Genomic DNA, 72,089 nt, shown 5'->3' with positions numbered 1-72,089 from the left:
AGTTCATGGGAATCAAGAGCAGAGAGAGCATCACCTGATGCAGAGAGGGAGGAGTTTAAATACAGACAAAGGGTACGATCAGAAAAAGAGGCTCCTCATTGTAAGTAAGAGATTGTATTGAGCTTGCATGCTCAAGAAATTCATCTTTATTAGAAAATCTTCAATAAAATCTTTTTTGCAAGCAGGGAGAAGAGAATTAGCTATGAAGTATTACAGATTGCATTAGGAAAATAAGCTCATAAAACAGCTGATGAAGAGTTACAAAAGCCTTCATAATATTATTCCAGATTCAAGGTCTCTCCTCAGTAAGTTCAGGAAAGATTAAAAAAGTAATCGTACTTGATAGAATCACTGAAACCCAGAGCTGCCAATCATCCCAAAATTCAATGGAATGCTGAGAAGTGCAGTGAGAGTGTCCTGACATTGTCACTTGTAGAACGAGTGTAGCAGAACCTGACAATTTGCCAGATATTTAAAATTGGAGAAATGATTTCCAGAGAATGAACCTTTAAAATGTTGTTTTCTGTATCAAAAAAAGGAACATTCCCTCTTAAATAATTCTCCTAAATATATATAAGACGTTTGTCAAATGAAGTTCCAGCTAAAGGTAGGATAAGAAATCATAAATATCCAACATATTATTCTGCGAGGGCCCTGGAGAATAAAAGAGTATGCATACTCAGGGCAAACATACTATAGTAGAAATAGTAGAAGGAGAAGGGTATTACCCATACCAGCAGGGTCTGAACCCAGTTAAGCCAGTCAAAATATTTTTCTATAAGGATATTTTATGCATATTTTGACATATCAATCACCAAAACTAGAATAATTATATATTTCTGAATGATACCTTACAAATAAAAATATCTACTAAAATACAACCAAATGATACATGATGAATAATCTTTACTTAACCTAATGCTCTCTATGACCTCTAGCTCAACCAATTTCTCCAATGTCACAATGTTTTTAGGTATATTTTAAAGTCAGCAAGTATGTATGTCATCTTTCATAACAAATCCCAATATATCCCAGAATATGTGAATTTTCGAGTCTTTCAGGTGAGAGGAAAAAGGGTCTTTTCACACAACTGTGCACTCATCATTAAACAAGATGAACCTGGCAACTAAATCAAAATTTTTTTCTGTATGTGTATGTATATACAAGTGTGTAACACAAATCACACACCCCCACCATCTTCCCCCAACCCCCATCTCTGTGGTATGCACACTGTAGTACATGTGCAGACCTTAATGGATTGTGTTCCAATAATGTTCTTGCTCTGACACGATAGCTGTCTTAGTTATCTAGTTCTGCTATAACAAAAATACTACAATTGGATGGCTTCAACAAAGAGAATTTATTCTCTTACAGTTCAGGAGGCCAGAAGTTTGAACCCAGGGTGCCAGCTCCAGGGGAAGGTCTTCTCTCTCTGTCAGTTCTGGGAGAAGGTCCTTGTCATCAATCTTCCCCTGGTCTAGGAGCTTCTCAGTACAGAAACCCCAGATCCAAAGAATGTGCTCTGCTCCCAGAGCTGCTTTCTTGGTGGTATGAGGTACCCCTGTCTCTCTGCTCACTTCTCTCTTTTATATCTCAAGAGAGATTGACTTAAAACACAACCTAATCTTGTAGATCGAGATCTGCCTCATTAACATAACTGCCTCTAATCCTGGCTTATTAACATCATAGAGGTAGGATTTACAACATACAGGAAAATCACATCAGATGACAAAATGGTGGACAATCACACAATACTGGGGATCATGGCCTAGACAAGTTGGCACACATTTTGGGTGACAAAATTCAATTCAGAACAATGCGGAAAGGCCACATCCCTGTGAGGATTTGCTGAGTCTGTCCTGTCCCCTCCCCTCCAAAAAAGGGAAGAGGTTATTCCTCAGACAAAAAACTGATTTTTGGAAGATATCTCTCTCTGGGTCCTGCACTATTCTCAATCAAGATTAAGTGCACTCATAGGTATTGTAGAAAAAATGTCTCATGAGACTTAGAGACAAAGACCAGGGGAAACACTCTGGGGTACGTCACAAGCTACAGAGTAACAAGAAGCCAGATTTGTAAACCAGGTTATCAAGTTATAGGGTATTGTGTCATTAGATGCTGTAAAGTTGCTTCCAAGTCATAGCCATCCTACGTACACAGAACGAAACGTTCCCCAGTCCTGCACCATGCTAACAATCATTGTTATGTTTGAGCACATTGTTGCAACCACTGTGTCAATCCATCTCTTTGGGGATCTTCCTCTTTTTAGCTGACCCTCTACTTTACCAAGCATGATGTCCTTCTCCAAGGACTAGTCCCTCTTGATGACATGTCGAAAGAAGGTGAGATGAAGTCTTGCCAACCCCCCTTCTAAGGAACACTCTGGCTAGATTCCCTCCAAGTCAGATTTGTTCGTTCTTCTGGAAGTCCACGGAATATTCAATATTCTTCACCAACACCATAATTCAAACGCATCAGTTTTTCTTCTGTCTTCCTTATTCATTGTCCAGCTTTCTTATGCATATGAGGCAATTGAAAATACCAGGGCTTGGGCCAGGCACACCTTAGACCTCAAAGTGACAGGGATCTTTGCTTTTTAACACTTTAAAAATTCTTTTGCAGCAGATTTGTCCAATGAAATACCTTGTTTGATTTCTTGATTGCTGCTTCCATTGGCATTGCTTTCGAATCCAGGTAAAATGGAATTCTTCACAACTTTAATATTTTCTCCATTTGTCATGATATTGGTTATTGGTCCAGTTGTGAGGATTTTTGTTTTCTTTATGTTGAGGTGTAATCCATACTGAAGGCTGTAGTCTTTGATCTTCATCAGTAAGTGCTTCAAATCCTCTTCACTTTCAACAAGCAAGGTTGTGTCATATGCATACTGCAGGTTGTTAATGAATCTTCCTCCAATTCTGATGCTCTGTTCTTCATATAGTCTGGTTCCTCAGACCATTTGCTCAGCATACAGATTGAGTAGGTATGGTGAAAGGATAAAACTCTGACACACACCTTTCTTGACTTTCAACCACACAATAGCCCCTTTTCTCTCTGAACGACTGCCTCTTGGTCTATGTACAGGTTTCTCATGAGCACAATTAAGTGTTCTGGAATTCCCATTCTTCGCAATTCTATCCATAATTTGTTATGATCCACACAGTCAAATGCCTTTGCATAGTCAATAAAACACAGGTAAACACCTTTCTGGTATTCTCTGCTTTCAGGCAACATCCATCTGACATCGGCAATGATATCCTTTGTTCCATGTCCTCTTCTGAATCTGGCTTGAACTTCTGACAGTTCTCTGTCCATATACTGCTCCAACTGTTTTTGACTTATTTTCAGCAAAATTTTGTGTGTGATATTAATGATATTGTTTGATAATTTCTGTATTCTGTTGGATCATCTGTCTTTGCAATGGGCAGAAATATGGATCTCTTCCACCCAATTGGTAGCTGTCTTCCAAACTTTTTGGCATAGATGAGTGAGCACTTCCAGTGCTCCAACTGTTTGCCGAAACATCTTAAGTGGTATTCCTTCAGTTCCTGGGCCCTTGTTTTCACCAATGCCTTCAGTGCAGTCTGGACTTCTTCCTTCAGGACCATCAGTTCTTGATCATATGCTACCTGAAATGGTTGAATGTTGACCAGTTCCTTTTGGTACAGTGACTCTGTGTATTCCTTCCATGTTCTTTTGATACTTCCTACATCATTTAATATTTAATATTGCAATTTGAGGCTTGAATTTTTTTTCAGTCCTTTCAGCTTGAGAAATGGCAAGTGTGTTCTTCCCTTTTTGTTTTCTAACTGCATGTCACTGCACATTTCATTATAATACTTTGTCTTCTCAAGCTGCCCTTTGAAATCTTTCATTCAGCTCTTTCACTTCATCATTTCTTCCTTTTGCTTCAGTTATTCTACGTTCAATAGCACGTTTCAGAGTCTTCTCCAACATCCATTTTGGTCTTTTCTTTCTTTCCTGTCTTTTTAATGACTTCTTGCTTTCTTCACATATGATGTCCTTGATATGACTGGACACCTTGTCTGGGCTTCAGTCATTAGTTTTCAGCGAGTCAAATCTACTCTAGAAATGGTCTCTAAATTCAGGTGGGATATTCAAGGTGGTCATTTGCTGTCATGGACTTGTTCTAATTTTCTTCAGCTTCTATTTGAACTTGCATATGAGCAATTGATGATCTGTTCCACAGCTGGCCCCTGGCCTTGTTCTGACTGATGATATTGTGTTTTTCCATTATCTCTTTCCACAGATATAGTCTATTTGATTCCTGTGTATTCCATCCAGCAAAGTCCATGTTGCCATTTATGTTTATGTTGCTGAAAAAAAAGGTATTTGCAATGAAGAAGTTATTGGTCTTGCAAAATTCTATTATGTGATCTCTGGCATCATTTCTATCACCAAGACCATGTTTTCCAACTACTCTTGATTCTTCTTTTCCAAGTTTTGCATTCCAATCACCAGTAATTATCAGTACATTTTGATTGCATGTTTGATCAATTTCAGACTGCAGAAATTGGTAAAAGTCTTCAAGTTCTTCATCTTGGCCTTAGTGGCTGGTGCATAAATTTGAATAATTGTTGTATTAACTGGTAGTCTTGTAGGCCTACGGATATCATCCTATCACTGACAGCATTGTACTTCAGGATAGATCTTGAAATGCCTTTGCTAGACTGAAGAAAATATTTTCCACGTTATGTGGGGGCTCTATGTTTCTTCCTCTGACTGTATTTCCTAAAATGCTGCTAGTTAATTCTAGAAAATTCTACCTACCACATGAATCATTAAAACAGGGAAAACTCTGTAATCTTCCTTTGGATCCCTCTTTCACAGTTCATTTATTTTTACCCAATCTGTTTCTTCTCTATGCCTGACTCTACCCTTTATTTTCATGTGCTTTAACAACCACAGAAAATATCTGAGGTACTGAATTTTATGGAAGGATAAGGCAACTGGGTATGTAACGATAATGGAACATCATGAGTAATAAAACTAAGTTCTGAAGAAACTGAATCGAAATGCATCTCACAATTAATATAAGGATGCAATTTGCTATGAATTTGACTCTGTTTCTAGTTGTCTTAGTACTCGTAGGAATAAATTTGGAATGGACATGTTTAATGAGAACTTACTATGTACCAGATGCTGTGCTGTTGCTGTTGTGTGCTGCTGAGTCAATGCCGACTCATAGTAACCCTATGTGACACAGTAGAACTGTCCCATGGGGTGTCCTAGGGTAAAATCTTTACTTGAGCAAGCTGCCAGGTCTTTTCTCACACAGACTGGCTGGTGGGTTCAAATCACTGACCTTTGGATAAGCAACTAAGTGCTTAATCATCGTACCAGCAGGGCTCCTGATGCTGTGCTAACATATGTTAACTCATTACTCCTTACAACAGCTCTGTGAAGTACTTACTTTTATCCCCATTTTGTATTTGAAAAAACTGAGCCTTGGCGAGATCAAATAATCTGGGGCACCAAATTACACTACTAAAATTTGACAGAGGTGAGATATGAACCTTGGTGAGTCAGGCTCTACACTTGTGCTTTTTATTTCCATATGGAAGGACGTTATTTTCATTGAGTAATTTGACAAATTATTTGTGTATCTGAATGTTACCATCAATTAACTATTTGTTGAGCAAAGTATCTTCTGGAAATCACACTTTAGTCTTTCTTTCCCTTCTTTTCCTTTGTTAGTGTAAAACAAGTTTTTAATTGTCCTATTTTGCAATTGCACTAAATTGCTTGTCCTTTTTAAAAACTGTGAAATGTGTTACACACAGAGAAATGTGTACAAAATGAATACATAGAGTTTAAAGAATAAAACAGGGAACAGCCATGTGTCCAGATTAAGAACAAGAAGAGTACCAGCTTGTCAGGAGTCCTCTGTGTGCTGCTCTCTGATCAGTCTTCTCTCCCCAACTACAGGGGTCACCCTCTCTTCTGTGTTGAGCATTGCTTTGTTTTCCTTTACTGTTTTGACACCCATGCATGTGTTCCTAAACATATTTTATTCCACTTTGAACAAATTAGTAGCAGGAATAAGTCTGGTTCTGTGGAAAAGTCAATATTCTCACAATTAGAACAAGACTCGCAGGGGAAGATAAACTGAACAGTTTCTGGGGCATAGTCTGACTTCAGCTTCTCCAGGAGTTTACAGGAAACCCTGGGGAAATTAGCAGGCTAGATGATGGATGAATGTGTAAAATAGAAGGTTCATCATGATTAGGCATCTGGCAGAATTGAAGTATATCCAGGGTCTGGACAAACAGAAGGTCAGGATGAGTGGTCAACTCTGTATTTTTTACTTCAAGCTTACCACACCCTACCTCCAGGACTCAAGAGCATGTTTCAGATAAAAACTTCTGTGGAGTCACTTGTCTGATCATATATAAGTAGCAGAGTTTAAAGGGGAAGCAGAAACTTCATTATCATATGGACAGCACAAGACAAGTACAGAATAGTCACTTGGATACTGTGTCCTGGGCTTAACAGTTGGTATGGTGGTACCAGCACAGGTATCCTGGTTGATACCCACTACAGGGGAAACAGAGCTTGAAATATGAGTCCTGCCAAGTTTAAGAGGCTTGGTAAACACCTTGGGCTTTTCATGACTCCGCAGAAGGGTCATATCTTAGGAACACCAACCAAGTGCTAGGACTAAAAGATTTGCATCAGGTCTAAGGGAAAAACCTAAATAGATTCACCTGAAGAAAGCGTAAACCCAAGTCTCCACACATTCAATTCAACTGTCATTAGAACAGGGCCCAACCTCTTTCGGAGGAAGATATCAAAATACAATGTCTTCACAACATATCATCTACACTGTACATGTAAATAAACAAAACAATGTTATACTAAAGAAACATTACTCAAAAGAAAGAGACTCACAGAAAACCCAGGAGTTGTAATTAGCAGACAAGGACTTCAAAATAACCATGATAAATGTTTAAAAGTACAAAGGAAAAGATGAATACAATGGGGGAATAATTGGGAAATTTTAGGAGACACATGAAACCTGTTTAAAAGAATGAAATGAAAATTCTAGAACTGAAAAATGTAACATTTAAATTAAAAAAATTATCGGATGAGATTAGTAACAGTATGAAGACAACAGAAGAAAAGATCAGTGAATTTGAAGACAGGCTAGTAGAAGTCATTAAATGGAAGAACAAAGAGAAAAAAAATAGAGCCTCAATGAAACGCGGAATATTATCATGCCATCTAAAATGTCTATTTGCATAGATTTTCTCATGAAATAATTGATAGGATGTTAATATAAACAGGTCCTCAGACTTGATGCAGTACAACTCCTTTCATTTAATCCTGGGGGAATTGTTATGGACCAGATTGTGTCCCTGAAAAGCATATGTTGAAGTCCTAACCCAAGGTACTTGTGAATGTGACCTTGTTTGAACAGAGGATCTTTGAAGATGTTATCAGTTAACACGACATCATACTGCAGTCTTAAACCAACATGAGTGGTGTCTTAAAAAGCGGAAAACAGAGAGACACACAGCAGGAAGACAGCCAAATGACGATGGAGGCAGACTGTAGGCGGCAGAGCTATAAGTGAAGGGACGGCAAGGATTGCCAGCCATTGTCAGAAGCTAGGAGAGGGGCATGGAACAGATTTTCCCTCAAAGCCCTCATAAGCATGGCTGAAACCCTGATTTTAGACTTCTAGCTTCCAGAGCTGTGAGAAAAATTTCTCCCTTATAAGGCATCCAACTTGTGGTGATTTGTTACGGAAGCCCTAGAAAACAAATAGAGAAATATACTCATTTTGTGTGTTTTCATGCAGTGTGTCTTTAAACTTCATAATTTTTGTTATTTCCTGAAATTCCACGGTACTTCTTGTGTGTCCTTATGCTCAGTCTCCAACTCAGACTGCTTTTTGCAAATGGCTCAATCTGAAGGGAGCTAAACATCTGTAAAACAGGAATAAAAATGTATTCCCTGCCCTACTTAACAAGTTGTTATGAGAATCAAACTGTGAAATATCGAGGAAAAATACAAATGAAAAACTCTAATTATGTTTATTTTTTTCTGTAGCATTTCTTTTCATCAGCAAAAAAAAAAAAATCCTGGTATTGATGTTTTGAGACTATCCTACAAATTGTAAGCTATTCAGTGGTTTTATTTTTAAAGGGAGAAAAAACGGGGAGTGGAAGGCTATTAAGGAATGCCTTTCTAAAGATAATATAAATTTGAAACAACTATTTAAAGTCTGGGTGTGAGGAACACTGTGTATCATGGACACAGCATCTGACCTTTTACTAGAACAGAGGCACGTTTTCTGGTGCCCAGAAAAACTGATAAATAATAAAAGCTCTGTTATTATAAAAAGACATCAGGCAGATGGCAAGGATTCCATTGTGCTGAGAGCTCTTAGTTTTCTTTGCACATATGAATGGGTTTCTCCTTGGTCCACATACTTTCCTTCTACCTCTCCAACAGCTTCTTATATCACCCTTGAACAACACTGTGTGACATTAGAAGACACAGATCAGTTTACATTCAGACACAAGCCTTATTTCGGCAAGTGTTTGCCAACACAAAGATAAACCATCTTTTTTTAAGTATGAATTGCTATCATTTATTTATTAGATTTTAGAGGTGACCTTTATGATTTGTATCACTTCAGAGCAAAAGGCATTTTTTAAGAAGACCAAGAAATTATGTTGAGAGCTTCTATGTGCCTATGGACTCCCAAATTGGTATTTCTAGCCCAGATCACACTTCTGAATGTCAGGCCCCTAGCGCTATTTCAATTTCAACATATACAGTATTAAACTCATCATCTCTCTCACCCATCCAAACTTGCTTTTTTCCCTATATTTCTTATCTTGGAATATGCCCACTATTATTGCCTTAGTAATTCCTTTATGGAACTGCCCTAATCACCTCTTAATGAATCTTCTTTTTTTTTTTTTTTTTAATACATTATCCATACTGCTGCAAGGCTGACCTTCCTAAAACACTGTCATCACATACAACTCTCCTCCCTCAGAGGCTCCTCAGTGCCTATAAGATGAATTCCAATCTCCTCAGTATGCTATGCAAGACCCAGGGTCTGGCCTTCCTCCTATCAACCTTCCCAGTCTCGACTCCCTGCACATGCTTTATGCTTCAGCCAGGCTAAATGATTAAAACTTCTCAAATTGCTCTACAGTCCCATGTTTTCCTGTCTTTGCACGTGGATTTCCCACTGTCTAGAATGCGTTTCCCATGCCCCATATCACCTACCCCTATATTCATCTGTCAAATTCTTACTCACCCTTTCAGACCCAACACAAGATTCTGTCCCTTGTTAAGTCTTCCCTAGCGGGAAAGCCCCCTTAATACCTTGAATATCCTTCTAGTATAATTATTAATACACTGCATTGTGATACATTTTCATGTGACTTTCTTCTTTTTCTAGACCTATAAGAAATATCCTACTTAAGACAACCAATTATTTGTGTTTCTCTCTTAATATTTAGCATGATGCATTGCACAGAATGAGTCTACTGTATTTGTTGAATGCATGAGTAAATAAAAAAAATTAAATGTTACTTACATTGGAATAGCACTTTCAGAAAACTATTTGTTTTAATCCTCAGTGGATTGTGAATTCCCATTGTTAACATCTTGTATTCCTGCGGTACCTTTGTTACAATTGATGGACCATTAAAAAAAAAAAAATTATTATTAAACAAAGTTCAGAGTTTACATCAGGGCTCACAATTTGTTGTACAGTCTTATGGGATTGACAAAAGCATACTGTCATGTATCTACCATTACAGAATCATACAGAATAGTTTCACTGCCCTAAAAATGCCCTACTTATTCATCCCTTTTCCTAAATCCCTGATCTTTTTACTGTCTTTATAGTTTTGCCTTTTCTAGAATGTCATATAGTTGGAATCATACAGTAGGTAGCATTTTGGAACTGGCTTCTTTCACTTAGAAATGCACATTTGAGGTTCCTGCATGTCTTTCTGTAGCTTAATAGCTTATTTCTTTTTATTGCTGAATAACACTCCAGTGTATGGATGCACCACAGTTTGTTTATCTACCCGCCTACTGAAAGACATCTTGGTTGCTTTAAACTTTGGGAAATTATAAATAGAACTGCTATAAACATTCATATGCAGGTTTTTGTGGACATACATTTTCATGTTATTTGGATAAATACCTAGGAGTACAACTGCTGAATCAAATGATAGGCTTATGTCTGGCTTTGTAAGAAACTGCCAGACTGTCTTCCAAAGTGGATCTACCATTTTGAATCCCCCTCTCCCAGCAGGGAATGAGAGTTCTATTGCTCTACATCCTCTCCAGCATTCGGTTTTGTCAGTGTTTTAGATTTTAGCCGTTCTCGTAATTGTGCGCTATTTCGTTGTTCTTTTGATTTGCAATTCCTTAGTGACATATGAGGAGCCCTGGTGGGGCACAATAGTTAAGAGGTTGGTTGCTAACCAAAATGTTGGCAGTTCAAATCCACCAGCCACTCGTTGGAAACTCTGGGCCAGTTCTCTGTTCTATAGTCGCTGTCAGAATCGACTCGATGACAATGGATTTTTTTTTAAGTAGTATATGATGTTGAACGTTAACCCTGGTGGCATAGTGGTTAAGTGCTACGGCTGCTAACAAAGAGATCAGCAGTTCAAACCCACGAGGCGCTCCCTGGAAACTCTATGGGGCAGTTGTACTCTCTCCTATAGGGTCGCTATGAGTCGGAATCGACTTGACGGCACCGGGTTTGGGTTATGACGTTGAACATTTTTTTCTATGCTTATTTGCCATCTGTATATCTCCTTTGGTGAGGTTTCTGTTCGGATCTTTTGCCCATTTTGTAATTAGGTATTTTATTTTATTGTTCGGTTTTAAGAGTTCTTTGTAAATTTTGGATACAAGTCCTTTATCAGACATATGTCCATGTCTTTTTTGTTCACAGTATATTTAACAGAGCAGAAGTTTTCATTTTAATGAAGTCCAACTTATCATTTTTTTTTTTTAATTTTATAAATCGTGTTTTTGGTAATGTATCTAAAAAGTCGTTGCCAAAGCCAAGGTGTTGTAGATCTTCTCCTTTGTCGTCTTCTTGAAGTTGTACAGTTTTGTGTCTTACATTTAGATCTGATTCACTTTGAGTTAATTTTTGTGAAAGACGTAAGCTTTGTCTAGGTTCCTTTTTTTTGTGTGTGTGCATTTAAAGTCCAGTCGTTCCTTTGATGGTTTGTCAAATACCAGTGTCTATGTGGGTCTATTTCCGGGCTCTCTGTTCTGTTCCACTGACCTATTTGTCTGTTTCTTCCTCAATACTGCACTGTCCTCATTTATAGTAAATCTTAAAGTCAATTATTCAAGTCTGTTCTTCAGTATTGCACTGGCTATTCTCAGTCTTTTGCCTTTTCATATAAACTTTAGGATCAATTTGTTGATACCCACAAAATAACTTGCCGGGTATTGATTGGGGTTGTGTTGAATACAGATCATGTTGAGAAGAACTGACATCTTAATATTAAGTGTTCCTATCCATGAACATAGAATATCTATCCATTTATATCTTCTTTGATTTCTTTCATCAGAATTTTTTAGTTTTCCTTATATAGAACTTGTAGATAGTTTGCGAAATATACGTAAGTTTTGTTTTTTAGTTTAGTTTTTTTTGGGGGGGTGCTAATGTAAATGGTGTTGTGCTTTTAATTTCAAATTCCAGTTGTTTACTTTTGGGATATACCAAAGCAATTGACTTTTGTATTATTACCTTTGTATCCTGATACCTTGCTATAACCGATTGTTAGTTCCAGAAATTTTTTTTAATTGATTGTTCATTATTCTCTACATAGACAATCATGTATCATCTGTGAACAAGGACAGTATACTTTTTGAAGAAATGTGTTATCTAGGTCTTCCATTATGATGTTGAATAAGTGTGGTGAGATGGAACGTTCTTGTCTTTTTCCCTGATTTCAGGAAGAAAATATCTAGCTTCTCACCATAAGTATGAGATTAGCTGTAGGTTTTTTTATACCAGTTGCCATTAAGTTGGCTCTCATTCATGACAACCCCATGTGTCTCAGAGTAGAGCTGTGCTCCACAGAGTTTTTAATGGTTGATTTTTTGGAAGTAGATTGACAGGCCTTTCTTGCAAGGTACCTCTGGGTGGACTCAAACTTCCAACCTTTCGGTTAGCAGCCAAGCATGTTAACTGTTTGCACCACCCAGGTTTTTTTAATAGATGTCCTCAATCAAATTGAAGATTTTCTTCTCTACTCCTAGTTTGCTGAGCTTTTTTCATGAATAAGTGTGTTTTGTCAGATTTTTCTGTATATATTGACATGATCATATGATTTATTTAACCTGTTGGTATAATGAAGTACATAACTGATTTTCAAATGTTGAACTTGTGTTTCACATCTAGGATAAATCCCACTTAGTTGTGATGTACAATTCTTTTTACACACTGTTGATTTCAATTTGCCAATATTTTGTTGAGGATTTTTGCATCTATGTTCATAAGATATATTGGTTTGTAATTTTCCTTCCTAGTAATTCTTTATCTGGTTTCAGTACTAAGGTAATGCTGGTCTCCTAGGATGAGTTTGGAAATGTTCCCTCCTCTTCTATTTTGGAAGAGTTTGAGACAATTTGTGTTAATTCTTCTTTAAATGTTTGGTAGAATTCACCAGTGAAACCATATGGGCCTGGTGCTTTCTGATTTGAAAGATTATTGATTTAATTTCTTTAATAGATGTAGGCCTATTCAGATAATCTATTTTATCTGAGTTTTTCATAGTATTCCTTTATTATTATCCTTTAAACCCTGGTGGCATAGTGGTTAAGAGCTATGGCTGCTAATCTAAAGGTCAGCAGTTCAAATTCACCAGGTGCTCCTTGGAAACTCTATGGGTCAGTTCTACTCTGTTCTATAGGGTCACTACGAGTCGGAATTGACTCAACAGCAATGGGGTTTTTTTTTTTTTTTTTAATTTCCATGGGGTCAGTTTTGATGCCCCACCTTTCATTTATGATATTAGTAATTGTATCTTCTCTCTTTTTTTCTTGGTTAGCCTGCCTGGAGATTTATCAACTTCATCAACCTTTTCAAAGGACCAGCTTTTGGTTTCATTGATTTTTCTCTATTAATTTCCTGGTTTTGATTTCTGCTCTATTTTTTTCTTCTGTTTACTTTTGATTTCATTTATTCTTCTTTTTCAAGTTTCCTAAGGTGGAAGCTTGGGTTATCAGATTTCTCTTCTAATATATGCATTCAGTGCTATACATTTCCCTCTAAGCACTGCTTCAGTTGCATCCCACAAATTTTGATAAATTTCATATTCATTTTTAGTTCAAAATATTTTTAAATTTCTATTGAGACTTCTTCTTTGATCTGTGTGTTATTAGAAGTTTGTTGTTTAATCTCCAAATATTTTGAGATTTCTAGCTATCTTTCTGATAGTGTTTGATCCCTTTGGCCTGAGAGCATGTTCTGTATGATTTCTATTCTTTTAAATTTGTCATTGTGTGTTTTATGGCGCAGGATGTGGTCTATCTTGGCGAATGCTTCCTGTGAGCTGAGACAGTATGTTTTCTGTTGTTGGATGAAGAATATTATCTAAGTCTATTGGATCCAGTTGATTGTCTTCCACTAGTTTTTGCCCCCCTGGAGAGCAGGGACATATAGGACATTACAAAATATTTGTTTGAATCAATGAGCGTTTTATGTAAATATTTAACATTTTCAATTTACTGATATGATTACCTTCTCATTTCACCATCTCTTCTCATCTCTGACCCAAACTTCCTCCTGGACTATAACTCTTCTACATTATAGCTTTAGCAGACTATGAATGCATGAAGTTCACGAGAGGTTTGTAATTTTGTATTTTGAGTGGTTGCTTGTTACTTGTATCAGAGAAGGATGATTCCAACTGTATAAGTCTACTTTAAAATTATAACACCTCGAATGTAAAGTTCGGTCAAATAAGAACATATCTCAGTGTTCCTCTGTCCTAAATAACTTGTCAAAAATAAAAAATTCTCAGTAGCTCCATTTACTGAAAATTAAGAAAGAAAAATGTAAGGTGACAACAGTAGATAGCTATTACCCGCCCAGAATTTACCTGATTTTTATTTGTGGAATGCTCCCCAACTTTGAGACTATATAATTTTATCAAGTTGGCCCCATCTCTGCACTTTAAGAAATGACTACATGGCCCATGCCCAGAAATCAATCACTGGCCATACTGATTGGCTCAGTGAAGAGTCTGGGACCCGCATTAGTGGAAACAGAGCCAATCATGGGATATCTGTGAATGAGAAGTTCTCTTTCTGAAGAGGTTTCTAAGGGAATGTCATAAATATGAAACTGTTGGCAGTCCTCTTGCCTTTGAGGGTGGAGGAGAGGGACCTGCCTTAAAATGGAGCCATCAGTGAACAAGGCAGGTATAGGTTGCTAAGAGTGAGTAGTATTGATATTGCTTGAGTCCTTGGATGCAACCTTACATGACTTTTCAGTTATGAAAGCCAACACATTCTCCTTTTTGCTTGAGCTACGTAAGTTACATTTCTGTAACTGCAATCTGAAGAGTTACAGCTAACAAAGTCATGGCTCTGTCAGGATCTATGAAGGAAATTGAATGGAAATAAATCCCATCAGCCCAGATTTATGGTCAGTTGCTAAATATTGTTTCCCTCTAACTTTCCAGAATGTGTTCAATTTATTGTAAGTCTGCAAACTTACTACTGCACATCCAACCCTACCCATCCGTCATGATCTCGCCTCTAAAATACCACCTATCCAACTCAAAATTCTCACAACTGGACCAGTAAGCAGCATCATGATAAATGGAGAAAAGATTGAAGTTATTAAGGATTTTGTTTTACTTGGATCCACAATCGATGTCCATGGAAGAAGCAGTCAAAAAATCAAATGACATGTTACATTGGACAAATCTGCTGCAAAAGAGTTCTTTAAAGTGTTACAAACCAAAGCTGTCACTTTGAGAACTAAGGTGCGCCTCACCCAAGCCATGGTATTTTTGATTGCCTCATATGCATGTGAAAGTTGGACAATGAACAAGGAAGACGGAAGAAGAATTGATGCCTTTGAATTACAGTGTTGGTGAAGAATAGTAAATATACTACGGACTGCCAAAAGAACAAATCTGTCTTAGAGGAAGCACAGCCAGAATGCTCCTTAGAGGCAAGGATGGCAAGACTTTGTCTCACATACTTTGGACATGTTATCAGGAGGGAGTAGTCCTTGGAGGATATCATGCTTGGTAGAGGGTCAGTGAAAAAGAGGAAGATTGTCAACAAGATGGATTGATACAGTAGCTATAAGAATGGGCTCAAACACAGCAACGATTATGAGGATGGCACAGGACTGGGCAGTGTTTTGTTCTGTTGTACATAGTGGTAGCTATGAGTCGGAACCAACTCTATGGCAACCAACAACAATCCAACTCAAAGTAATCCCTCCTTCCTCTGAACTCTTAAAGAACTTTACCTGTCAGAAAAGATAAAAATACTTTCAATTTTCCAAGTATTTATAGATCTCTTATATGAACCAAATTATTATGACTCAGCCAAGTTTTAATGGCCCAACTTGAATTGTCCCTTAAATCAAAGAACAGGTGAAACATTAGGCTATTTTCTTAATTAAATTAGTTTTTACTGAAATTACCAAATCAAAATTTACAATATCAAAATTTATTTTAATCTTATCATTGTATTACTATTGCCACTATTCATTTTCATATTGAATAATTTTAGTTCTACTTGTAATTGCATTGTCTAGATATAAGTTGCTTTGACTTTATGTAATCACCAATAGCTTGTGATTTCCCAAAATACTCAGGGGAAGTTAGTTACAAACAATTGCATTGTTTTACCTAGCTTTTATGCAGTTTCTATTTTGATGAACCTAGGTGGATTGTTTTGTGCTATTTAGGTTGTATAAATTATCTGAACGGTAAATCTTACAATGAAAATTCCTTATACTACATTACCTACACAATCTGCTCCATTATATCAATCTAAGCTTATCCCCAGCAACTTCCTACCTCAAACCTCATACTCCAAAACACTAAACCACTTCCCATTCCACAACATCATGTGCTTTTATGCCTTCTTCCTCCTGACATGTTCTTCCTCCTGTTTGGAATGATTTTCTTTGTCCCCCAGGATAATTCATATCTATCTTTCAAGTGTTAATTTAATAATGGGCCTCTGAGTGAAACCTCCCGGACACCCTCTTACTGTCCAAGGCAAACCTGATCATTTCATCTTCTCTGTTCACTGAACCTATCCATGTTTCTATTATTCTACCATTCCTTAGTGAATTATTTGTTTGACTAGCTCCTCAACAAAAGCATGAACTCTTCTAACGAAGTGGACCAGGTCCCGTGAAGCATTATATACTCAGAGGTTAGACTGTGCCTGGTGAATATAGATGATACTCGATTTATGTTTGATGAATGGATAAATACGTGAATTCATGTAGACAGGAAAAATGATTTATTTATGTTTGATTCATTATTTTCACCAATTATCCTATGTTAGTAAAGTATCTCATATTTATCAATGTCTTAATTCTGTTTTCATAGAAATGTCTTAAGATACAAAACTGAAGTATCTGAGTAACTTTTAAATATATATTTCATATTCCTGTGGCAGACTTTGAACGAAATTCCATTCATCAAGTTTCCAATTGAAAATAGTGATCTTTTTGCTGGATAATATAAACTATATGTGTTTAAGAAGCAGTAGGGTGGGGTTATAGGTGGTATGGCAGATAATTTAACAGTACAAGCATGGTGTACAAAGCAATTAACATATCAGATATACTGGTATAGAAATAGTTTCAGCTAATAGAAAGATGTACAAACATCTATTCACACTGAAGATATAAGATAATAAAGAGTCCGTTTCTTAAGACACTGCTGCTAGAAAAATGGCATAATTGCAGGTTTTATTAAAACCAAACCAAACCCATTGCCATCGAGTTGATTCCAACTCATAGCGACACTATAGGACAGAGCGGAACTGCCCCATAGAGTTTCCAAGGAGCACCTGGTGGATTCGAACTGCCTACCTTTTGGTTAGCAGCTTTGGCTCTTAACCACTACACAAGGGTTTCCACAGGTTTTATTAGAGGCCACAAAAATAAGAGGCAAAAAGTTATTAAAATAGAAAATGTAAGAATTTGTTTCATCAATTACATAAATGATTGAATCAAAAGACACAGTGTTTTGACCTATCCAAGATTCATAAGTCAGCCCCCAATCAAAAGGTAGAACCATGTTTCTAGCTTCCTATTTCACAGGAAGAACTGAAGGTGTTATATTTACCAAATTTTCTGTCTGGTTCTTTATGATTCAGAAACATTTATGTTGCCTTTCTCATTGAGTAAATGTTTACTACTGGGAGGATTAGACCATATTGTTATTTTAAAACAGTTATTTTCAGATAATATGTTATAAAGAAGTAAATTTCTGGGAGTTAAGGCAATGTTTACATTTGACAGCAATGTTAAACTGTTCCAATAATAGGGTGAACCCAGTATGCCATAAAATAAAGGAGTAGGGTACCATCATCCAGTGCTTTAACTTTCTGAGTATTAGGATAATCTATTGCACACTAAGCCTTATCCATTTTTCTCTCTTGTATCTAGTCAGTCATGGGCATGACTCTAGAGCTTCAGCCTGTTTCCAAGTAGTCATTCATGTTGTTGAACTAGCCAGGACTAAAACAAAAACAATTTGAGATTCAAGATAAAGAGAAAATGAAATGAAGAAAGGTTATTTCAGTTTAAAAATGTCCAAGTTTACATGCAACTTTATTTAATGAAAGAAGAAATCTTAATCAGAAAACATTATTCCTTTTTTCATTCATTAATTTAGGCAACACATATTGAGCACAGCCATGGGATGGCCATTGTCCTATAGCAGTAGGAAAAAGAAAATATAAAAGAACATGCTTTATAGTCCAAAAGTTGCTCTCTGCAACATTCAAGCCAATATATAATACAGTATAGAAACCAAAAGTCTATACAATCCAAAAGTTGCTCTATGCAACCCATGATACTAATAGTTACCACATATCACCAGTCTACTATATGCTTAATGGTTTATATATATTATCTTATTTAATCTAAATGACAACCCCAATTTACAAATACTTGTGCGCATTTTATACATGTTAAACCTATGGTATACAGAGGCCTACCTCCTCCACTAACATTATTTTTTAATTTACAATGTCAATAGGTAAGTTGTTGTTTTTTTCTTTTTTTAAAGATGGTAACTGATGACAGGGTCAGGTAGAAGAAATGTCTCACAAGCAGAGCAAAAACACAAACGAAAACCCCAAAGGAAAAGGCTGGAGGACAAAACCAGGAGACTCATTGGAGAATGAAAAATCAGAGCTCTAAAAGGAGATAAAAATCAGAAGTGATTAAATAATAAAAATTGTCCCTAAGCCAAAGAAAAACTTAAGTCTACCAAATGGTGAATAAAATAGACATTTTCAGTAACAAAATCATACAATAATGGAACACTACTAAAACAATCTCTTATTAGCTTGAGGGGGAAAAAGGGTACTTTCTCACTCACTATGAAAAGGTCAACTTACCTTAGAGGGACAGGTCAAATATTCTCATTTTTTTTATTTTTTAAAAATCTGCTAGTAGCTTTCCTGTGGCAGCCACTTGTCATTTCATAAAATGCGAACAAATTCAGAACACTTATTTTTTGCAAAAGAAAACCTGATAATATTTTTAACAACTTAAAAAAGACACTTTGCAATATCTGTGAACCTCCCGTGGTACTAAATATTTTTGGTCATTTCCTACAATTTAAGGAGAAATGGAAAATTTCAAGAGGCAAATAAATATTGAAGAAGTGAAAATGGCAGTCAGCTTCCCTGACAGCTCCTTCTCCACCTCTGCACTCCCTGCTGGGCATTTACCACATTGTCTTACATATTCTCTTAGGGACAGACCCTGAGCTGGCCTCAGACCTCATCCCCCAAACATATATGACAACTTAATACACAGCACAAGCCACATTTCAGTTTAGTGGTAAAAGAATATTTTAAACAATAAATTCTGCCAGCTATCCATCTGGAAAAAGGCAAAACTAAAAACTAAACCTAAAAACTCATTTCTTTTAATATTTAAATATAAAAAACAAAATATTACAAGGATAATTAGAAGATTGCCCAATTGGGCATTGGGGAGGATTCTGGAATAATAATAAGAAAGATAAAAAGTTATAAAGGACCAAGTAGATATAAAAATGTTAAATGTTTTAGGGTGAAGATACCATACTCAAAGAAAAAAGAAATAGAGGAAAGTATTAGCCACATATATAAGAGCCAAAGGTTAATATAAAAGAGCTCCTAAAAATTATTTTTTTAAAGAACAAATCAGTGGAGAAATGAGTAAAGGATATGAGCATATAATGCATGAGAGAAAATTTAATATAAACTTTAAAAATATGACTAACATTCTGTCACATAATCAGGTTATTAAAATTAAAACTACACATATCCTGGGAACAAGTAATATACCTCTTGAGAAACTGCTCTATATAAATATAACAGTGCATACATAGCGAGGGTGTTAACTGAAGCATTGTGGATAGTGGGAAAAAATAAATGGACACAACACAACTGTCTAACAGGAGAATGGCTGAATAACTTGCAGTGCATCCATACTATGACATTTCATCTTGTTCTATCTGTTGACTGGAGGAATACTCACAATGTACCATTAAGTGAGAAACTTCAAAGTTTGTATAATTTGGTCCTACTAAAAACAATCAGACAAACACAGCTCTATTTTTAAAACCTGTTTGTGTATGTTCTGTTGCTATTCATAAGGTTTTCACTGGCTAATTCTTTTCAGGAGTAGACCACTGGGTCCTTCTTCCTAGACTGTCTTAGTCTGTCTTGGAAGAAGTACAGCCAGAACGCCTCATTAGAAACAAGGATGGCAAATCTTCATCTCACGTACTTTGGACATGCTATCAAGAGGGACCAGTCCCTAGAGAAGGACGTTATGCTTGGTAAATTAGAGTGTCAGCAAAAAAGAGGAAGACCCTGAACAAGATGGGCTGACACAATGGCTGCAACAATGGGCTCAAGCATAACAACAATTATGAGGATGGCACAAAACTGGGCAGTGTTTAGTTCTGTTGTACATAGGCTCGATACAAGTCAGAACTGACTCGATGGCACCTAACAACAACAATATGTTTGTGTATATTTATATGAGTATAGAGAGAAGTTAGAGAGATACATATCAGGCTGTAAACATTGGTTACTATACAGAAAATAATAGTTTAGATGAAGGTGGGAGCCAGGAGGTGTGTGTGTGTATGAGATTTTTTTTTTTTACTATGAATACCTTGGATTGTTTCCCTGTTTAAAATTAACACCTATTACTTTTGTAATTTAAAAAAAAGATATAAAATGAAAAGAAATAATGGGAACAGATATGATTCTGGGCATGTATAAGCCATTACGAATAAACATGGGGTTAAAAAAAAAAACCTTATAAATCTCTTGGAACGATCCTAAAACTTTCAATACAATAAACAATCTAGAACATAAACAACTTTCAGTTAAAAAGTACCCCAGGTTTGATCATTTTTATTTTCCAGAAAAGCTAGGGCCAAGATAAAGTTAGTTTGTTGGGAATTAACACTATTAGGCTTTAGTCTCGTCTACAAATAAGGGAGGTAGACCAAAATCTCCTTCACCTGATGGTCTATGATTCTTCTAGGTTTCTACAAAAAATTCAGTTCACTAAGTATGCAGTCAACATGTATTATGTGGTTGTAGCGTGCTAGGTAATGGGCATGCCCAAGTAAGGAAGATCAGTCTGCCAGACAGTAAAGAAGGCAGTTAACACCACACACTGCAATTATAAAATATACAAAAGGCATAGGGATGCAGGTGAGGTCATAATTAATTATCTAGGGAAAAGGTAGGCTTCGGGAAAATTTGAGCTGATCTTCACAGCTAAGCAGGAGTTTATGAGGTGAACTGAGATTTCAGCCTGAACGTGCAGAGACAGAAGAGGATTTTCTTTGTTGTTTGGGAATGGTGAGTAGTCCCATGTGACTACAACACAGGGTGAAGAGTTTCAAGATACAGGTTGGAAAGCCAGTTCATTAGGGTTTCTCATGCTAAACCCCTTAAACCCACTGTCGTCAAATCGATTCTGACTCAGAGACCCTACAGGACAGGGGAGAACTGCCCCAAAGAGTTTCCATGGAGGCAGACTGCCACATCTTTGTCCCGTGGAGCAGCTGGTGGGTTTGAATTGCCAACCTTTTGGTTGGCATCTGAGTGCTTAACCCCTGTGCTACCAATCTTCTTTCTCATGCAAAGGAATTTAAATTGCAGGCCAGTGATTCCCAAAATTCTCAGTGCACATAACTATTGCCTAAGAGGATTTGTTACAACTCAAAGTCCTAGAACCCAGCCACCTGGGACCCAGAAATCTACATTTTAATACTGTGGTGGTGCTGATGCTGAGAGACACTGCTGTAAACTACACAAAATCAAAGGTTTTAATTACATCGATGGCATTATCAGACCTGTGTTTTAGATGACTAGCTCTGACGTCAGTGTGGAGAATGGGTTGGAAATGGGGACTGGAGGCTGGGAGACTGGACCAGGAGGACTCAGAGGCCAGGACCCAAGCATAGCTGAGAGTTGACAAGCCTCAATTAGAGCACACAGCGGAGATGGACATTGTAGGGCAGTTTAGAAAGACACTGGAAGCTAAATGCTCAAGACTTACTGACCAGCTGAAAGTTGTGAGGGGCACTGTGGAGAGAGAAGGAGTGAGAATTTTAAAAGACCCCACATCTCAAGAACCTGACCGGTGTTCTAAGCAGGGACAACTACCCAATAAGCAAGGTACGCACTGGCTTACTTGTGCTTACTTACTAACCCGTAGTGCACAATTTCACCACAAAGATCTGGTGAAACCCATGTGAAATTGTGCACTACAGACTGGTAAGTAATCACAAGTAAGCCTGGGTATGCCTTGTTTAAGGATCCCTGCTGGCGCAGTGCTTAAGAGTTTGGCTGATAACCAAAAGGTTGACAGTTCAACTCCAACAGCTGCTCCTTGGAAATCCTATGAGGCAGTTCTACTCTGTCCTTTAGGGTTGCGATTAGTTGGAATGGACTCTACAGCAACGGGTTTGGGGTTTTTCTTGTTTTGTTTTGTTTTTACCTTTCTTAATGTAAGCCCGCACCTGCCTTGCTTACCAGTTAATCCACCCCTGGTTCTAAGGCCATGATAATGAGTAATGACTAAAACTGGAGGTAAACTAGTTAATCAATCAGGGACAACTCTCCTCCATAAAAACACCCTGAAAGTGAGCCAATCAGTCTCACCTGACTAACTATGCATCCACAGCTGACATCAAACCACTCCTGCTCCTGAAAGCCAACTACCTTCTAAAATCCACCCCCCGCCCCCCAAAATTCTAACCATTTGCTGCAGAGTCAACTCTGACTCATAGTAATGCCATGTGTATCAGAGTAGAACTGTGCTCCACAGGGTTTTCAATGGATGATTTTTCAAAAGTACATGGCCAGACCTTTCTTTCTCTGGATGGACTCGAAGCCCCAACCTTTCTACGAGAAGCCAAACATGTTAACTGTTTGGACCACCCACAGACATCCGCTCAAACCCCACATATTTCCAAAAGTCAGCTTTGCCAAGGGAGACTATCTTGCTGGCATCATTCTCCCTTAATGAAGTAATTTTCACTTCTTGCTTTCGTTATTGGGTGGTAGTTTCTTCCTTCAACAGGAATAAGAAAGGACACTAACACTGAATGAGTGACAGCTTTGTGTTAGGCTTTCTGCAAAGTACTTCCAATTTTAATCTTAATTTATTTACTCTTTAAAATCCATTAGTTATTATCATTACTATTTTCTGTATGAGGAAACAGAGGATCAGGTTCAGAAACACACAAAATCATAAAACGAATGTGATCCCAAACCAGGAGTCTGACCCCAGGACATCTGACCCCATCCATGTCCAGTGTTCCCCTGGTTTTGAGTTTGATGAACTTTAACTGACATAGTAAAGCAAAGACAGAGAAGCAGATTTCAGAGAACAATTAACTCTATTTTGGACATGCTAAAAATGGAGACTGCTACAGGATCTTGAACAGGATATGGGTCATAAACAGATAAAAACAGCTAAAACTCAGGATAGAATTACATATATTTGTGAGATATTAAAATAGATCTCATGCTACTGCAAAGTTAGATGCTAGATATTTAAGGAACTGTTCTTGTTGTTAGGTGCCGTCGAGTCAGTTTCGACTCAGCCACCCTATGTACAACAGAACGAAACACTGCCCGGTCCTGCGCCATCCTTACAATCGTAGTTATGCTTGAGCTCATTGTTGCAGCTACTGTGTCAATCCACCTCATTAAGGGTCTTCCTCTTTTCTGCTGACCCTGTACTCTGCCAAGCATGACATCCTTCTCCAGGGACTAATCCCTCCTGACAACATGTCCGAAGTATGTAAGATGCACTTTCGCCATCCTTGCCTCTAGGGAGCATTCTGGCCGCACTTCTTGCAAGACAGATTTATTCGTTCTTTTGGCAGTCCATGGTATAGTCAATATTCTTCGCCAACACCACAATTCAAAGGCATCAACTCTTCTTGGGTCTTCCTTATTCATTGTCCAGCTTTCACATGCATATGATGTGATTGAAAATACCATGGCTTGGGTCAGGTGCACCTTAGTCTTCAAGGTGACATCTTTGCTCTTCAACACTTTGAAGAGGTCCTTTGCAGCAGATTTGCCCAGTGCAATGCATCTTTTGATTTCTTGACTGCTGCATCCATGGCTGTTGATTGTGGATCCATGTAAAATGAAATCCTTGACAACTTCAATCTTTTCTCCGTTTATCATGATGTTGCTCATTGGTCCAGTTGTGAGGATTTTTGTTTTCTTTATGTTGAAGTGTAATCCATACTGAAGGCTGTGGTCTTTGATCTTCATTAGTAAGTGCTTCAAGTCCTCTTCACTTTCAGCAAGCAAGGTTGTGTCATCTGCATAACGCAGGTTGTTAATGAGTCGTCATCCAATCTTGATGCCCCATTCTTCTTCATATAGTCCAGCTTCTCATACTATTTGTTCAGCATACGGATTAAATAGGTATGGTGAAAGAATACAACCCTGACGCACACCTTTCCTGACTTTAAACCAATCAGTATCCCCTTGTTCTGTCTGAACAACTGCCTCTTGATCTACGTAAAGGTTCCTCATGAGCACAATTAAGGGTTCTGGAATTCCCATTCTTCACAATGTTATCCATAGTTTGTTATGATCCACACAGTCGAATACCTTTGCATAGTCAATAAAACACAGGTAAACATCCTTCTGGTATTCTCTGCTTTCAGCCAGGATCCATGTGACATCAGCAATGATATCCCTGGTTCCATGTCCTCTTCTGAAACCAGCCTGAATTTCTGGCAGTTCCATTAATACACTGCTGCAGCCATTTTTGAATGATCTTCAGCAAAATTTTGTTTGCATGTGATATTAATGATACTGTTCTATAATTTGCACATTAGGTTGGATCACCTTACTTGGGAGTAGGCATAAATACGGATCCCTTCCAATCAGTTGTCCAGGAAGCTGTCTTCCATATTTCTTGGGATAGACGAGTGAGCACCTCCAGTACTGCATCTGTTTGTTGAAACATCTCAATTGATATTCCATCAATTCCTGGAGCCTAGTTTTTTGCCGATGCCTTCAGAGCAACTTGGACTTCTTCCTTCAGTACCATCGGTTCCTGATCATATGCCACCTCTTGAAATGGTTGAATATTGGCTAATTCCTTTTGGTCTATTCCTTCCATCTTCTTTTGATGCTTCCCACGTCGTTTAATATTTTCCCATGGAATCCTTCACTATTGCAACTCAAGGCTTGAATTTTTTCTTCAGTTCTTTCAGCTTGAGAAACGCTGAGCGTGTTCTTCCCTTTTGGTTTTCCATCTCCAACTCTTTGCACGTGTCATTATAATACTTTACTTTGTCTTCTTGAGCTGCCCTTTGAAATCTCCTGTTCTGTTCTTTTACTTCATCAATTCTTCCTTTTGCTTTTAGCTGCTCTACACTCAAGAGCAAGTTTCAGAGTCTCCTCTGACATCCATCTTGGTCTTTTCTTTCTTTCCTGTCTTTTCTTTCTTTCCTGTCTTTTCAGTGACCTCTTGCTTTCTTCATGGATGACGTCCTTGATGTCATTCCACAACTCGTCTGGTCTTCGGTCACTGGTGTTCAATGCGTCAAATCTGTTCTTCAGATGGTCTTTAAATTCAGGTGGGATATACTCAAGGTCCTATTTTGGCTCTCGTGGACTTGCTCTGATTTTCTTCAGTTTCAGCTTGAACTTGCATATGAGCAATTGATGGTCTGTTCCACAGTTGGCCCCTGGCCTTGTTCTGACTGATGATATTGAGCTTTTCCATCATCTCTTTCCACAGATGTAATCAATTTGATTTCTGCGTGTTCCAACTGGTGAGGTCCCCATGTACAGTTGCCGTTTATGTTGGTGAAAGAAGGTATTTGCGATGAAGAAGTCGTTGGTCTTGCAAAATTCTGTCATTCTATCTCTGGCATTGTTTCTATCACCAAGGCCATATTTTCCAACTACTGATCCTTCTTCTTTGTTTCCAACTTTCACATTCCAATCGATAGTAATTATCAATGCATCTTGATTGCATGTTCGATCAATTTCAGACTGCAGCAGCTGATAAAAACCTTCTGTTTCTTCATCTTTGGCCCTAGTGGTTGGTGTGTAAATTTGAATAATAGTCGTATTAACTGGTCTTTCTTGTAGGCGTATGGATATCATCCTATCACTGACAGCATTGTACTTCAGGATAGATCTTGAAACGTTCTTTTTGATGATGAATGCAACACCATTCCTCTTCGAGCTGTCATTCCCAGCATAGTAGACTATGTGATTGTCTGATTCAAAATGGCCAATACCAGTCCATTTCAGCTCACTTATGCCTAGGATATCAATGTTTATGTGTTCCATTTCATTTTCCACAATTTCCAATTTTCCTAGATTCATACTTCGTACATTGCAGGTTCTGATTCTTAAAGGATTTTTGCAGCTGTATCTTCTTATTTTGAGTCGTGCGACATCAGCAAATGAAGGTCCCGAAAGCTTTACTCCATCCATGTTATTAAGGTTGACTCTACTTTGAGAATGCAGCTCTTCCCTAGTCATCTTTTGAGTGCCTTCCAACCTGGGGGGCTCATCTTGCAGCACTATATCAGACAATGTTCCGCTGCTATTCATAAGGTTTTCACTGGCTAATGCTTTTCAGAAGTAGACTGCAGGGTCCTTCCTCCTAGTCTGTCTTAGTCTGGAAGCTCAGCTGAAACCTGTCCTCCATGGGTGACCCTGCTGGTATCTGAATACCAGTGGCATAGCTTCCAGCATCACAGCAACACACAAGCCCCCACAGTACGTCAAACTGACAGACATGTAGAGGAGAAATAAACAATGAATGAAAAAGAGTGGAAAATGTATTCTTTAATATAAGGAGAAAATCAAAGAAAGTGTGGTCACATAAGAAGCTAGAGAAAGCAAGTTTTAATAAAGGAGGATGTAGTAAACAACACCACGTATTGCAGAAAAGTAAACCAGAATAGAAATGTAATAAGGGTATTGGATTAAATAACTACTATGTCTTTGTTCTTTCAGCAAAAGTGATTTCAGCCAAGTGGCAGGAACATAGCCCAGGTTTCAATGAGCTGAAGAGCAGATGGGTACGGGAGAAGGAAGGACAATAACTACAGATGACTTTTTCAACTCCTGATGGTGAAGGAAAGACTGTTAAAGCAGCACATGGCTTAAGGGGAAAACAGAATTGAGGGTGTTTGTTTTTGCTGTTTTTAGGAGGGAGGAAATTAGAGAAGAGGATGCTTTAGAATTGGGTCAGGAGCAGAAATAGAGGGGATAAACCTTTGCCTGTAAACACCTCTTTCCCTAAGGCAGGAAGGAAAGAGGGGAAGATGGGAGATAGATAGATTTGTAGGGGGAGGGAATAAATTAAGGATTTTTTTCCCTATAAAGAAAAGCAATCATCTATGCCTAAGTTTTTTAATTTTATTTAATCAGAATAATTATTTTCTGGAAAAAAAAAGTTTTGAGTTTTAAAAGAAGAGGTATTTGTTTCAGTATATTGGAATGGGCAGTTGTTTGACTAAAACTAGATATCATGGAGAACGGCAAGAACAGGATTAGGGCAAGGGGAATTTGAGACCAAGAAGAAAAATGGAGATAAGTTTTTTGTATAGGAGCCAAGAACTGGTGAGCACAAAGATAACAATTACTCTGACATTCCTTATGATTTTGGACCAGTTCCTTAATTTCTCCACCCCTGGGAGTTTACAGCCTAATTATTAGCCTTCCCAACTACAAAACTACAGACATGTCAAGTATTGTACAACTAATAGTAGAATGGTAGTATTTGCCTATCTGCTGTAAGAGTAAAGTGCAAGAATTAATTGTTCAGAGTTTGTGGACACACACACAGTAATGAATATGTAAGAACAAGAGGGGAGAACTTACAGGGAAACACTCCTTACCTGAATATATTAATGGCTTTTAAAATCTATATTGTTTCCACTAAATTCCTTTGCTATTACCCATTTCTCCACTTTATTTTGAGTACTTTTATTCAGTTGTCTCTGTGCTTTACCATAAAAGGAAAGAGGGGGATTTTTAAAAATTACTTTGCAATTTGATTGTTTTAATTTTATTCCTGTTCACAAAAAAAAAAAAAAAAACTCTACTGACAAAGGAGGCTCAGTGTCAGTGTTATGGAACCATCAATTCAAACTTTCAGACAAAAGCAAAAATTTTCATAAATTGCCTAAAGCCATGAATAAGGAGTAATCCATTACTTTCTGGAAGAAACCAGAAGTGAAAAAGTGATCTGCAGATAAACGGATTTAAAGCTAATTAGATTTCCGAACTAACTCCCAAACTGTCAATGAATGTAAAGAATTTCACTTAAATTAGAATTCTTTGTGAAATTCAGTTTAAGAGAAAGCTAGAAATAGAATCACCTGAAGGAGGACAAGTGTCATTTGTTCTATGTATAGTTTACAAAGATTATGAAATACATTCACTTGCACTGTGTTTTGGCTTCATTTTGTAACATTTAGTATGTTATTTGTAATATACATACGAGTTTAAACAATGCAGAGAGGCAAATCCTAAGAGGTAACATATTGGGAAAAAATGCTGATTGAGGAAATTCAAAAGGATGGGTTCTCTAGAGGAGCAAAACCAGTGAAACAGAAATAGAGAGAGAGACTGAATTCAAGGAAATGGTTCATGCAGTTGTAGAGGCTGGCAAGTCCCAAATTCATGGGTCAGATGTCAGGCTGGAGGCTTCTCCTGACTCACATCGTTGCAGGGGCTGACAAACCCAACCAAAATCAGCTGGTCAGCTAGCAGGCTGCTGGCTCACATTCCAAGAACTGGAAATCAGATAAAGACAAGTCAGCTGCAGGACTCAGAGCAAGAGTGAGCCTTGCTGGAACACCCCTTTAAATACTGGAGGCAGGCCACATCCCCAAGGAAATTTTCCTTTCAATTGATTGGTTGCTCATAGCAGATCTCATCATGGAGGTGATTATATCAGATCTTATCATAGAAGTTATTATATTACATTATGAAGAAGCAATCAGCTCAATGTCTGCCAAACCACTGAGAATCATAGCCTAGCCAAGTTGACACATAACATTTACCATCACAGTCAATTTGGTACCTGTACAAATCTCCTTAAACCATATATAATCTCTAAATAAAGACAATTAATAAAGTCATACTTGCACCTAACATGATAGAACTAACATACATACAGTTAAAAACACACTAGCCCTATTTACATCTTATATTTTATAAGTAATGGGATAAGAGAGGGAAGAAAACAAAAATACTTGCTATATACACCCACTCCTCACATACCAGTATGTTAGGTTCCAGTGACCAGGTCGTTATGCAAAAATCATTTATTTTGCAAAAATGGAGGATGACCATATCAGTTCGCAAAATGGAGGATGACTACATCATCACATAACTGCCAGATTACATCACTGCATAACTGCCAAATTACATCATTACATAAGTACCAAATTACATCATTACATAACTACCAAATTACATCATTATATACCTGCCAAATTACATCATTACATTAACTGCTATACCACTGAGAATCACGGCCCAGCCAAGCTGACATATACCCTTAACCATCCCAGCCAGTGTTACTCTTGCCTCTCACTTTGGCATTCGTTATGCCAGATGTACATCGTTAATACGCAAAATAGCTGGATAGTAGATTTTTTACTATTGTCGTAAATGCAAATGTTGGATAACAAGATAGTTGATAAGTGAGGAGTAGGTGTATGTATGTGTGTATATATATATATACACACACACATAATAAAACAAGGAAGGAATACTCATAACAAGTACAGTCTTCATTTCTGCAACTCGTCATACGGTAATAGCTGTTATTTAGAACTACCTTCTTCCACCACCCATCCTGTATTCCCTTTGCCCTCAGAAAGCACCTCAGCTGGTTGTGGTTATTTGCCTGGTGGGGTGACCCAAGCCTTCATTCCTGAAGGGTCTGGGTCATTATTAGTCACGTCATAACTGAGTTGCTGTAGTTTCCCATTGACTTTAACTACAGAACATGGTAGTGCTCAGAGATGCCCTAAGGGATCTTCTTGCATGCCAGACATACTCTTGTTTACCTCCATTATGTAATATTAATTTGATTTCCTCTTAGTAATTAGGATCAATCACACCAGGAGGTATGGTAACTCCTGTCTTTGCCTGCTGATCCAGAGGCATGAGGAGCCCAAAGTGGCCGGGTGGCATTCTTAACTTCCAGTTCAATGGAATCCCGACTGTGTCTCCTGGTGGGGGAACTACTCCCTTTGGAATTAAGACCTCTAGGCCCGCAGAGCATAGGGTCATATGGATAATGGTGAGTGGTGCCACTCCCATTTCTACCACTTGATTCCTGGACCCATGAATTCTGACTATGGGAGAAACAGCACCATATACTGAACATTGATTTAGAGCATATACAGCCTCCTGGAGAACATTGTCCCAACCCTGAAAGGTATTGCCACATAGCTGGCACCATAATTATGTCTTTAGAAGGCCATGCCATCACTCTATCAAGCCAGCTGCTTCAGGATGATGGGGAACATAGTAAGACCAGTGAATTCCATGATCAGAGGCAATGCTGTGTGGGATACCATGACAGTGGATAAGGCATTGTAAGTCCGTGGATGGCAGTTTTGGCAGAAGCATTGTGTTCAGGGAAGGCAAATCCATATCCAGAGTAAGTGTCTATTCCAGTAAGAACAAAACATTATCCTTTTCATGATGGAAGTGGTCCAATGTAATCAACCTGCCACCAGGTTGCTGACTGATCGTCCCTAGGAATGATGTCATATCAGGGACTCAGTGTTGGTCTCTGCTGCTGGCAAATTGGGCACTCAGCAGTGGCTGTAGCCAAGTCAGCCTCGGTGAGTGGAAGTCCATGTTGCTGGGCCCATGCATAACCATCCCTGCCACCATAGCCACTTTGTTCATGAGCACATCGGGCAATGACAGGAGTGGCTGGGGAAAGAGGCTGACTGGTATCCACAGGACACATCATCATATCCAACTGATTGTTAAAATCTTCCTCTGCCAAGGTCACTCTTTGGTGGGTGTCTTAGTTAACTAGTGCTGCTATAACAAAAATACCACAAATGGGTGGCTTTAACAGAAATTTATTTTCTCAAAGTTTAAGAGGCTAGAAGTCCGAATTCAGGGTGCTGGCTTGCGGGGAAGGCTTTCTCTCTCTCCTGGCTCAGAGGAAAGTCCTTTTCTCTTTGAAATTCTGCTCCTGGGTGATCTTCATGTGACATGGCATCTCTCTTCCCCCATCTCTGCTCCTCTCGCTTGCTTGTTTAATCTTTTATATTCTCAAAAGAGATTGACTCACGATACAGCCTAATCCTATCTCATTAACATATTAAACAAAACCTAATCCTCACTGACATAACCTAATCCCACCTTGTTATCATAACCCATTCACAGTGGGATTATAACCACAGGCAGAGGTTGGGATTTATGACACATATTTTGGGGGGATACAACTCAATCCATAACAGCGAGCATTCACATGAGGCACAAACATCTTCACTTCTCTGGCCCGTTCAGAGAGGTCTTTCCACATGCCTCTTCCCCTTACCTCCTTATCACAAATTTTCCAATCATGTTCCTCCCAAGTCCCTTACCATCCAGCCAAACCATTGGCCACAGCCCATGAATCAGTACACAATCGCACATCTGGCCATCTCTCTTTCCAAGAAAAATGAACAATGAGGTGCACTGCTGGAAGTTCTGCCCACTGGGAGAATTTCCCTTCATCTCTGTCCTTCAGGGAGGCCCCAGAAAGGGGCTGCAGTCTTGCTGCTGTCCACTTCCAACTGGTGCCTCCATATCACGCAGAACCATCTTTAAACTAGGCATGACTTCTCTCTTCCTCAGTCAACTGAATGGGAGAAGGAAGGGAATGGACCCATGGATATTTGGGCTGCTTCCTCACGTAACTAACTTGTGCTTTCAGGTGCTGCTTGAATCCAATATCATATATACCACTTCCATTTAATGATGGAGTGCTGCTGTGCACGTCTGCCTTTATGACTCTGTAGGTTAGACAACACCCAGTTCATAATGGGCAGCTCAGGCAAGATAGTGACTTAGGCCCATGGTTAAGCATTCAGTCTCTACTAAGGCCCAGTAACAAGCCAAAAGCTGTTTCTCAAAAGAAGAGAAGTTATCTGTAGAGGTTGGTAGAGCTTTGTCCAAAATTCTAAGGATCTGTGCTATGATTCACCAAAAGGGGCCTGCCAAAGACTCCAAACAGCATCTCTATTTGCCACTGACACTTCAAGCACCACTAAATCAGCTGGACCTTATGGCCCAAGTGGCAGAGAAGCTTGCAGGCAGCCTGAACCTATTGCAGAGCCTTCTCTTGTTCTGTGCCCCACTCAAAACTAGCAGCTTTTCAACTCACTTGATAAATAGGCCAGAGTAGTACACCCAAATGAAGCGTACGTTGTTTCCAAAACCCGAAGAGGTCCACCAGCATTGTGCCTCCTTTTCAGTTGCAGGAGAGGCCAGATGCAACAACTTATCCTTCACTGGAGAAGGAATATGTTGACATGCCCCACACCACTGGACCCCAATGAATAGTCACTCTCATGAAAGGCTGTAGATCCCCTTGGAGAAGGCTGGGAGAAACACTGACAGTGTAAGTTTTAGGCAGTGTAGTGGGGTCTTTCCTCAACGGAACCAGGCCTCCTCTTCATTGAAGGGGTTGTGGGTCTGTAAACTGCCTCAAGTCTGGGAACTGATTGAGGGGCCGTGACTCTCTATTCTGGCAGTTCAAGCTAGGCTGCCATTCACTTGACCAAGGACTCTTCTGCTTGTACAGATCAAGTAAATATTTAGTAGATTTATCATCTATTTCACTCCCATGGACACCAAGACTAAGTAACCAATGCCACAAGTCCATATGAATCAGACTATTCTGATTAGTGCTTTAACTCTGATGTCCATTACAGTAACCACGCCTACCTTGTCTTTGTTGATTAAGTGGCACCACTTGTCCCCTACCACCACGAGGTCCAATCAGACCCATTGTAGTTAGTGTCTTAATTCAGTTAGAGCAGTTCCCACGACCAACACCCCCCCTTTAACTTCAGATAGCATTCAAGGTTTGGAATTCAATTGCCATTATAATTCAGCCACTCTTACAAAAAGACTTTGATTTTGGTTTTCAACAATATCAGCTCTGTTACTACAAGTAATAAGGCTTTCTTTCAAGCCACAAGTGGCAACTTTCAGTCTTTTATGTGGAGCTTGAGCTGTGACTCTGAAGCCCTCAGCTCAGCTCTTTCTTTCACCACTTTATCTAGCGTAAGTAGGACCAACCAACCAGCTCTTTTATATCTCTCATTCTGACAAAACTGTAGAAAAGTATCAAATATGCAATCACCCAGAACCTTGTCTCTCACAAATATTTGCTCCATTAGTGGTGATATTTTATATATTTCTACATCCACTTCTCTCCATGGATTAGCAGTGCCCTCTTGACTACTGGAGGCAGAGTCATCAGCACCTTTAAGGCTATACAGACTTGAGAACGAATTCAGAAAACTCATCCTTACAATTTTGTTCCTTTAGAACCACTCTCGGGACCAGATATCTTAGACTGGGTTCTCTAGAGGAGCAAAACCAGTAAAACATATATATATATATATATATATATATATAAGTTTAATTCAAGGAAATGGTTCATGAAGTTGTGGAGGCTGGCAAGTCCCAAATCTGTGGGTCAGACTGAAGGCTGAAGGCTTCTCCTGACTCACGTGGTTGCAGGGAGTGATGAATCCAAACCAGGTTAGACAGGAGGCTGGTGTCTCAAGTCCCAAGCAAGAAGTGATCAGAGGATGACGAGTATGATGCAGGATCCAGAGTGAGAGTGAGCTTTGCTGGAACATCCATTTATATGCTAGAGGCAGGCCACGTCCCCAAGGAAACCCCCTTTCAACTTATCGGCTGCTCATAGCAGATCTCATCATGGAAGTGATTACATTATATCAGATCTCATCGTGGTAACTTTGCCATTTTGAAGAAAAATATTCTTTCTCTCAAAGTAGAAAGTTTGAGATAGAACCTTTAAGGAAGGATATATAATTCCATTATCAGTGAGTGTATGTGATGACATTGTTGTGCTCCTATGTCTAGAATTTGGTTTTATTTTTCTCTTTTATACATCTTCATGTAAATGACTGCTTACTGGTTTACCGAAACAGTTCAGTCACTAAAATGGAGACTATGATATCTGGAAAAACAGAAAAAGCAAATCCCTTGAGAAAAATAAAATACAATAGTTTAAACATAATTATAAATTATTTAACTATGAATTTTAGAGTTATTCAACTGTAGACTCACTTATCTTTCATTTCTAATGTATTGACAAAGTCCCAGATCACCAGCGATTATGGCCATTTTTCTATCCAGTTTCTCATCCTGATCCTGCAACTAGTTCTTCTCTTCTTATCATTAACTTATGTCTTATTCAAAATTCAAGGTATCCAACCAGTACCTCTGAACAGCTACCTCATGCCAAGCACTGTGCTGTCCTCCTCTGAATCATATTCTTTTATTGTTCCTTGAGTGTGTTCATCTACAATTGTGTTCATGCCAGACTCATCAATTCTTTGTGTCATTATTGAAATAACAGCTATAGACAATTCTCTGTCTCTTTTGGAAAATACTCTAGGTCTAGGTAGTAAATATAAATGTAGGGCTTTTTGCTTGTTTATCTGTAAAAGCACAGCAGTAGCTGTTATATATTTTTGCCATTCCTCTCATTAATACTGTCCTCTCCTTGCTCCACCTGGCTCACCCCATCTGCTTCCCTCTTCCACCCTGTACTCCTACACTCCTCATGGCATCCCTCCACATCCACTGCTATGGACAGAGTCCTGCCAGATGAGTCCAAGTGTCCTAGGCAGGGCCTTGTCATCCTGCCTCTCAAAACATCCTAGCAGGGGCTATAGCCTAACCAAGCTCTTATTCAAGGAGGCAGTGTTGTTCTATCAGGACTATTACATATGAGTTACACTTAACAGCTTTGAAATATGAAATCAATATGAGTTTTACCTTAGGATAGCAATTGATTCAAACTTTCACCTTAAAATCAAACCTTTTATAATGGCCTGAAGCCCATGGCACTAAATTGAAAACTAAGAAGGGCCAAGGAAGATAAAATCTGCAAATTTAGCAGATAAAATGGATTACCATGAAGTCATGTCAAGTGCCTATTCAATATATGTGTTACAAATTAGAAAGGAACCTATTCCAATAAACTCATGCTGAGCAAGTTGAGAATAAGGAAGAAAAATAAGGAAGGGAACATTTGATTTGAAATAAATGTTCAACTCAGAGCAGTTAGCTTGTTTCTTCTTCTTCTTTTTTTCTTTTTTTTAGGATATTTAAATCTAGATTAACAGGTCTTGAAATAACTTTGAAGACATTAACTAATCACTGCCTCCAATGATGACGCCAGTTTCAAAAAAAACCAGCGTCATTCACTGTTCTGTTCAAAAGCTATTTAATGAACATTTTATCAGTCCTTGTGTTGGACTGTGGAAATAAAATGAAGACGTAGATATGGACCCTACCTCCAGGATGCTGTATGTTTTGGGATTGTTGCTGCAGGGAAGCACAGAATGCCAGGAGAGTCCCTGGAGAAAGCGCTCAGCCAGCCCTGGGAATTTACCTGGTGTTTCCCAAAGGACAGAAACCCTGAAACATGGGAAAGAGATAAATTAATCCTATGCTAAGATCTTTGAGATTTCACACCCTTAACAATATTTCCCAGAAATTTTAATGTAGAGACGAGAGAGGTGAATAAAATAGATCGTCTTTGTCCAATATCATCCCCCTGACAAGCCCTAACCAGTTTCTTTCTCTTCCTTCAGAGGAGGGAACAAGAGAGAAAAAAGGGTAAATTAGGGGAAAAAGTAGAAGTTTGTTGAGCAGCTTTCTGAAGCAGATTATGCTCGCTTACGGGTGAGCTATGTCCTAGAACACACAAACACGTGCATACACCCCTTGTTAATAGTCAAAATTCCAGAAAATTCTGAAGCTAATCTGAAAAAAAGAGTACTGATGATAGCACTTCAGGCATCTCAAGTCTTCTCAACTCTAACTTCTCTACTTTACTTTGAACTTATTACTCAGAGTTTCTGCACTTAATAATCAATAAATCACAATTTCTGAGTCCTCTCCTTCTACATATCCCCACTGATTTTACTGAACTCACTTTTTGTGCAAATTGAACACTGAAATCTCTAGAACCTTAAAACCCAACCCACTGCTGTCAAGTCAAATTCCAACTCATAGCGACCCCAAAGGACAAAGCAGAACTGCCCCAAAGGGTTTCCAGAGCTGTAAATCTTTACAGAAGCAGACTGCCACATCTTTCTTCCACAGAGGAGCTGGTAGGTTCGAACCACTGACCCTTCAGGTAGCAGCCAAGTGCTCAGCCGCTGTGCCACCAGGGCTCCTCCAAATTCTTCCAGGCCACCTAAAGTGAGGAGGAGGCTAAAGGATGTTGTAACCACCCTCCCACCAAATACCTCAAATGTCTTATAGAAAAACCAAAATCTGTAATCTTTCTTCACAAAGATGCTATTCCTATTATTTTCCCTAAGCTTATAAATTATTAAAAGCTTACTACATGCCATACATGATTCTGGATACTATAGTTAGAGCAATGTTTTTTTTGTATTAGTCATCGTACACTAGCTGATGTAACACAAAAGCCCAAATTTCACTGGCTTTAATCTATGAAGGTTTATTTCTTACTCACATCACAGTCCGATGATGGTCAATGGATGGAGGCAGAGGTATAACGTCACACAGTTATACAGTCATTTCGAGATGCAGGTGTCTTCCCCCTCATAGCTCTGACATCCCCTAAGACTGCAAGATGAGGAAAAGAGAGAGAGGGATTACAAGGACAGTTTTATAGGCCAGGCCTAGGGGTGGGAGACCTCACTTCCACCTACATTCCATTGGCCAGAACTCTGTCACACAACTTACCCAACTGAAAGTGAGGCTGGGGAATACAGCCAAGCACCCAGGTAGAAGACAGGGTGGGTTTGGTGAGCACCTAGTTAGTCCCTGAAGCCAGTAATAAACAAAACAAATCTCCTACATTCAGGAACTTAGACTCTAGTGTGGAGAGAGAAGACAGTAAAGAAAACGCATGACATAAGGTCATGTAGTGATGAATGCTGCAAAGAGAAACAATTCAGGGTGAAGAAACACTAGAGAGAGCCAGGCAGTTCTACTGCACTTCATGGACCCCAAAATGAACATTCTTAAACATCTCTAAAATGAGGAGGCATTTTATAAAATTGTCATTCATGAATGAATTGGCATTTTTTTTCCTTCTCACCAAAACCGAACCCATTGCTGTCAAGTCGAGTACCTAAAATAACGGTGCACTTACTAAGAATGGCATATGAAATAGGATGTTTTAGGAAGAGTCAGCAGGGAAGGTCTTTCTCAGGAGATGACATGTGATCAGAGGCCTGAATGAAGAGGACCTGACCATGCGAAAATAGCTAAAGGAGGAGAGCCCTAAGCAGAGGAAACAGCAAGGGCAAAAGCTCTGAGAAGGCAGCAGGCTTGGGAGGTCCAAGGAAGAGCAGAGGCCACTGTGGCAGAGCGGTGAAGAGAAGGGAGGAAGGTGAGGCTAGAGACGCAGCTTAGGAGGTACCACAGCTGTCTTGCCACCAAGCAATTATGACCTTCAACAAATTATTTCACTTATCTGAGCCTCAGTTTCCTGAACTGTGAAGATAATGACATATACCTCACAGGGGTGTATACAGATTAAATGACACAATATAGAAAAGGCAACAGAACAAAACATGGCACAGACACCCTTCCCCGTCTTCTCCCCTAGGAGATAAGGACCAATCCTGCAATCTTTTGGTCCTGTTAGTAGTGGTAGTGGTGCTCTTATATTACCTCAAATAGGGTAATAACAATAATACATTTGGTTTCTAATATAATTTTAAGCTTCAAGTTTTAGGCATTTAATGTAAATTTTCATCTATTCATGCTGAGTCTTATTAACTAATAAGAGCAGTACTTACGATCTTCTGGGCCTTAACCTCAAAGAAAGGCTCTCCAAGAGTCATATTAGATAAAGATCAGTTCTTTCTTTTCAAAGATGAAGCACTCACTTTTTTTGCTCTTACTCTATTACAAATGAACTTTTGACAGGAGGAGGGCAGGAGGTGGGTGAGGATTGAGAAGTTACTAAATCTTGAAAAGTTTCCCCTATTTCTGTTTAAAATTAAGTGACACCATCTCCCCTGAATTCACTGTGGCACCCCAATTCAGTCTTCCCTCTTTATTTGTTGATTTTAGTTCACTATGTAAAAAATTCCCCCACATGTCTGTCAGTTTGTCGTACTGTGGGGGCTTGTGTGTTGCTGTGATGCTGGAAGCTATGCCACTGGTATTCAGATACCAGCAGGGTCACCCATGGAGGACAGGTTTCAGCTGAGTTTCAGACTAAGACAGACTAGGAAGAAGGACCCAGCAGTCTACTTCTGAAAAGCATTAGCCAGTGAAAACCTTATGAATAGCAGCAGAACATTGTTTGATACAGTGCTGCAAGATGAGCCCCCCAGGTTGGAAGGCACTCAAAACATGACCGGGGAAGAGTAGCCTCCTCAAAGTAGAGTCGACCTTAATGATGTGGATGGAGTAAAGCTTTCGGGACCTTCATTTGCTGATGTGGCACGACTCAGAATGAGAAGAAACAGCTGCAAATATCCATTAACAATTGGAACCTGGAATATACAAAGTATGAATCTAGGAAAACTGGAAATTGTCAAAAATGAAATGGAACACATAAACATCGATATCCTAGGCATTAGTGAGCTGAAAGGGACTGGTATTGGCCATTTTGAATTGGACAATCATATAGTCTACTATGCTGGGAATGACAACTTCAAGAGGAATGGTGTTGCATTCATCGTCAAGAAGAACGTTTCAAGATCCATCCTGAAGTACAACGCTGTCAGTGATAGGATAATATCCATATGCCTACAAGGAAGACCAGCTAATACGACTATTATTCAAATTTACACACCAACCACTAGGGCCAAAGATAAAGAAATAGAAGATTATTATCAGCTACTGCAGTCTGAAATTGATCAAACATGCAATCAAGATGCATTCATAATTACTATCGATTGGAATGCAAAAGTTGGAAACAAAGAAGAAGGATCAGTAGTTGGAAAATATGGCCTTGGTGATAGAAACAATGCCAGAGATAGAATGACAGAATTTTGCAAGGCCGACTTCTTCATTGCAAATACCTTCTTTCACCAACATAAACGGCGACCGTACACGTGGACCTCACCAGATGGAACACAGAGAAATCAAACTGACTACATTTGTGGAAAGAAATGATGGAAAAGCTCAATATCATCAGTCAGAACAAGGCCAGGGGCCGACTATGGAACAAACCATCAATTGCTCATATGCAAGTTCAAGCTGAAACTGAAGAAAATCAGAGCAAGTCCACGAGAGCCAAAATAGGACCTTGAGTATATCCCACCTGAATTTAGAGACCATCTCAAGAATAGATTTGACACACTGAACACTAGTGACCAAAGACTGGATGAGTTGTGGAATGACATCAAGGACGTCATCCATGAAGAAAGCAAGAGGTCACTGAAAAGACAGGAAAGAAAGAAAAGACCAAGATGGATGTCAGAGGAGACTCTGAAACTTGCTCTTGAGCATCGAGCAGCTAAAGTAAAAGGAAGAATTGATAAAGTAAAAGAACTGAACAGAAGATTTCAAAGGCCCTCTCGAGAAGACAAAATAAAGTATGATAATGACATGTGCAAAGAGCTGGAGATGGAAAACCAAAAGGGAAGAACACACTTGGCGTTTCTCAAGCTGAAAGAACTGGAGAAAAAATTCAAGCCTTGAGTTGCAATAGTGAAGGATTCCATAGGGAAAATATTAAATGACACAGGAAGCATCAAAAGAAGATGGAAGGGATACACAGAGTCATTATACCAAAAAGAATTAGTCAATATTCAACCATTTCAAGAGGTGGCATATGATCAGGAACCAATGGTACTGAAGGAAGAAGTCCAAGCTGCTCTGAAGGCATTGGCAAAAAACAAGGCTCCAGGAATTGATGGAATATCAATTGAGATGTTGCAACAAACAGATGCAGCGCTGGAGGTGTTCACTCGTCTATGCCAAGAAATATGGAAGACAGCTTCCTGGCCAACTGATTGGAAAAGATCCATATTTATGTCTATTCCCAAGTGATCCAACTGAATGTGGAAATTATAGAACAATATCATTCCAACCGAATGTGGAAATTATAGAACAATATCATTACTATCACACGCAAGCAAAATTCTGCTGAAGATCATTCAAAAACGGCTGCAGCAGTATATCGACAGAGAACTGCCAGAAATTCAGGCCGGTTTCAGAAGAGGATGTAGAACCAGGGATATCATTGCTGTTGTCAGATGGATCCTGGCTGAAAGCAGAGAATACCAGAAGGAAGTTTACCTGTGTTTTATTGATTATGCAAAGGCATTTGACTTTGTGGATCAATACAAACTATGGATAACACTCCAAAGAATGGGAATTCCAGAACCCGTAATTGTGCTCATGAGGAACCTTTACATAGATCAAGAGGCAGTTGTTCGGACAGAACAAGGGGATACTGATCGGTTTAAAGGCAGGAAAGGTGTGCATCAGGGTTGTATTCTTTCACCATACCTATTTAATCCGTATGCTGAACAAATAGTATGAGAAGCTGGACTATATGAAGAAGAATGGGGCATCAAGATTGGATGACAACTCATTAACAACCTGCGTTATGCAGATGACACAACCTTGCTTGCTGAAAGTGAAGAGGACTTGAAGCACTTACTAATGAAGATCAAAGACCACAGCCTTCAGTATGGATTACACTTCAACATAAAGAAAACAAAAATCCTCACAACTGGGCCAATGAGCAACATCATGATAAATGGAGAAAAGATTGAAGTTGTCAAGGATTTCATTTTACTTGGATCCACAATCAACAGCCATGGATGCAGCAGTCAAGAAATCAAAAGATGCATTGCACTGGGGAAATCTGCTGCAAAGGACCTCTTCAAAGTGTTGAAGAGCAAAGATGTCACCTTGAAGACTAAGGTGCGCCTGACCCAAGCCATGGTATTTTCAATCACATCATATGCATGTGAAAGCTGGACAATGAATAAGGAAGACCGAAGAAGAGTTGATGCCTTTGAATTGTGGTGTTGGCAAAGAATATTGAATATACCGTGGACTGCCAAAAGAACGAATAAATCTGTCTTGGAAGAAGTGCGGCCAGAATGCTCCTTAGAGACAAGGATGGCGAGACTGCGTCTTATGTACTTTCGACTCGTTGTCAGGAGGGATCAGTCCCTGGAGAAGGACATCATGCTTGGCAGAGTACAGGGTCAGTGGAAAAGAGGAAGACTCTCAACGAGGTGGATTGACACAGTGGCTGTGACAATGCGCTCAAGCATAACAATGATTGTAAGGATGGCACAGGTCCAGGCAGTGTTTCATTCTGTTGTGCATAGGGTCGCTCTGAGTCGGAACCAACTCAATGGCACCTAACAACTAACAACAATATAAAAAATTGGTACTAAATCCAATTTTCTCAGCAAACATACTATTAACCAAATAAAACTGAAAACTTGGGCCAGTAACCAGTGTAGTTAAATGAATTTGCAACATTTTTCTCAGAGATGCTCAGGCCCAGTTCACACTTCAGACTTGCCTTGGTTACTTAATTTCCAGGGCTACAAAGTTTTTATGCATTCTAAAGGCATAACATGAACACTAAGAACTAAGAACTATACAACTTACTACTTAAAAAAAAAAAAAACCATCCTTTCTAGTTAAGATGCCTACAAAAGTACTCTGTGTATATTCATTAATTCCATTATTCATTACAAACATATACTGAGTGCCTCGTGTGTGAAAGGATACAAATATGAAAACAGGGCTACTACCTTCAAGAAAATGGTGCCCCGGCCTCCATTTAGGAGTCCCTGGGTGGCACAAATGGTTAGGCACTAATAACTGAAAGGTTGGCCATTCGAATCCACCCATAGCTGCCTCAGGAGAAAGGCCTGGCAATCTACATCCAAAAGATCACATCCACTGAAAACCACTGTATGGACTCGTTCTACTCTGAAACACTTGGGGTCACCATAATCAGAATCAACTTAATGGCAACTGGCTTAGTTTTTGGTTTTTAGCACCCACTTACCAAAAATTTATTGTCCTAAGAATTTAGGAGTATAATAGTTGAATAAAGCATAATAGCTGATCCCAAATAGCTGTTAATAGGGGAACAATTAAGTAGATAATTAGAAGCCAGTAGTGTTTATACAGAACAGATACATAAACGAAGCATGGAGAAAGACGGATTACTAAGATAATGCATGGTAAGCTGGCTTTTTGCTCTATAATTAGAAGTGTTTGGAATATTAGAGAAACTGTTTTTAAATTTGTAATCCTAACTATAAGGGAAACTTTAACTAAAATAAAATTACAAGAGTGAAACAATTTTATATGCCTTTATTTTGTACTCTCCTATGAACGAGATGATTACACTGTGGACAGACCTTCCCCAACCCCACTGGAAGCAGGAAATAAGAATGTTGCAGTGGTCAGAGGCTTTGAGTCAGGAAGCCTGGGGCCCTACCCTGACTCAGCCAGGTTTAATCACTGTGTGTTCTCAGGCAAGTTGTATGACACTTTAATTTCTGAACCTATAAAACAAGTGAATTGGGCTAAGTGATGTCCAAGGTCCATTCTATTTCCAGTATTTTCTGACTCTCAGGTGCTAATGGGTTATCTCAATGCTGAAGAGGGGTTAGCTCCAAAACAACATCGTGGTTTTTTCCAGTTGTGACAAAAGATGAAGGCATGCACATTTCTACACATAAATGGTCTCATAAGCTTATTCACCTGATTAAAGAGTCCTGAAATTTTCCTAAGTACTCTGCTTTGCTCAGGTGCCTATTAAAAAAGACCTGTTGGGTAATGCAGGAATCCGTGCATATGGTAAGTCTTTAGAATAAATTATGTATTAGAAAAAAAATTTCCATTCATTCTATGAGCACAGGCCAAAACATCAAACTCAAGTTCAACAACATTACCACCTTCAGGCATGACTGACCACAAGTCATGAGTAACTGATTTTTATACGAATCAATTTGGACCTCAGAATGAAAGAACTTTTGATTGATTGTTCCCACAATTCAGAGTGTTTAAGATTTACTTTCCAAGTGATTATATATTGAATTTATATTCTGGTGGAGGTTCAGATTTATATCTGACAAAGACATCCCACTCTGACAAAGTAGCTATCTTATAAAAAAAAAAAAAAAATCTTATAATGATGGTCTAATAAAAGGACCAAAAGCCTCACTTAGCTCCTTTTCCAAGCTGTTTTCTTAGTTCCCATTTAACTTAAATCATTCCTTTGAAAAACCAGATTTAGAAATATAGTACTATTTTTGACTTCTCCCAATAAGCTAAATTGCTAAACATTTCTGTGAGATATGTTTATATAAATGTTTATAAACAAATGAATAAAACTAAGGTAGTAAAAAAAAAAAAAATTACTAATAAATTCTACAGTTTGTGCCAGGACACAGATGTTTGAAACCCTAAAAAAAAAAATTAAAAGTACTGGCATTTATCAAGTTTTCCTAGTTTGGCTTAGCCTTTAGAAACACAATATTATAATTTAGCAACTGGACTAAAAGAAGGCACTTAAGTTCTTGTCCTAACAATGCCCCCAAATCTAATGATCAGAGAATTAATTTCATTACACCCTTTTAAAGCACAGTCCAAAGAACTCATTTTTAAATGATCAGTTTAATCCCAAAATGCTGAATAGCCCAGTAAGTTAGATTCCTATTTCTTAATTTAGCATGGTCAACTTCACAAGAATGCCCTTGGCAATGAACAGAAAATTGTTTTAGACAAAGTATAATATCTAAGGGCAAAAGAAGGTGAAATACGCAAAACTAAAGTGGGACGATTTAACCGGAGAAAATGTAAAAAATGAAGTGGATAAAACTTTAAATTGACTTGGATTTGCCACTTGCATTTGCTCATATCCTTTGGCCCCCTACCCCATCACTGCCCCACTATTGCCCCTCCCCTGCCCCACTAGCGTCCCTCCGCCACCTCATCAGCTCCCCTCCCCACCCCCACCCCACCAGCACCCCTCAGCACTGACAGCATTCATTGCCCTGAGAGTCAGAAAGAAAATCATCTTTTTCTAGCTTTTGAATTTCAAAACCTTGGGGTCAGAGGACAAAAGGAAAGGATTATTATGAAGGAACAATCCTTCACGCTGTCCAGTAGACTCTGACTCATAGGGAACCCTACAGGGCAGAGCAGAACAGCATAGGGTTTCCAAAGAGTAGCTGGTGGATTCCAACTGCCGACGTTTTGGTTAGTAGCCAAGCTCTTAACCACTGTGACACCAGGACTCCGTAAGCACCCTAGTAAAGCTAAAAGGTTAAAAATTAGAGATTAGCAAGGGATCCTGGGATTAGAGGGATCAGAAGGAGGAATGTGAAAAGGAATGCATATCAACTGAAATTATGTTTCTACCTTTCAAATAATTTCAGACTGATATTAGAAAATTTAATTCTTATAGAAAAATAAAACTAATATTTCTTGTACAATGGTGGTTTGGGACTGAGATTTGTACCTCTGCATGGATTAACCTGTCTGACTGGCCTCAGACAAAAGCCTAAATGGGAGTGTTACCAGGCTGGAGCAGGGGAGGGAAGGACCAATGGCAGCCCAGCTATAAGTCTAGGGCTCTTCCCTGACTTCTCAGAGCTCCTGCCTGTCTATTTTTGTGTGTCCTTCACTGGGCTGCAGCCAGGCTTTGCCTTAAGCATCTTGCATCCACTGTTGTCCTTCTTCACTGCAACTCTTTCTTCATTGGTAGGAAACGTTATGAAATTGTTCAAGTTCACACAATTACTAAGTGAAGATTTGAATCTGAGTCCACCTGACTCTGAAGCCCATGCTATTTCTAATCCTCATGCAGCCTCCATGGGCCAGTTAAAGAACCAATTTCCAAGGAAATTTAACTGATAAAAAAAAAATTTTTATTAGGGCTAAATTTTAAGGAGATCCTTCTTTGTTTTTTCCACAGGGGTGTTTAAAAAAGGAGTTCTGGTTTTGTAGGTAGGACTATGCCAAGGAACGAGGTTTTTCCAATTATTCACTCATTCAACAAATATTTCTGAGTACCTATGCTGTGCCAGGCACTACACTCCAAACAGGGTTACAACTATATAATCCTTCACTATGGACGTGGCTTTGCTATGACCTCTTATCAGGGTGCACACTAAGAACCCTGCAAATTCCTCCCTCCTCATTGCTCCGCTTCTGGAAACCATGCTGCTGTTGTAAATGCTGTGGAGTCAGTTCTGACTCATGCAGACCCCATGTGTGCAGCGTGGAGCTGCTCCACAGCTTTTTCAAGGCTGTGACCTTTCAGAAGTGGATTGTCAGGTCTCCCAAGGTGCCTCTGGCTGGGTTCAAACCACCAACCTTTTGGCTAGTAGTTGAGCGCTTAGCCATTTGTGCCACCCAGGGACTCCATCAAGAAACCACAGCTGCCCTAAAGCTCCTAGAGGGAGCAGGCAGGGTGGAAAGGAAGCAGACTCACTGCCTTGAGGAACGAAAGCAGGTGAGGATTTGTCTCCTAATTATGCTGTCTGCCTCCAGTCTCTCCCCTCTTCCTGTTACCAGCACGTCTATAAAAATATATCTTTTACCAGTCACTCACTTACTTCCCAGGCCCCATATGATGAAGTCCAAAGTCTTTAGGATGAGTTCAAGGCCACTCACTATCTGCCCTGACCTCTGTCTCCAGGCTAATCCCTCCCCACTTTTCTCCAGCCTGCCCGGCACTTCAGCGACACTGTGTTGTTGTTGTTTGTTGCTGTACAGTCAACTCGGACTCATGGAGAACTCAGGTATAACACAACAGAACATTGGCTGGTTCTGTACCCTCATCATGATTGCTGGTGTGTCTGGGTCCATTGTTGTAGCTAGTGTGTGAATACATCTAATTGAGGATTTCCCTTATTCTGTTGCCCCTCTGCTTTACCAAACATAATGTCCCGTTCTAGCGATTGGCCTTTTCTGATGATGTGTCCAAAGTGAGCCAAACTCTTACTATCCTAGCATCTAAGGAACATTCTGGCTTTATTTCTCCAAAGACTGATTTGTTCTACACTATACTACTCTTCATTTTCTCCAACTCCGTGTTTGCTGTTCCCATTGCCTAGAGTGCCCTCCCAGCCTTCTCCTTTATGCCTTCTTCAAATGCTAACTCCTCTAAGAAATCTTTCCGGAGCCTTCTCTTTGTTTGCAGAATATCAATTCCTTCACGCTTCTACAAAAGCACTTATCACATTGCTTATGTCAAATGGGCAACATTGATCACAGGGAGAATGCAGAGGGAAAAACCTATGGCACTGGAGGAAGAGAAACTATCAGACTTAGAAGAAATGGAATGTGTAAAGTCAGTGAGTTCAGGGGAACATGTATAGGTCAGCAAGACCTTGTGGAGAAACAGATTAAAATTTTTTTTAAAGGTGGGAGAAGCAGTTGAAAAATATTTACAAACGTATGGCCAGAAAAGTCAGGTACTCAAGAACACTGTCAGACCAAATGGAACAACTGGGGTTGAAATTCTCAAGGTTCACATTCAGTTGTCAATCATTCTTGGTAATTGGCTCCTTCACCATGCCACTACCAGTATAATGCACAAAACACATGTAAATGAATTTGTAATTAGGGGTGTAGCCATACATGATCTGGAGAGAAGTTTGAGAGGGGTTTGTGCCCAAAATAATGAGATTCTGAAGGATGAAATTTGGATCATGTATAAATCATTTCTGCATACCCAAGACATTTTATGTGAACAGTGCATACCTATTTCGCCATGTGTATGTGTTGCAGTGGACAATAAGTCAGGTACTTTTCAAATCCATGATGTCTCACCTATTCTACTCAACAGCCTCAGTGTGGAAGAAACCTTAAGCCACATTTCAACTAAAGCATTTTACATACATTCTTTCCTCATTGCAACTGGAAAACAGCCGAAGTTCGTTTTCCCAGCAACTTGAGTTAGGCTGGGGACTACAGCACTTGTGTCAACCTGCTACTTAAATTTCTCAGGGAATCACCAAATTGGCACGTGGGCAGGGTGTGAGCCGGTCTCTGCGGAGACCCTAGTAATATAACTAGACCGTGCACTGAGTGTCTGGCATGAAAAACAGATTGATCCCTATGATGGGGAACAGCCTAATCCCTAAGACGGGGTGTCAAAAAGGATGCAACGTCCAAGCCAGCAAACATTTGATTTATTACAGCATCAGGTTCAAGGCTGGAGGGGAACTTTCACAGCCCTGAAAGAATGTGGGGATACAGGTATGAATCAACAGAATCGGAGTCATCTCAAGAAGTGGCGGGAAGGGCAAAGATACCCAAGGGCTAGGACCAGGGGGAGATGGGTGAATTAAAAGGACCAGGGAGAGAAGAAAATTTGCAGATCATTACAGCAAGCTCTGTTCAGGCCATTGGAAGTGACAAAGCAGCAGCTAACCAGGGGAAGTGGTAGCCATGCTAAGTCTTAAGGAGACTTTTGAGGACAAACAATTCTCCTTAGTCCCCAAGGACAGTGGCTGTAAATAGTACAGCAACTATAACAACTGGAAAACAGTTCCTCTATCTGTCATGGTTGTCTCTGTAGGCACTGTCACTGACACCAGCACGATGAGTCAAAGGTGATGATCAGAATCTTTAGCAGATGACCCAGGCCTTGCATCTGGATCACTGGGCTGCCCTAATCAAGGACATCAAAGATGAAGGGGTGGCTAAAGAGGATAAAAGGCACCTCTGAAAGTGGTCTGCCTCTCTGATGAGAGGCCTGCCTGCAGAGGAATGTAGAAGGATTCTCTGAGAATTGTCAGCAATAAAAAAGACCTAAAAACAAGGGAAACAAGAAGAATTCCAAAGGTTTTCAGAGGTGAGGGTGGGGAAGTGTTGTGCTTTTATCGATCCTCTTAGAAGGAACAATCTAAAAAAAGGTTGGTTTCAAGTAAAGTGTTTTAAAGTAAAAAGTTTTGAAACTCTAAGTGCAGTGCTAGATACAAGACAAAAATTTAAGCTCTAAGGAATTCTTTTTTTTTTTTTTTCTTTTAATGTGTGTGGCTTAAATCTTTCTCCATGCAGACAACAAACTCCAGCCTTTAGACTGAGCATACAAAAAGATGACAGCCAGTTGAGTTAAAATTAATATTTAGGAATTTATATAGCTTTTAAGTAGACACATAGCATTTCCATTGATTTAAACTATGGTCAAGTTATTTCTGAAATGTCTTTGTAAAACTGGGTAGAAACATTAGAATTCAGGCTATGCTTTAAGAATTTTTAAAGCTATATGTTTGTCTGTTTTCTTTTTCCGATGGGCCATCGTACCCGAGTATACCGAGTTGAAATGATCTTGAAACAGTTGAACTGTTGTTATAAATTGACTGGTGTTTTAAATCACCATATTTTGTGTGTTTGGCTTAATTTTGTTTTTAGAAATGTGACCTTGATTAATTAGGAGCAACAAAGACAGAGAAAGGAAGAAAATCCTTGCATGGCACTGTATGTTTAACAGTGGTTATCCAATAATTTTTCTTCAAGACTAATGATTTGGAGGGGAAATTCTCTAAGGATTATTTTGGAATCTTGGTTTGAGGCTATGGCATCTGTGGCTTCTGCCTGAGAAAGGGTCCTGGACAGTACTCCCACCATCTCTATTAAAAAAAAAAAAACAATTTTTAAGAAATTCACAACTACAAAATGAAGAAGTATTTTATTTTGGGAAATTTAAACTATAAAAAATTTAAAACTGTGGATGCGAATTTTAGAAATAGAGGAGCTGGCATATCTGAATTGGGTGGCTTCAGACCTAAATTAAAACTCCATTCTGGATTAAACGAAGTTTTCATTTCTACTCTTCTAAAAAAACCCTTCAGCTTTTTGTCAAATTTTTACTGCTCAAAAAACAAAGAAGGCAGGAGTCAGAATTTCTAACCTGGATAAAGAATTGCTTGCTGCCTGTTAGAAATTGTCTGCTGTCTGTTTATGAAGCTGACCCCAGAGAAGATGCCTCCATTAACAGGAGGTTAGAGAATAGGGCTGGTAATGTAAAATGAAGTTAGAACCTATAAATAACTTTATAGCCAAGATAGGTAAATATCAAGCCTTAGTCTCACGTCCTGACTCCCAAATTAATTTTCACTCATTGGGATTTTTTCATTGTATTTCTGCTTTGTTGTTAGGTGCTGTCAAGTCGGTACCGACTCATAGCGACCCTATGCACAACAGAACGAAATACTGCCCAGTCCTGAGCCATCCTCACAGTCATTGCTATGCTTGAGCTCATTGTTCCAGCCACTGTGTCAATCCACCTCATTGAGGGTCTTCCTCTTTTCTGCTGACCCTGTACTCTGCCAAGCTTGATGTCCTTCTCCAGGGACTGATTCCTCCTGACAACATACGAAGTATGTAAGATGGAGTCTTGCCATCCCTGCTTCTAAGGAGCATTCTGGCTGTACTTCTTCTAAGTCAGATTTGTTCGTTCTTTTGGCAGTCCATGGTATATTCAATATTCTTCGCCAACACCACGATTCGAAGGCATCAATTCTCCTTCAGTCTTCCTTATTCATTGTCCAGCTTTCACTTGCATATGATGCAATTGAAAATACCATGGCTTGGGTCAGGTGCACCTTAGTCTTCAAGGTGACATCTTTGCTCCTCAACACTTTGAAGAGGTCCTTTGCAGCAGATTTGCCCAGTGCAATGCATCTTTTGATTTCTTGACTGCTGCTTCCATGGCTGTTGATTGTGGATCCAAGTAAAATGAAATCCTTGACAACTTCAATCTTTACTCCATTTATCACGATGTTCCTCATTGGTCCAGTTGTGAGGATTTTTGTTTTCTTTATGTTGAGGTGCAATCCATACTGAAGGCTGTGGTCTCTGATCTTCATTAGTAAGTGCTTCCAGTCCTCCTCATTTTCAGCAAGCAAGGTTGTGTCATCTGCATAACGCAGTTGTTAATGAGTTTTCCTCCAATCCTGATGCCCCGTTCTTCTTCATATAGTCCAGCTTCTCGGATTATTTGTTCAGCATACAGATTGAATAGATATGGTGAAAGAATACAACCCTGATGCACACTTTTCCTGACTTTAAACCAATTAGTATCCCCTTGTTCTGTCCGAACAACTGCCTCTTGATCTATGTAAAGGTTCCTCATGAGCACAATTAAGTGTTCTGGAATTTCCCATTCTTCACAATGTTATCCATAATTTGTTATGATCCACACACTCAAATGCCTTTGCTAGTTCTTTGTTATTGCTAACTAGATACAGACTAAGTTTGTTAAAAAAAAAAAAAAAAAGGCAGATCACAGTTATAAAAATTTCGAGACACAAAGAGTGCAAAGACTTGAGCTTTAATTTATGTAAATAAACTTACTATTGTAACTGCTTTCAGGGAATTCACTGTGAATACCTGGGCCCTAACTCCCTTCTCTTAGCTAGATGAGAGATGTTTTTGTTTCAAAAGACTTCAGATCGAGAGCTGATTTAATCTTCATTATTTCATAACAAATGGTCAACTTTATATTTCAAGGACTCCAACTAGGTTTGACTTAGCCTGAAATCCATCACTAAATCCCCACTTCGAGGATGTTTATACATCTCACTTTAGACATATTGCCTCAGTTAAATTATATCAGAAATAAGAGATTTGTGTCAGGCTAGAAATTAATGTTAATAAAGTTGGTAGTTTAACAACCCCTTGTAAATTTCTCCTTCCCCTGCAACCTCTTTAATGTGAAGCCATTTGCATTTGTTCACTCCGTTAAATAACCCACTGTTCTGCCTGCAAGGTAGAACACATACTGTAGTCTGTACTGAATGCCGCATGTTTCTCTGTTCCTCAGAATGAAATTATTCCTTCAATAAACTTTTTGTTTTAATTTCTATTGGAGCATCAGCCTAGTGTTTACACTAAGACAAAATCTTTAAATTTAAATTAAAAATGTAAATGTATGTGGGAAATAAAATTGGATAGGTTAGTCTTTTTTTTTTAATTTGAGGATTCTTTAGCTGATTTTTCCAAGATGAACAGAAAAACATCTTTTGGGGGATAAATAGATTGATTTTTATGGGCTTTAATTTTTAAAGGAAGTTATATAACCTATGTAACTTATATAGTGAACTTAAATAACAGACTGGATAATGCTACTCTGCAACAGTTTTCAGTACAGAATTTTGGAGTTAGAAGAAGGTGAATTTAAATCATGACTCCATGATCACAATTTTTTACCAAATTATGAAACACCTATTAATCTCAGTATCATCATCTTTAAAATAAGAAGTACTACATTTCTGCTACTAGACATGTTAAGCTAGAGATGCTTATTAGATATCCAATTGGATATGTCTGATATGCAACTAGAACTATAAATCCAAGGTAAGGGGAGAGGTTTGGGTTAGAGATAAAAATTCAGGTGTTGCCAGAGTATAGATTGTGATGACTACTGTGGAACTTTGTATGACATCTTTTAGTGACTACGGACTGGGACGAGGTCTTAAAAAAGAGCTGAGGCACTCCAATGTTTGGGGGTTGGAAGAACGGAAAGAATCCAGCAAAGGCGATTTAGAAAAAGCATTCCATGGGGTAGGAGAAAAACAAAGGGTTAGTGGTATCATGGAAGCCAAGTGAATAATGGGTTTCAAGAAGTAAGAGGTATCAACTGTGTCAAGTGTTGCTGGTAGGTCAAATAAAATGAGGGCTGAAAACTGATCTTCGGATTTGGCCACGTGGAGGTCGATGATCATTGGTCATTGGTGATACTGCCAACAGCAATTTTGGTGGAAGGTGGGAACAAATGCCTAATTGAAGGAAAGAGCAGAAGGAACAGATGACAAGTGTGGACAACTCTTTCAAAGAGCTTTCTGTAAAAGTCTGCAGCAAAATAGGGCACAAACCATATGTGGGCTGAAGGGAGGGTTTTTTTAAGATGCAAGATATTACACCATATTAATAATCTAAAAGAGACCCACTATGATGGTGTTGGAGACCGAAGGCACAATCGCAAAAGCAAAGTCCCAGAGTAGATTAGAGGATTACAGTAGCAGAACAGTTTGGCCCTGGACAGGCACACTGGAAGCTTATCTAATGTAATGGGAGGGAAGGAAGGATGTCCAGACACAGATACAGATTTGATTTGGTAGTGGAAAGAAACAGAAGTCCTCTTCTAATTGTTCCTGTTTTCTCAGTAAAGGAAAAAAAAAAAAAAAACATGTTGGGGTTAAGAGTAGGAAGTGGGTGGTAGAGTTTCAAAGAACAATAAGAAAGTATCAACTAATCCTTTAGAAAGTGGGCAAATCAAAACAGGACATTTTTATAAAGTATAATTAACATCCTTAGAGTCATAAAAAGGGTATCACATAAAAAAAAAAAAAGATTAGGTGATAATGCAAACAAACCAATTAGAGAAAATGGACATGGAAAATGTAATTATTGAAATAATGTTATAGATCAGGGATTGACAAACTATACCCCATGGGCTGGCTCCCTGTTTTGTAAACAAGGTTTTATTTGAACACAGTCATCCTCATTCTTTATGTATTGCCAATGGCTGCTTTTGTGCTGTGACTCAGAGCTGAGTATTTGTGACAGAGACCATGTGGTCCAAAAGCCTAAAATATTTACTATCCAGCTGTTTAAGAAAAAGTTTGCTGATTCCTGGTATAGATGGTCTGAAGAACCATAAGAGAGGAGTTCAAAGAGATTATTGGACTGGATAGTCAGCCTTAGGAATTCTCCCAGAATGCATCACAAAGAGATAAAGTGATGAAAATTATTTTAAAAAAGAAAAAGATGAGACACATTAGATCCTTCTACAAATTCTAGTGTCTGTCTAATGGAACTTTCAGAAGAAGGGGATTAAAAGAAAAGAGGGGAGGCAATATTTGAAGAAATATAACCAATAAGGTCATAAAACTGAATAAAGGCCTGAGCCCTCAGGCTGAAACAATCCACCAAGTGCCAAGCATAGCTAACATGTATTGAACTCTTATGTCATTATCTAAGTGCTTTATATGGATTATATTACATAATCTTTACAACTTCATGAGATATGCACTATTAATATCCCCATTTTTAAAACTAAGGCAAACAAAACCCAGTGCCATCGAGTTGATTCCGACTCATAGCGACCCTAGAGGACAGAGTAGAAAACTAAGGCAAAGAGAAGTTAAATAACTTATCCAAGGTCAATTAGCAATTGACAGGTACACTGCTTGAACCCAGCCAGCCTAAATCTACAGGCCATGGTCTTAACTGTACAGAGGCTTATTAAGAATAAAGAGAGATTCCAGAAAGTTTTTTGAGTGGGGGGTGGGAATCGATTACTTACGAAGGGCTAATAATTTGGCTAACAATCAACATTACTTTTCTGAGAAGTCAGTGCTATATTTACTGAAATGTTGAGAGTAAATCACATTGTACCCAGAAGTATATATGCAAACAATAATTCGCAATTTAGGATAAAAATATTCAGCCATGCAACCTCAGATCTATTGTAAAGGAAATACTACATGATCTACATGATATGCTCTACTCAGAAGAAAAAGAAATTCAAGAGAAAGCAAAACAGTGCTTAAGATTTAAAAAAAAAAACTCTTTGTCAGTCTAAATTTTTTTCTTACTGACTGTAGAAAAAATAATTTAAGATTTTAAATAGCAATTTGGAACTTACATCCTAGACAATACTACCTTGGGAGTTATATAAGTGGAAAAGATGGTGGGCAGAGAGAAATTAAAGCATGCTCAGGTTATTAAGCAGTTTAGAAGAAGGATATACATATTTGTTTAGTCTAAACTTTAATAAGAAATATAAAATCAAGTATGTGTGCTTGAAATTGGGCTAATATAAAAATATTAAACCAGTAGAGGAAAAAAATAGTTCTAATAGAATTCATTCATTTAACAAAAGGCAAGAAAAGGTAAAATAATTAACCGAAAGATAAGATGACTTTAATAAGTCCAAACATATGAATAATCAAAATAGATGTGAATGTGTTAACTCTTGCTATGTGTCAAAAACATAAAACACAGAGACTTTTTTTGGCTAACAAAATCTAGCTATGTGCTATTTACAAAAGGTTTATCAAAATATATAAAGGAAAAACCCAGGCAGGTTGAAAATGAAATGATGATAAAAATATATACCAGCTCAAGCTTACAAAATTAAGCAGAGTTCAAAATAAAAGAGCATTAAAAGGGATGAGAGCTGTATTTGTAAGTCATCAAAAAGCTGTAACAGTAATAAACCTTTAGGTACATGATGTCACTTTCAAAAATACAAAGCAAAAATCAAGAGACTCCTAGGGATAGATCTTAATCCATCTCTCTCAGAAAATAACAAATCAAGGAGATAAAAATCACTAAAGATACACAGAGACCTTGAATATTATTAAAGAGTTAGATCTAATAATATATATTTAATTTTTTATACAACAGAGAATATATAATATTTTTAAATACAGGTGGATCACTCCCTCCCAAAATCACGCAATGCACACACACAATAAATGTATGTATATATATATGCGTATACATTTTTTTCTATGGACCTTATATAGTTATAGAGCAGTGCCCATCAGTGTTACTATGCATTGGGCCAAAAGGGTCTTTATATCCCACATCCCTCAGTTATCAGAGCTCCCTGACAGGCTGGTTGAGACATTCCTGGGCCTTATATATTTTATACATGTATCTATACCTGTAGCTATAGCTATATAGAATACAAGCCAAACTCAGGGACCATAATGTAACAATATTAGAAATTAATAATAAAAAGAAAGCCAATTTTTGGAAGGAATCAAGAAAAGCTGGTACTAGCAGTTCACTTCAAGGAGAGAAACTGAGTGGCTGGCAGACATTGGCAAGGGAGGAACTTATTTTTCAATCTATAGTCTCTTATACTTATGCACGTATTACCTATTAAAATTAAATGATTTTTAAAAAATCCACACAGAGGAACTAGTCCAAGTAACCCAAACACAGTCATTTCACTTTGTTGTTGTTGGGTGTCATCAAGTTGATGCTGACTCATAGCAACCCCATGTGACAGAGCAGAACTGTCCCATAGGGTTTTCTTGATTGTAATCTCTATAGAAACAGATTGCCAGGTCTTTCTCCCACAGAGCTACTGGGTGGGTTCGAATCACCAACCTTTTGGTTAGCAGCCAAGTGCTTAACCGTTGCACCACAAGGGCTCCTTCATTTCATTTCACTTTACTTACCCTCAAAACTTAAAAAGAAAAAGAAAAAATCAGCAATCACATATTAATGATGGTGCTGGTATTGCTACTCTTAAGTCTGCTGTAGTAATGTGGGATGAAGCAAATCAGCAATTACATGATATTCTGATTCGATCATTCTTGGTACTCTTGAGAACTGGAATTCTCAATGTGGCAGAAAAAACTAGACAAATACAAAAGAGAAGAGATTAAATACAAACCCTGTAGTCTTGAATTTGAATTGAAAGGAGGAAGAAGAGGAAAAACAGAACATATAGAAATACAGAAGAATATACATATTAATATATAACAATATAATAATGTAATAAATGACATGTAATATATGTGTGTGTATATATTATATATATATACATATCCTCTCTCCACAGAAAAGATTAAGAGTGACAAACCTAGAAACAGTGGTGAATGTATCCATTAATCCATTAGTGCCCAGATTACATTATAAATTTATAATATATTAGCAAACTTAGGTTTGAAATTTTCTGTAATAATAAATTGTTTTAAATCTATAATTTGAAAATTAAAAACATACTACTAAATAAACTTGAGTTCAAGAGAAAATCTAAAAATTATGACCTATGTAGAATGAACAACAATTACATCATTATATATTGAAATCTGTGGGACACAGCCAAAATAATTTTCACAGGGATATTTATAAGCCTAAATATGTTAATTACTAAAGAAAAACTGAAAGCAAATGACATAAGATCTCAACTTAATAAGCATAAAAAAAGAAGAAAATAAACCAAATATTAGACATGAAGATGCACCAGCCAGATCTCCCCTTCAAGGAAAGACTTTTTGCCCAGGTGAAGAAAGGAAGTGTGCCAAGCAGGCGGCCTCTAGCCACCAGCTCCTTCAGGTCTGCAAAGAGCCTCCTTGTCAGAGGTCATGCTTTGCTGGGGTAGCCTGCACCTGGTGGCTGGGGGAGGTGGGGTATAAAGACTGTTTTACCCAATGAGAACAACTCTGATGGGCAGCACTCTTTTCAAAGCTCCCTATCCAGTTGGCCAGGGCTTTGCTGAGCCTGCATGGAAGTTCTATTTCTCCCTCTGCTCAATTCTACCAACAATGAAATAAAAAGTTGAATCTTAAAAATAAAAAAGAAATAATTAAATAGACAAAACTTAGCTAAGATTGTGGGGTTTTTTTTCAGCTAAGATTGACCAAGAAAATTTAGAAAGAACACAAGTAAAAAGCATCAAGAATCATAAAGGGGATACAGCTACAGATACAGGGAAGGTGTTTTATGAGAATACTATAGTTAACCTTATACTAATATGTTTTATAACCTATATGAAAAGCATCATTTTCTGTACAAAAAAAAAAAAGTAAAATTGGCAGAAACAAAAGGACGAGTCATCAGACACGGAAAAACAGATTAATAAGTATAAAAGCAGCTCATCGATCCCCAAAGAAAGATAGCATTCTTAGTTAGTGTGAGCTCTAATAAACCTCAAGGGAAAGGCAAACTGTTTTCAAGCATAGGAAAAAGATGAGATGCTCCCTAACTCACTTCTGAGCATAATTCTGTTCCAATTAGATGAAGACAGCATAAGGAAAGACCAATCTCATGAACACAGATGCAAAATTCTGAAATCAAATGTTAACAAATTGAATACAATATCCAGTAAAAAAAAAATATATATATATATATATATATATAAACCAAGTAGGGTTTATCCCCAAAATGCAAGAATAATTCAACATTCAAAATTTATCATATTTTAGCAAAGCTTTCTTGTTTTTTTCCATAAATGTCTTGCATTTTCTTGTTAGATTTGTTCCTAGGTAACAAACAAGGAAAAAAGTATGTAACAATTTTAATAGATGCCAAACAAAGAGTTGATACTGTTAAATACTCCATTCATATCTTAAAACTTTTAAGAAATCAGAAAGGGTAAGCACGTTTCTTAACTTTATATAGAGTAACCATCAGAAACTTCAGCAAACATTCATTTTACAGTGAAACTTTAAAGGCATTCCCATTAAAACCAGGAATAAGACCAGGATCACACTGTCATTCTACTCTTCAACATTATCATAGAAATTGCAAACTAATGCAATGTGATCTGGAGAAGGGAGATGTGAACAAATAAATGAAGAAGTAGAAGAGAGAAAAAGACTGGAAATGAAGAAAAAAAAACTGTCCATTTTTGCAGACAATATGATGGTCAACCTAGAAAACACAGAAGAATCAAAGAACAAACCTATTCACAAGAACAACAGAAATCATAAGTTACTTAGGAACAAATCTAACAAGAAAACGCAAGACATTCATGGAAAAAAAAACAAGAAAGCTTTGCTAAAATATGTAAAAGTTTGATAAGTAAAAATATAACATATTCATAGATAGGATGCTTTCTTATTGGAAGATGTCAATACTCCCAGGATGCAATCCTATAAGAGTTTTCATCAAGTTTTTGACAAACTGGTTTTTTACTTATAGTGAACTAGGAAAGCCATGATCAATTTTAATATAAATAAGGGGAATGTCTACATACACCACTTAGATATCTAGACAAGTTCTAACACTAAAGTAGTGGTGCAGGAACAAATAGAGCAATGAAACACAATAGAGCATTCTGAAGCAGAACCATGTAAGTAAATAAGGGAATTTAAAATATAAAGGTGGCACCTCAAATCCTGTTGTTACTTCCCAATCTCATAATTTTCCCCCAAGTATAAAAAAATTTTGAGAAAACATAGGTAAATATGTTGATGACGTTCAGGTAGGAATGTTCTTCAATACAATACAAAAAGAAAAGTCCTAAAGTTATACAACAACTTCGTATCTTCGAAGATAGCACCAATTAATAATCACAATCTATATAATAGCATAAAAATTAGTACACTGAATATATAAAGAATTTAAAATCAATGAGAAAAAAAAAAACTAAGAGTCCTCCTTCCCTCAAAATTAGCAGTCCATAGAAAAGGAAATATAAATGGCAATAGATCAGAGAAAAAAATTCCCAACCACACTGGTAATAATAGAAATGCATTTCAAAACAACTTACAAAATAGACAAAAAAATAAAATTTTGGTATTAAGTATTGCTGAAGATTAGTGAAATGAGTAATATCATACAGTGCTGATTGGGAGTATAAATTGGTAGAATCACTAAAGAGGACAATTTGTCAGGATATGTTCAAATATGGCACACACACTACATCCAAGCACACCCTGTTGTTGCTGTGTGCTATCAGTGGATTATGATGCATATTGTTGTTGCTAGGTGTCGCTGCATCAGTTCCAACTCATAGCGACCCCATGTACAACAGAATGAAACACTGCCTCATCTTGCTTCATCCTCACAATCATTGCTATATTTGAGTCCATTGCTGCAGCCACTGAGTCAATCCATCTCCCTGCGAGTCTTCCTCTTTTTTGCTGACCCTCTACTTCACCAAGCATGATGTCCTTCTCCAGGGACTGGTACCTCCTGGTAACATGTCCAAAGTACACAAGATGAAGTCTCACCATCCTCCCTTCTAAAGAGCATTCTGGCTATACTTCTTCCAAGACAGCTTTGTTTGTTCTGGCAGTCCATGGTATATTCAACATTCTTTGCCAACACCATAATTTGAAGGCATCAATGCTTCTTCTGTCTTCCTTATTCACTGCCCAGCTTTCCATGCATGTGAGGCAACTGAAAATACCATGGCTTGGGTCAGGCACACTTTAGACCTCAAAGTGACATCTTAGCTTTTTAACACTTTTAAAGGGGCCTTTTGCAGATTTGCCCAATGTCATACGTCCTTTGATTTCTTGACTGCTGTTTTCATGGGTGTTGATTGTGGATCCAAGTAAAATGATATCCTTGACAGCTTCAATACTTTCTCACGGTGTTGCTTATTGGTCCAGTTGTGAGGATTTTTGTTTTCTTTATGTTGAAGGGTAATCTATACCAAAGGCTGTACTCTTTGATCTTCATCAGTAATGCTTCAAGTCCCCTTCACTTTCAGTAAGCAAGATTGCCTTATCTGCATATTGCAGGTTGTTAATGAGTCTTCTTGCAATCCTGATGCTACATTCTTCATATAGTCCAGCTTCTCGAATTATTTGCTTCTCATCTGTTAGTTTGTCATATTGTGGAGGCTTTCATGTTCCTGTGATACTAGAAACTATGCCACCAGTATTTCATATACTAGGAAGGTCATGCATGGTGGACAGGTTTCAGCAGCGCATCCAGACTAAAACAGACTAGGAAGAAGGACCTGGCGATCCACTTCTAAAAAAACTGGCCAGTGAAAATCTTATGAACAGCAGCAGAACATAGTCAAACTCATAGCAACCCTATAGGACACAGTAGAACTGCCTCATAGAGTTTCCAAGGCTGTAACCATTATGGAAACCAAACCAGACCAAATCCACTGCTGTCAAGTCGATTCCAACTCATAGCGACCCTACAGGACAGAGTAGAACTGACCCATAGAGTTTTCAAGGAGCACCTGGTGGATTCGAACTGCAAACCTTTTGGTTTGCAGCCATAGCACTTAACCACTACGCCACCAGGGTTTCCATCTTTATGGAAAAAAAAAATCTTATGGAAGCATACCTTATATCCAAGTAGTTCTCTGTATGTCACCAAAAGAATCACACATATGCTCTAGATGTGTTCAAGGTTGCTCCATTCAGATTGCGACCGAGAAAAATTTGTCAATTTTTTCTCTAAAAAGGAATGTTGGTATTGTCATTGGACACCATCCAGTTGATTTTTAACTCATAGTGATCCCACGTGACAAAGCAGAACTGCCCCATAGGTTTCCTAGGCTGTAATCTCTATGGGAAAGAGCCCTGGTTAAGCTCTCTGCTGCTAACAGAAAGGTTAGTGGTTTGAACCCAGCAGTGGTTCTGTGGGATAAAAGTCCTGTCAATCTGCTCCTATAAAGATTAAAAAAAAAAGATTAGAGCCTAGGATATCTATGGTGCAGTTCTACTCTGTCCTATGGGGTAGCTATGAGTGGAACAGACTCAACAGCACAAAGCAACAACAGTCTTTACAGGAGCAATCGCTAGATCCTTTCTTCTGCAGATCCACTGTGACAGTTTGAACCACCAACCTCTTGCTAGCAGCCAAGTGCACCATCAAAAAAAATAAAAGGAGAATACTCATTGCCACTGAGTTGATTCTGATTCATAGCGAGTCTATAGGAAACAGTAGAACTGCCCCATAGGGTTTTTATGTCACATCTTTCTCCCTTGGAGTGGCTGGTGAGTTCCAAATGTCAACCTTTTGGTTAGCAGCTGAACGCTTTAGCCACTGTGCCACAGGGCTAAATAGAGGAATAGGGACCATAACCAAGGTATCGCCACACTATGTAATATTACGCAGCAGTTTAAAAGAATAAAATACATTAATAAGGACAAATGCAAATATATCTTTTCTAAGACATTGTGAAATCAAGGCAAGTTGCAAAGAAATACAAAAAAAGAAAAATTATACGGTTATAGTGGGTTATAGATGCATATCTATTTTCTCGAATGCAAAGATAGGTACCTGGGAGAAAGATATCAATGAGAAAACAGAATTTATATCTAGGTGGGGGGGGTTACATAACGATTTAGGTGTATTGGTCAGATAAGTAGAATAATGGGCCCCAAAGATGCCCATGACCTAATCCGCAGAACCTGTGAATATGTAAGGTATCATGGCAAAGGGGAATTAAGGTTGTTGTTCTTGTTAGGTGTCGTGGAGTCGATTCCAACTCACAGCAACCCTGTATACAAAAGAACGAAACATTGTCCGGTCCTGCGCCATCCTCACAATCGTTGCCATGTTTGAGCCCATTGTTGCAATCCATCTCTTTGAGGGTCATCTACTTTTTCGCTGACTCTTTATTTTACCATCTGGTGGCATAGTGGTTAAGAGCTTGGCTGTTAACCAAAAAGGTCAGCAGTTTGAATCCACCAGCTGCTCTTTGAAAACCCTATAAGGGCAGGTCTACTCTGTCCTATAGGGTCGCTGTGGGTGGAATCGACTAGATGGCGACTAGTTTTACTGTACCAAGAATGATGTCCTTCTGCAGGGACCGGACTCTCCTGATAACATGTGCAAAGTACATGAGATGAAGTCCCGCCATCCTTGCTTCCAAGGAGCACTCTAGCTGTACTTCTTCCAAGACAGACTTGTTCATTCTTCTGGCAGTCCATGGAATATTCAATATTCTTTGCCAACACCAAAGGTATCAGTTTCTACTTCGGTCTTCCTTATTCATTGCCCAGATTTCCATGCTTGTGAGGCAACTGAAAATACCATGGCTTGGGTCAGGTGCACCCTAGTCCTCAAAGTGACATCTTTGCTTTTTAACACATTAAGGAGGTCTTTTGCAGATTTGCCCAGTGAAACACTTCCTTTGATTTCTTGACTGCTGCTTCCATGGGTGGTGGTTGTGGGTCCAAATAAAATGAAATCCTTGACAACTTGAATATTTTCTGCATTTATGATGATACTGCTTATTGGTCCAGTTGTGAGGATTTTTGTTTTCTTTTTGTTGAGGTGTAATCTATACTGAAGGCTGTGGTCTTTGATCTTCATCAGGAAATGTTTTTCACTTTCAGCAAGTCTTCAATTTCAGCAAGCAAGATTGTGTCATCTGCATATCACAGGTTGTTAATGAGTCCTCCTCCAATTCTGAGATTCCGTTTTCTTTTTCATATACTCCAGCTTCTCGGATTATTTGCTTAGCACACAGATTGAATAAATTTGGCAAAAGGACACAACCTTGATGCACACCTTTCCTGATTTTAAACCATGCAGTATCCCCTTGTTCTGCCTCTTGGCCCATGTACAGGTTCCTCATGAGCAAAACTAAGTGCTCTGGAATTCCCACTCTTTGCAATGTTATCCATAATTTATTAAAATCCACACAGTCGAATACCTTTGCATACTCAATAAAACACAGGTAAACATCTTTCTGGTATTCTCTGCTTTCAGCCAAGACCCATCTAACATCAGCAATGATGTCCCTCCTTCTACATCTTCTTCTGAATCCAACTTGAGTTTCTGGCAATTCCCTGTTCATACACTGCATCAGCTATTTTTGAATTCTCGTCAGCAAAATTTTATTTGCCTGTGACATTAATGATACTGTCCAATAACTTCCATTCTGTTGGATCACCTTTCTTCAGAATGGGAAAATATGGATCCCTTCCAGCTGGTTAGCCAAGTAGCTGTCTTTCAAATTTCCTGGCATAGATGAGTAACTTCCTCCAGCACTGCATCCATTTGCTGAAACATCTCAATTGGTATTCTGTCAATTCATGGAGCCTTCTTTTCTGCCAATGCTTGGACTTCTTCCTTTATTACCATCGGCTGTTGATCATATGCTACCTCCTGAAATGAGTGAATGTCGACCAATTCTTTTCGGTACAGTGACTCTGTATTTCTTCCATTTTCTTTTGATGCTTCCTGGATCGTTCAATATTTTGCCCATAGAACCCTTAAATATTGCAACTCAAGGCTTGAGTTTTTTTCTTCTGTTCTTTTGCTTGAGAAATGCCAAGTGTATTCTTCACTTTTGGTTTTCTAACTCCAGGTATTTGTATATTTCATTATAATACTTAACTTTGTCTTTTTTAGCTGCCCTTTCAAATCTTCTGTTCAGCTCTTTTACTTCAGCATTTCTTCCTTTCACTTGAGCTACTCTGTGCTCAAGAGTAAGTTTCATACTCTCTTCTGACATACATTTTGGTCTTTTATTTCCTTCCTGTCCTTTTAATGACCTTTTGCTTTCTTTTTTTTTTTTTTTTTAGTTTTTATTGTGCTTTAAGTGAAAGTTTACAAATCAAGTCAGTCTGTCACCTATACGCTTATATACACCTTACTACATACTCCCATTTACTCACCCCCTAATGAGTCAGCCCACTCCCTCCTTCCAGTCTCTCCTTTCATGATCATTTTGCCAGTTTCTAACCCTCTCTACCCTCCCATCTCCCCTCCAGACAGGAGATGCCAACACAGTCTCAAATGTCCACCTGATACAAGTAGCTCACTCTTCATCAGCATCTCTCTCCAACCCATTGTCCAGTCCCTTCCATGTCTGATGAGTTGTCTTCGGGAATGCTTCCTGTCCTAGGACAACAGAAGGTTTGGGGACCATGACTGCCGGCATTCTTCTAGTCTCAGTCAGACCATTAAGTCTAGTCTTTTTATGAGAATTTGGGGTCTGCAAAAAAAAAAAAAATTTTTTTTTTTTTTTTTTATCCCACTGTTCTCTGGCTCCCTCAGGGGTTCTCTGTTGTGCTCCCTGTCAGGGCAGTCATCAATTGTGGCCGGGCACCATCTAGTTCTTCTGGTCTCAGGATGATGTAAGTCTCTAGTTCATGTGGTCCTTTCTGTCTCTTGGGCTCATAGTTATCGTGTGACCTTGGTGTTCTTCATTCTCCTTTGATCCAGGTGGGTCAAGACCAACTGATGCATCTTAGATGGCCGCTTGTTAGCATTTAAGACCCCAGACACCACATTTCAAAGTGCAAAGCAGAATATTTTCTTATTAGAATTTATTTTGCCAATTGACCTAGATGTCCCCTGTACGCATAGTCCCCAAACCCCCACCTTTGCTCCACTGGCCTTCGAAGCATTCAGATTACCCCGGAAACTTCTTTCCTTTTGGTCCAGTCCAGTTGAGCTAACCTTCCCTGTATTGAGTGTTGTCTTCCCCTTCACCTAAAGTAGTTCTTATCTACTAACTAATCAGAAAACAACCCTCTCCCTCCCTCCCTCCCTCCCTCTCCCCTCTCGTAACCACAAAAGAATGTTTTCTTCTCAGTTTATACTATTTCTCAAGATCTTATAATAGTGGTCTTATATAATATTTGTCCTTTTGCATCTAATTTCACTCAGCATAATGCCTTCCAGGTTCCTCCATGTTATGAAATGTTTCACAGATTCATCACTGTTCTTTATCGATGCATAGTATTCCATTGTGTGAATATACCATAACTCATTTAACCATTCATCTGTTGACGGACAGCTTGGTTGCTTCCAGCTTTTTGCTACTGTAAACAGTGCTGCAATAAACATGAGTGTGCATATATCTGTTCGTGTAAAGGCTCTTATTTCTCTAGGGTATATTTATTCCAAGGAGTGGGATTTCTGGGTTGTATGGTAGTTCTATTTCTAACTTTTCAAGAAAACGCTAGATAGATATCCAAAGTGGTTGCACCATTTTACATTCCCACCAGCAGTGTATAAGAGTTCCAATCTCTCCACAGCCTCTCCAACATTTACTATTTTGTGTTTTTTGGATTAATGCCAGCCTTGTTGGAGTGAGATGGAATCTCATTGTAGTTTTAATTTGCATTTCTCTAATGGCTAATGATCGAAAGGATTTTCTAACGTATCTGTTAGCTGCCTGAATATCTTCTTTAGTGAAGTGCGTCTTCATATTCTTTGCCCAATTTTTGATTGGGTTGTTTGTCTTTTTGTAGTTGAGTTTTAACAGAATCATATAGATTTTAGTGATCAGGCACTGGTTGGAGATGTCATAGCTGAAAATTTTTTCCCAATCTGTAGGTGGTCTTTTTACTCTTTTGGTGAAGTCTTTAGATGAGCATAGGAGTTTGATTTTTAGGAGCTCCCAGTTATCTGGTTTCTCTTTGTCATTTTTGGTAATGTTTTGTATTCTGTTTATGCCTTGTATTAGGGCTCCTAATATTGTCCCTATTTTTTCTTCCATGATCTTTATCGTTTTAGTCTTTACGTGTAGGTCTTTGATCCAATTGGAGTTAGTTTTTGTGCATGGTGTGAGGTATGGGTCCTGTTTCATTTTTTTGCAAATGGATATCCAGTTATGCCAGCACCATTTGTTAAAAAGACTATCTTTTCCCAATTAACTGACACAGCGCCTTTGTCAAATATCAGCTGCTCATAAAAAAACATACGTGGATGGATTTATATCTGGGTTCTCAATTCTCTTCCATTGGTCTATGTGCCTGTTGTTGTACCAGTACCAGGCTGTTTTGACTCCTATGGCTGTATAATATGTTCTAAAATCAGGTAGAGTGAGGCTCCCCACTTTCTTCTTCTTTTTCAGTAATGCTTTACTCATCCGAGGCTTCTTTCCCTTCCATATGAAGTTGGTGACTTGTCTCTCCATCACATTAAAAAATGGCATTGGAATTTGGATCGGAAGCGCATTGTATGTATAGATGGCTTTTGGTACAATAGACATTTTTACTATGTTAAGACTTCCTATCCATGAGCAAGGTATGTTTTTCCACTTATGTAGGTCCCTTTTAGTTTCTTGCACTAGTACTTTGTAGTTTTCTTTGTATAGGTCTTTCACATCTTTGGTAAGAATTATTCCTAAGTATTTTATCTTCTTGGGGGCTACTGTGAATGGTATTGATTTGGTGATTTCCTCTTCGATGTTCTTTTTCTATGTTTATCTTATAACCTGAGACTCTGCCAAACTCTTCTATTAGTTTCAGTAGTTTTCTGGAGGATCCCTTAGGGTTTTCTGTGTATAAGATCATTTCATCTGCGAATAGAGATAATTTTACTTCTTCCTTGCCAATCTGGATGCCCTTTATTTCTTTGTCTTGCCTAATTGCTCTGGCTAGGACCTCTAGCAAAATGTTGAATAAGAACGGTGATAAAGGGCGGCCTTGTCTGGTTCCTGTTCTCAAGGGAAATGCTTTCAGGCTCTCTCCATTTAGAGTGATGTTGGCTTTTGGCTTTGTATAGATGCCCTTTATTATGTTGAGGAATTTTCCTTCAATTCCTATTTTGCTGAGAGTTTTTATCATGAATGGGTGTTGGACTTTGCCAAATGCCTTTTCTTCATCAATTGATAAGATCATGTGGTTTTTGTCTTTTGTTTTATTTATATGGTGGATTACATTAACAGATTTTCTAATATTAAACCAACCTTGCATACTTGGTATAAATCCCACTTTATCGTGGTGGATTATTTTTTTTGATACGTTGTTGAATTCTATTGGCTAGAATTTTGTTGAGGATTTTTGCATCTATGTTCATGAGGGATTATAGGACTGTAATTTTCTTATTTTGTGGTGTCTTTACCTGGTTTTGGTATCAGGGATATGGTGGCTTCATAGAATGAGTTAGGTAGTATTCCATCATTTTCTATGCTTTGAAATACCTTTAGTAGTAGTGGTGTTAACTCTTCTCTGAAAGTTTGGTAGAACTCTGCAGTGAAGCCACCCAAGTCAGGGTTTTTTTTTGGGCGGTGGGGGGAGTGTTTTGATTACCTTTTCAATCTCTTTTTTTGTTATGGGTCTACTTAGTTGTTCTGATTGTGTTAGTTTAGGTAGGTGGTGTTTTTCTAGGAATTCATCCATTTCTTCTAAGTTTGCAAATTTGTTAGAGTACAATTTTTCATAATAATCTGATATGATTCTTTTAATTTCAGTTGGGTCTGTTGTGATACGGCCCATCTCGTTTTTTATTCGGGTTATTTGTTTCCTTTCCTGTATTTCTTTAGTCAGTCTGGCCAATGGTTTATCAATTTTGTTAATTTTTCCAAAGAACCAGCTTTTGGCTTTGTTAATTCTTTCAATTGTTTTTCTGTTCTTTAATTCATTTAGTTCAGCTCTAATTTTTATTATTTGTTTTCCTCTGGTGCCTGATGACTTCTTTTGTTGCTCACTTTCTATTTGTTCAAGGTATAGGGACAGTTCTCTGATTTTGGCTCTTTCTTCTTCTTGTATGTGTGCATTTATCGATATAAATTGACCTCTAGGCACTGCTTTTGCTGTGTCCCAGAGGTTTTGATAGGAAGTGTTTTCATTCTCGTTGCATTCTATGAATTTCTTTATTCCCTCCTTAATGTCTTCTATAACCCAATCTTTTTTCAGGAGGGTATTGTTCAGTTTCCAAGTATTTGATTTCTTTTCCCTAATTTTTCTGTTACTGATTTCCACTTTTATGGCCTTGTGGTCTGAGAAGATGCTTTGTAATATTTCGATGTTTTGGATTCTGCAAAGGTTTGTTTTATGACCTAATATGTGGTCTATTCTAGAGAATGTTCCATATGCGCTAGAAAAAAAAAGTATACTTTGCAGCAGTTGGGTGGAGAGTTCTGTATAAGTCAATGAGGTCAAGTTGGTTGATTGTAGTAATTAGGTCTTCCGTGTCTCTATTGAGCTTCTTACTGGAAGTCCTATCCTTGTCTGAAAGTGGGGTGTTGAAGTCTCCTGCTATAATTGTGGAGGTGTCTATCTCACTTTTCAGTTCTGTTAAAGTTTGTTTTATGTATCTTGCAGCCCTGTCATTGGGTGCATAAATATTTAATATGGTTATATCTTCCTGGCCAATTGTCTCTTTAATCATTCTGTAGTGTCCTTCTTTATCTTTGTGGTGGATTTAACTTTGAAGCCTATTTTGTCAGAAATTAGTATTGCTACTCCTGCTCTTTTTTGATTGTTGTTTGCTTGATATATTTTTTTTCCATCCTTTGAGTTTTAGTTTGTTTGTGTCTCTAAGTCTAAGGTGTGTCTCTTGCAGGCAGCATATAGACGGGTCATGTTTCTTTAATCCAGTCTGAGACTGTCTGTCTCTTTATTGGTGCATTTAGTCCATTTACATTCAGTGTAATTATAGATAAGAATGTGTTTAGTGCTGTCATTTTGATGCCTTTTTGTGTGTGTTGTTGACAATTTCATTTTTCCACTTACTTTTTTGTGCTGAGATATTTTTCCTTCTAAATTGTGTGTTCCTCATTTTTTTTTTTTTCATTTTCGTAGTAGTCAAATTTATGTTTGCTGAGTCGTTATGTTTTTCTTGGTTTTTATTTTGAGTTATGGAATTGTTAGACCTCTTTGTGGTTACCTTAATATTTGTCCCTATTTTTCTAAGTAAAAACCTAACTTGTATCATCCCATATCGCCTTGTTTTCCTCTCCATATGGCAGTTCTATGCCTCCTGTATTCAGTCCCTCTTTTTGATTATTGTGATCTTTTACATAATGACTTCAATGATTCCCTGTTTTGAGCATTTTTTTCCTTTTTAAAATTAATCTTGATTTGTTTTTGTGATTTCCTTATTTGAGTTGATATCAGGATGTTCTGTTCTGTGTCTTTGTGTTGTGTTGTTATCTGATGTTATTGATTTTCTGACCAATTTCCTTTAGTATTTCTTGTAGCTTTGGTTTGGTTTTTGCAAATTCTCTAAGTTTGTGTTTATCTGTAAATGTTTTAATTTCGCCTTCATATTTCAGAGAGAGTTTTGCTGGATATATGATCCTTGGCTGGCAGTTTTTCTCCTTCAGTGCTCTGTATATGTCATCCCATTGCCTTCTTGACTGCATGGTTTCTGCTGAGTAGTCTGAACTTATTCTTATCGATTCTCCATTGTAGGAGACCTTTCTTTTATCCCTGGCTGCTTTTAAAATTTTCTCTTTATCTTTGGTTTTGGCAAGTTTGATGATAATATGTCTTGGTGATTTTCTTTTTGGATCAGTCTTATATGGGGTTCGATAAGCATCTTGGAGAGATATTCTTTCGTCTTTCATGATGCCAGGGAAGTTTTCTGCCAACAGATCTTCAACTATTCTCTCTGTAGTTTCTGTTATCCCTCCCTGCTCTGGAACCCGAATTACACACAAGTTATTCTTCTTGATAGAGTCCCACATGATTCTTAGGGTTTCTTCATTTTTTAAAATTCTTTTATCTGATTTTTCTTCAACTATATTGGTGTCAATTGCCTTATCCTCCAACTCCCCCACTCTGCATTCCAATTGCTCGAGTCTGCTCCTCTGACTTCCTATTGAGTTGTCTTTTTTTTAATTCTGTAATTTTGCTGTTAATCTTTTGGATTTCTGAATGCTGTCTCTCTGGATTCTTGCAGCTTATTCATTTTTCCACTAAGTTCCTGAATAATCTTTTTGATTTCTTCAACTGCTTTTTCAGTGTGTTCCTTGGCTTTTTCTGTAGATTGCCTTATTTCATTTTTGAGGTCACCCCTAATGTCTTGAAGCATTCTATAAATTAGTTTTTTATATTCTCCATCTGGCAATTCCAGGATTGTATCTTCGTTTGGGAAAGATTTTGATTCTTTAATTTGGGGAGTTGTAGAAGCAATCATGTTCTGCTTCTTTATGTGGTTTGATATTGACTGCTGTCTCCGAGCCATCTATAAGATATTGTAATGATTTATATCTGCTCACTGAGTCTTATCTTGTTTTGTTTTCTTTCAATATACGTAGATGGGCTACTAGATTGCACTGTCTTGATTGTTGTAGGCTTTGAATCACTCATGTCCTATTACCAGGTGGTTTGGGCTGTTACCAGATATATAAGCCTAAGAGTCCATTCACTATTCTTGAGTAGAATCTGATTTTGGGTTACCAAGTTTGTAGAGAAGTAGTGGTGATAGTTGTGTGCACCAGATTCTGGTAGCAGCAGGGAGTCACACTGTGGGGCGGGGGGGCAGGATGCTGACAGGCTTCCCCCAAGTGCCAGTGAGGTAGGTGTGTCTCTATTCCTAAAGCACTTAGGTGGGTGGGCTCTGCAGCTGTACCTTAGGCACCCAATGCATGTACCTCTACAGATTGGTAGGTGTCACTATCCTCAGAGCCGCATGGCAGGAGTCTAGGTGGTTTGGGTTCAGCTTCAGCCCTCAGTTCCCCATTGTGGGTCAGTGAGGGCTCTGTTTAATAGGTAGAGATATCAGACCTGGGAAACTTGTCTTTCCAGTAATCCCCTAAAACAATTACAGTCAGATCACTATCAGAATTGCCTTTGCATTATAATAGCCACCTTGTTCCCTATAGGGATGAAAGCCCAAGACTGTGGATCTCATATGCTTGGCTGGAGCTGGTTCTGTATTTTTAGTCCAATTTCGGGAAGTCAGGGAAGGATTTTTGGTCCCTGGGTTTTTTGTAGCTGCTTCTCTCAGGCCAGGAGAATGGGTTAGGAAAAAACAAAAAAAATAAAACCACAGAGCACTTTACTCTCTGGCCCAGGGAATTCCAATGTTAATGAAGCCGCCTGGGAAGGGGAGGGGAGGGACCAGATAGATAGGAGAGAGTAGCACCCAGGAATATAGACACAGTTACTTATGTTGTTTGGTGATGACTGTTTTATCTGAGATTCCCAAGGGCTGTGTAGCCTGTGCATTGGCTGGGTCAAGATTGTCCCCAAGGGTCAGGCCCGCTTCTTGTGCTTGTGTTGTCTCAGAAGCCGTGGTCAGTTCCTCCGCTCCCAGTCCAAAGCCCAGCGCCAAAGTTCCCCGGCTGGGACACTGCACTTCAGGCTCCAAAACCAGTTGCTGTCTCCCGGTGGTTTCTCCTCCTGTCAGCCGGGTTGCTGCGCTGCCTGCGTGCACTGGCTGGGCTTCCCCCGAGGTCACTTCTGGGGGCTAGAGCTGCGTCCTGTGTTTGCACCGTCTCAGGAAGCCGTGTTCAGCTCCCCTACACCCGGTCCAAAGCCTGGGGCCAAGGTTTTCTGACTGGGACGCTGGCTCCAGGCTCCGAAAGCAGTCGCTGCTTCCCTGTGGTTGCTCGTTCTCTCATTAACCACATCAGTGTGTGGCCTGCTTGTGCTGGCTGAGTCTCTGTCACTCAGGTCAACTCTTTAGATCTGTGTTTGATGGTCAGGGTTTGTAGATTGTCATGTATGTGATCGATTCACTTGTTTTTCCGAGTCTTTGTTGCAAGAAGGATCCAAGGTAGTTTCTACCTAATCAGCCATCTTGGCCCCACCCCCCACCTTTTGCTTTCTTCATGTATGATGTCCTTGATGTCATCCCACAACTCATTTTGGCTTTGGTCATTAGTGTTCAATATGTCAAATCTATTCTTGAAACTGTCTCTAAATTCAGGTGGAATATACTCAAGGTTGTATTTTGGCTTTCGTTGACTTGTTTTAATTTTCTTCAGCTTCAACTTAAACTTGCATATGAGCAATTGATGGCCTGTTCTGCAGTCAGCATCTGGCCTTGTTCAGACTGATGATATTGAGCTTTTCCATAGTCTCCTTCCACGGATGTAGTCAGTTTGATTCTTGTGTTTTCCATCAGGTGAGGTCCATGTGTACAGTCACCGTTTATGTTGTTGAAAAAAGGTATTTGCCATGAAGAAGTCATTGATCTTGCAAAATTCTATCATATGATATCCAGTGTTGTTTCTATCACCAAGGCTACATCTTCGAACTACAGATCCTTCTTCTTTGTTTCCAACTTTTGCATTCCAAACACCAGTCATTATCAATGCATCTTGATTGCATATTTGATCGATTTCAGACTGCAGAAGTTGAAAAAATCTTCAATTTCTTCATCTTTGGCATTAGTGGTTGATGTGTAAATTTAAGTAGCAGTTGTATTAAATGGTTTTCATTATAGGCATATTGATATTATCCTATCACCGACAGCCTTGTATTTCAGGATAGATCTTGAAATAGTCTTTTTGACGATGAATGAAATGCCATTCCTCTTCAATTTGTCATTCCGGGGATAGTAGCCCATATGATTGTCTGATTCAAAATGGCCAATACCATTGCATTTTACATTTTAGCTCACTAATGCCTAGGCTATCAACCTTTATGCATTCCATTTCATTTCTGATGGCTTTCAATTTTTCTAGATTCATACTTTGTATGAGTCCACATCCTGATAATTAAGGGATGTTTGCAGCTGTTTCTTCTCATTTGGAGTTGTGCCATATCAGCAAATGAAGGTCCTAAAACCTTTACTGCATCCACAGCATTAAGGTCGACTCCACTTTGAGGAGGCAGCTCTTTCCCAGTAATATTTTGAATGCCTTCCAGCCTGAAGGGCTCATCTCTGGCACTGTATCAGACAGTGTTCTGCTACTATTCATAAGGTTTTCACTGGCCAATTTTTTTCAGAAGTAGACAGCCAGGTCCTTCTTCTTAGTCTGTCTTAGT

At 38.5% G+C, this 72,089-nt stretch overlaps 1 long non-coding RNA gene across 1 annotated transcript; it reads right to left on the bottom strand.

The window, feature by feature from the left end:
* Positions 1–33,933: 33,933 nt before the first annotated feature.
* Positions 33,934–63,290, bottom strand: LOC126074969 (uncharacterized). The gene is made up of 4 exons (XR_007517088.1): positions 63,216–63,290; positions 36,557–36,669; positions 35,364–35,487; positions 33,934–34,018 (listed from the first exon to the last, which is right to left on the bottom strand). It is a non-coding gene; the product is annotated as an uncharacterized LOC126074969 (long non-coding RNA).
* Between the last annotated feature and the right edge of the window lie 8,799 nt (positions 63,291–72,089).

The sequence above is a fragment of the Elephas maximus genome, chromosome 1 (genome assembly GCF_024166365.1).
Source record: "Elephas maximus indicus isolate mEleMax1 chromosome 1, mEleMax1 primary haplotype, whole genome shotgun sequence".
Taxonomy (NCBI): domain Eukaryota; kingdom Metazoa; phylum Chordata; class Mammalia; order Proboscidea; family Elephantidae; genus Elephas; species Elephas maximus.
This window is presented reverse-complemented; position numbering and strand designations above follow the sequence as displayed.